General features: G+C 35.2%; 1 protein-coding gene and 1 long non-coding RNA gene across 5 annotated transcripts; one reads left to right on the top strand and one right to left on the bottom strand.

Annotated features, from left to right (window-relative positions):
- Positions 1-9,803: 9,803 nt before the first annotated feature.
- Positions 9,804-36,248, top strand: LOC141399330 (uncharacterized). 4 transcript variants are annotated; one of them, XM_073977844.1, is made up of 7 exons: positions 9,804-9,910; positions 10,082-10,161; positions 22,652-22,776; positions 22,853-24,821; positions 24,888-27,350; positions 34,330-34,544; positions 34,610-36,248. In XM_073977844.1, exons 3-7 carry the CDS (start codon positions 22,765-22,767, stop codon positions 36,014-36,016), a joined length of 6,066 nt encoding a protein of 2,021 aa, XP_073833945.1. In that variant the 5' UTR covers positions 9,804-9,910; positions 10,082-10,161; positions 22,652-22,764; the 3' UTR covers positions 36,017-36,248. The 4 variants fall into 4 exon arrangements, with proteins under 4 accessions (XP_073833945.1, XP_073833941.1, XP_073833944.1 ...); XM_073977840.1 differs by lacking the exon at positions 9,804-9,910 and having other exon boundaries at positions 10,067-10,161; positions 22,853-27,350; XM_073977843.1 differs by lacking the exons at positions 9,804-9,910; positions 10,082-10,161 and adding an exon at positions 15,886-15,946 and having other exon boundaries at positions 22,853-27,350.
- On the bottom strand, positions 17,307-18,982 carry LOC141399333 (uncharacterized). Its single transcript, XR_012411822.1, has 3 exons — positions 18,495-18,982; positions 17,484-17,558; positions 17,307-17,420 (listed from the first exon to the last, which is right to left on the bottom strand). It is a non-coding gene; the product is annotated as an uncharacterized lncRNA (long non-coding RNA).
- Positions 36,249-57,779: the final 21,531 nt, after the last annotated feature.

Below are 57,779 nucleotides of genomic sequence, written 5' to 3'. Positions count from 1 at the left end.
CTAAATCAATAGGTTTCTTCCTCTGTGTGGCCCGCATCAACTCCCAAAAAATTCGTGACAATCCGAACAAAATTGCGACCCGTAGCGTGATTACAAAAAAATCGGAAAATGGGATGCATCACCGACTATTGTGATATCTCTGTTGTTTGACCACCTATGACAACCTACTATACATCGTTGTATACGTGATATTTTCTACTTTCACTAGCATGCCCTATATAGATGCGATTTGAAATAAAACGTTGACTATTTCTCCAAATAAGTTTTTGCTCATTTCGACCCCTGATTATTATCCGACCATCACCAAAATCAATAGGCTTCTTCCCCTCCGAGACCCTCATCAACACCCAAAATTTGTCCAAATTGCGATCTGTAAATGTTCGATGCCAAAGATGCCATTCCATCATGGGTGCAAGTGATCTGGCATGTCATCTTTTAAGCTTCTTCATCGATGAATTTTATATGAGCGTGGACCCTAAAAGATGCTATTCATTTTTGGATCCAATGCATGTCATTTCCACCAATCCTTTGCAATGACATTATCATTACGACGGGATTTTAACAACGTTGGTTGTGATTTCGAGTCTCCGACAGCATCAAGCCTATTGTAAATAATTAATCTTATATAATTAGAAAAAAATTGTATAAATAACAAGTGAGCCAAGGCTATAGTCGGGTTGGGGCCGACTATGTGATACCCTACACCATTACCCCTGTGCATAAGCTTTTGACTGGTAAAATTCAAAATATCAAAATTGGGATAACTTAAGCTGGAAACAGATACAACGTTTGATTAAAGTTTTGCGTTGGGCGTCGAGAGAAAAACAACAACAACAGGGCGACGACGACACCAAAGTCCAGCGTTTATCTGTTTGTCGGCATATATTTCAAATGAATTTGAATTTTTCGGCATCATGCCCAACAGTGTAAAAACGGCCAAAACGACACAAAACTTTACCCAAACGTTGTATCTGTTTACAGCTTTAGGGCCTTTGCTCTGAATGTCTCCATTAATATAGGTCAATTTTGTTGAAAGTACATCGTCAGTACAACAATACAACAATAAAAAAATGGAAAATTGGGATGTACGCCAACCATCAATAGGCTTCTTTCTCTGTGAGACCTTCATCAACCCTCAAAATTTCGTGAGGATCCGATCAAAATTCCGACCTGTTGTGTTATTGCACAAAAAATGGAAAATGGGATGCATTACCGATTATTGAGATATCTCTGTTGTTTGACCACCTATGACAATACTAATGACGAATTTTTTTAATAATACTTACTTACTTACTTACTTAGCTGGCCCATTACAGAACATTTGTTCTATAGGCCGAACTAAGAAGAGATCTCCATTCCTCTCTATTTGTTGCTTTGCACTCTGGAATACCGCGCCTTGTCATCTCATCATCCACTTGTTTGCGCCATCTATTCCTTGGCCTGCCAATTCTGCGTGCACCGCCATGTGGCATGTATTCATACGCCTTTTTAGTGGGTTCATCATCGCTCATTCTTTTGATATGGCCTAGCCAACGCAATCGCTGCATCTCGATACGTTTATCTATACTGATGTCGTTGTATAGCAGATACAGCTCGTGGTTCATGCGACGTCGATATTCACCGTCAACGCAGATTGGTCCGTAGATCTTTCGAAGAATTTTTCTCTCAAACACACCAAGCACTGCCATGTCTGCTTGCGCAAGTACCCAGGCTTCGGAGCCATACATCAGCACGGGTAGTATCAGTGTTTTGTAGAGCGTTATTTTTGTTTGACGAGATGTGGCTTTGTTTTTAAACTGCTTACTTAATCCAAAGTAGCATCTGTTGGCCAATACAATTCTTCTTTTTATTTCACAACTGATGTCGTTTGTTGTGTTGACGGAGGTGCCGAGGTAGACGAAGTCTTTTACTACCTCAATATTATAGGAACCAACTTCCACAGTCGGTCCGAGCTCAATGGACGCATTGCGCGTCGACACCATCAACTTGGTCTTCTCACCGTTTACCGCCAGACCCACTTTAGCAGATTCTCCTTCGACTTTTATAATGGTATCAGTTACTTCTTTTACTGATCGACCCATGATGTCTATATCATCAGCATAAGCAAGTAACATGTGACTATTGGTGTAGATTGTGCCACTTCTTTTGACGTTTGCCTCTCGTATAACCTTTTCTAGCAGGATGTTGAAGAGGTCACACGAAAGGCTGTCTCCTTGTCTGAAACCTCTTTTGGTACCAAACTCTTCGGAGAGGTTCTTTCCTATTTTAACTGAGGACCTCGTGTCAGTTAAAGTCATTTTACAAAGCCGGATGAGCTTTGCGGGAATACCAAATTCAGACATGGCTTGGAATACCTTTGAGCGCAGCGGACTGTCGAAGGCTGCTTTATAATCGACAGAAAGGTGGTAGGTGTCGATCTGCATCTCTTGGGTCTTCTCCAGGATTTGCCGCAGGGTAAATATCTGGTCAATGGTGGACTTGCCAGGTCTAAAGCCGCATTGGTATGGTCCAATAATCTCGTTGACCATTGGCTTTAGTCGTTCGCACAATATCCCTGACACGATCTTGTAGGCAATAGGGAGTAGACTTATGCCCCTATAGTTAGAGCATACAGTCTTATCTCCCTTCTTGTGGACGGGGCACAGGATACTCAAGTTCCAATCGTCGGGTACTCGTTGTTCCTGCCAGATGGTGCTAACTAGCTGATGAATACACCTTATCAGCGTGTCGCCTCCGGTTTTGAACAGCTCGGCTGGTAAGTCATCGGCCCCTGCTGCCTTATTATTCTTCAGCCGATTTATTGCTGTCTTTACCTCATCTTGGCTGGGCGGTATACATTCAATACCATCTTCTGGGATTGGGACTGTGGTATCTTCGTCGTCTTCGCTGCTATTGGATACCAACAGATTTGAAAAATGTTCTTTCCATATCCTGAGTACACTATCTGTATCAGTTACCAAATTACCTTGCTGGTCTCTACAGGAGGATGTGCCTGTACCAAAGCCATCAGTTTGATGCTTGACTCTTTGGTAGAATTTTCGGACTTCATTCTGGCTCCTGTACATCTCGATTTTTTCACACTCCCGCTTTTCCATCTCTCTCTTTTTCCTGCGGAAAAGACGTTTCTCCTCTCTCCTTTTCTCCCTGTATCTCTCTCGTGCGCTACGCGTTGCTACGGATTGTAAAGTAGCCTTATATGCCGCATTTTTCTCTTCGGTGGCAGCACGACACTCCTCATCATACCATGGATTCCTTGGTGGAGGTCTCTGGTATCCAAGTATGGATTTTGCGGCTGTTTGCATGGAGTGGGCAATGCTTTGCCATTGCGCTAATATGTTATCGGGATGAGGAGGGCTTTGATTAAGCAATTGGGCTAGTTGAGTGGAATATGCTGTGGCTATCTGTTGTGATTGCAGCTTACCGATGTCTAACTTTCGTGTTGTGTCTGTTTGTACTTTGTTTGCTACGTTTAAGCGGGTGCGTACCTTTGCTGCAACAAGGTAGTGGTCCGAATCAATGTTTGCGCCTCGGAACGATCGTACATCCAACACGCTCGATGAATGTCTTCCATCTATCACAACATGATCAATTTGGTTTCTTGTTTTCTGATCTGGAGACAGCCAGGTGCCCTTATGAATATCGAGATGATTAAATCTGGTACTGCTAACTACCATGTTTTTTGCAGCTGCAAAGTCTATCAGTCTCATACCATTGTCAGATGTTTCACTGTGGAGACTGAATTTCCCGACTGTTGGGCCAAAGATATTCTCCTTTCCAATTTTGGCATTAAAATCGCCTAGAATGATTTTAATGTCATGGGCAGGGCAACGGTCATATGTTTCTTCTAAGCGCTCGTAAAATATATCTTTGGTCTGTTCATCCTTTTCTTCAGTGGGAGCATGATCGCAAATAAAGCTGATGTTGAAGAATTTAGCTTTTATTCGAATTGCAGCAAGTCTTTCATTCACTGGAGTGAAGCTGGATACAAGATGTTTTAGTCTCCGACTAACTACGAATCCACAACCAAACTCATGCTTTACGTCATGGCAGCTATAATACAGTGCGTCACCTTTAGGTGTTGTTGTGACGCCTTTCCCAATCCATCGTATTTCTTGTATGGCAGTAATATCGGTCTTGTACTTTTCAAGTACGTCTGCCAATGCGAAGACTGCACCTTCTCTATAAAGAGTGCGAACATTCCAGGTGCAGATTCGCAGATCATGGTCCTTAAAACGTTTGCGGGGTTCGTCAACTTTAGAGGGGTTTGTTTTTCTTTTCTTTCTTTTTTTCATAGTAGGCTGTTTTTTCTAGGGGAGGGTTACTAACCCGACGCCCAAACCCAAGTTTTTAACGTTCTTATGGGTGAACGCGCGGCACATGTTAGCTCACTACCTTTAACGGGTGTTAAAGGCAGTTCCCCAGGTGACACCACGGGGAGGTCAGTGTCCACTTGGGATGAAAGAGGGACCAAGATAAATCCTGGGCTTTGCCATGTTAAAACCGGTCAGGACCGTTCCTTGGTATCTTCCATCCCCTACGTCACCCATTTTTTTAATAATAATGACGAATATCACAGCTTTGGTTGGGAACCTAACTGAAAGTAGAAAATCCCATCTTTACAAAGATGTGAAGTAGGTTGTCGTATGTGGTAAAACAACAGAGATATCACAATAGTCGTAATGCATCCCATTTTCAGATTTTTTTGTAATCATGCTACAGGTCGCAATTTTGATCGGATCGTCACGAATTTTTTGGGAGTTGATGCGGGTCCCTCAGTGGAAGAAGCCTATTAAGTTTGGTGATAGTCGGATAATATTCAGGAGTCAGAATAAGCAAAAAGCTTATGTGGAGATAAGTCAAGTTTTTTTATGCGAATATCTCCGCTTCCGGTAGGAGTATTCCAAAAGGCCCGTTAATGGAAGAAGAAAAGGGAACAACTCTAGTTCAGTAAAAACTCTCCAATTTTTTTGAAATTTTTTCCAGAGGTAGATATTGTTGCGCTGATCATGGGAATGTATAATTTTCTTGGGGGACGGGTCCAGTTACCCGGTTTTTGGACCCGAAAGACCGGGTACAAATTCGGTTAGACCCGGCTCTACTGAACCGACTACAAAATGGACATCATTGGAAAGCTTATGGAAATACCTATCTAACAAGTGGTCATAGTTTCAGGTGGTCGGGTGATATAACCCAAAAACTGATTTTCGGACCCGGATTTTCCATAAAACCCTCAAAAAGTCGAAAATGGGCCCATTATGGGGTAACATTTAGAGTAAGCCAGATTTTAACTCGCACTTTAACCTTTCCAAAATGGTGCTATATGTTGTAATACCTTCTCTGGATCCAGAGATATGGTCCTTAGAATCTTGAGAATTCGGTTCTGTAGGGCTCATTTCTTTACATTATAGGTGTCTATGGAAAAATTTAAAGTTCTAAATTGAACAAAATTTTCTTTTAAATTGTATTTTTTTTTCTAAATAGCCGGCCTTCGGCCGGGGATTTAAGACTTTCTCCTATAGACAGGCGCAAATCTCGGGAACGGGGTTAAAATTTTCTTTTAAATTATATATTTTTCTTTAAATAGGCGGCCTTCGGCCGGGGATTTAAGACTTTCTCTTATGGACAGGTGCAAATCTAGGGAACGGGAACACATATTTCTTTTAAATTATACATGTTGCTCAACATAGCCGGCCTTCGGCCGGGTATTTAAGACTTTCTCCCATTGACAGGTGCAAATCTCGAGAACGGGAACAAAATGTTCTTTTAAATTATATTTTTTTCTATACATAGCCACTTAGAGAAACCACTTGTTAGATAGGTATTTCCATAACCTTTCCAATGATACCCATTTTGTAGCAATCGGTTCAGTAGAGCCGGGTCTAACCCGGGTTTTGTACCCGGACTTTCGGGTCCAATAACCGGGTAACCGGGTCCGTCCCCCAAGAAAATTATACATTTTCGTGATCAGCGCGACAATATCTACCTCTGGAAAAAAATTCAGAAAAATCGGAGAGTTTTTACTAAACTAGAGTTAAGCCAAGAAAAGATCTCCTTTATATTGGTGCAAAGTATGTTGGCGTAGGTGGGCAAACAACCGAGATATCGCAAAAGTCTGTAATATATCCAATTCTTCCATTTTTTGTAATCATGCTACAGGTTGAAATTTTGATCGGATAGTCACAAAATTTTGGGGGTAGATGGGGGCCACACAGAGGAAGAAGCCAATTGATTTTGGTGATAGTCGTCATTTTGATCGGATGGTCACGAAATTTTGGTTGATTATGATATGTTTGGTGGTAGTCGGATTATATTCCCTAAAATAAATGTTTACCAGTGAAAAGCTTATGCACAGGGGTAGTGGTGTAGGGCATCACATGGTCGGCCCCGTCCCAACTATAGTCTTTGTTCACTTGTTTATTTATTTTGTTTATTTTTTGAAGTGGATAATAGGTGTGTTCGTTTACTCAACAATTTGTACGAATTTGTACAAGTTCAGTAACTTCTTGTAATCGGCTAAGGTCTTTTGCATTGTACTGGAGAGTAAACGAACAACATCCAGTAACAATTCGTACAAATTTTGAGTAAACGAACACACATAATATACTGTGTAAATAATAGGCCTGTTCGATAACATCGCAAGTAAAAAGTATTTGCAAGTTCTTGCAACTACTTGCAAGTGCTTCTCATTTCTCTCTTTTACTGAACAAGTTTGTTATCGAACAGCATTTTGTAAAAGTTTGTACAAATTTGTACAAACTTTTGAGTTATCGTACAGACCTAATATAAATATGATAAAAATGAAGGGCCTGGTGCCGACGTTAAATTTCAAGTGACAGGAGACCAAAAAGATTGGCCAAGTGAATTGTGAAACATCGAATCCTTTCTTCAACATATGGACCAATTTTAATGAATGTTAAACACAATTTCTACTTTGTTTTATTTTAATTTATCATAGTATTAATATATGTACATACATATATGTATATATTTAAGAAATTAAACATATCTTTCGTATTTTGTCTCCACCGAGGTATGGCTGACTTCCGACACGTCATAAAACACTTCGCATTAATGCTTGGTTTACATTTACGAAATCCACTCGATTTCAACTGTCAAATCCATAGGTTAAACGTCAAATGAAATCCAGATGAGATTTCATTTGACGTTTGAGCTATGGAATTGACAGTTGATATCGAGTGGATTTCGTAAATGTAAACTTAGCATAATTCTGTATCACTGCGATATGGAATAGGATTCTTACATTTTTCAGATATTTTCAAAGCAACCGACATTTCGGAAGTCAGCCTTTAGTTGAAACGTGCTGTCAGCTTGCAAATATTTTGTTCTGGTGTTTTTTTGGGAAAGCCGAAAAGTAAGCATCATTCTCATTAACATGAGAATACACGATGCTTAAAGAGTTCAGGGTTTCACTACAAAAAATCATCATTTCAAAAACTGAAAATACAAGCTGTGTTCCAGAACTAAAAAGTTTTTACAATTTTTACGACTTTTACACATTTTACTCGAAAAAGCGTTCCCGTACACAAAAAAGTTGTAAAATGTTCACTTCTCTTTAAACAAAAATGGCGCTGAATGACGCTCTCTTTAAAAACTTTTTACTCGACAAATTTGAGCGTGTAAAAAATAGTAACATGGATGCCGGCGTCTGATTGGCTGGTATGCCGACTTTGACATTTGTTCCAGCTTTTTTGACGTTTTTTCCATTTTTGCGTTCCCGAACTTTTTGAAAAAACTTTTGTGTGACAACAATTTTTCTCTATTTCTCTCTTTTACGAGTTTTACTATTAAAAAGTACGGAAACAAAGCTACAATTGATAATTCCCTTCGCCGGGATGAAATTATGATATTGTTATCGATCAGTAAATTTTGCAGGCTGTAAGTGCGTTTGGTAAACATTACTCTCTGTAAAGAAAGTAATGATGACGATAAGCATTAAAATTATTGAAAATACCAAAATTTTCAGAATTAATGGAAAATATGAAAGAAAAATGTGTAAATACATGTTTCATTTGAAAGGAAGATTATTGTCTGATCACTTCAATTTTGTGTATGTATATTATGTACGTTTTTGTTCAAATTTTCCTAAAAAAGAGAAAGCAAGAAGTGAAAAAGAATGAAGCATGTTACTATGAATGACGAATGGTGTCGTGGAAACGGGTTAATTCGTGTACGTCGTTCGACAGGCGAACAACGTAAATCAAACGCTCGTGGGAACATGCTATATATATATTATAGCTTCGTTCCCATACTTTTTAATAGTAAAACTCGTAAAAGAGCGAACTGTAAAAAAAATGTTCTCACCCAAAGTTTCTTTGAAATAGTTCGGGAACGGAAAAATGGAAAATACTTCAAAAAAGCTGGAACAAATGTCAAAGTCAGCGTATCAGCCAATCAGATACCGGCTACCATGTTACTATTTTTTACTTGCCCAAATTTGTCGTGAAAAAAGTTTTTTAAAGAGAGCGTCATTCAGCGCCATTTTTGTTTAAAGAGAAGTGAACATTTACAACTGTTTTGCGTACGGGAATGCTTTTTCGGGTAAAATGTGTAAAAGTGGTAAAAATTTTAAAAACTTTTTAGTTCTGGAACAACGTTTATATAACCAAAAGTCTACTTCGATTTCTAGACCTTTCAGACCAAAAAGTCGATTAATCGAAAGACGACTATTTAAACTGCGTAAAGCGGGCTACACACGATCAGTTTTGACTGACAGCTTTGCTCAAATAATTGGTTGCTTGATAGTGTGGCCGTTAATTTTTGGAAGTAATCAGGCAACCACAAAATATTTTGTGGTTGCTGGACAGTTTGACTGTTATCGATATTTGGCAAAAATCGACAGTCAAAACTAGTGCTGGCAAACCATCGATATTCCCAACATTAGATATTTTCGATATAATGTTTTAAAATATCGATCGCTATCGATATTATCGTTAAGTTGTCATCGCCATTAATTTGGAGATGAAAATGGCGGAAATGTCAATGATTTTCTTGAAATTATGTAAAAGTAGTTCACAGATATGTAAAGGAGAATAAACAACTACTTTTATTTTATAAAAAATTTAAAAAAATATATTTTATTTTACCGAAAAATGTGTACGTGTGGCTACGGACTTACTTTCTTACACACACATAACCGAAAAGCAGCGAAATTTCTATTTATTTCAATGGATTTCAGGTTAGGGGGTTTTGTTCCGATAATATCGATAGTCAAAACTATCTATCGATATTGAATTTTTAAATAATAATCAATATTATCGATAGTGGCATCGATTTTTTGCCAGCTCTAGTCAAAACACGATCAGTTTTGACTAGAGCTGGCAAAAAATCGATGCCACTATCGATAATATTGATTATTATTTAAAAATTCAATAGCCATGTTCATACCAGCATTTGAATCACGTCGTTCGTTCTGCAACTCATTTTTGCTGTTACCGACAATAATCGGTAAAATTAAATCGCAAAATTATGACTAAAAACATAAAGAAAAGTTGACATCACTGTTTGTGTCGGTAGAGGCAAGCGACTACTTTCTATTCATCGTTAACTTACCGAAAAATGTCGTTAATTATCGAAATTACAAGCATTTTAATATTACCGACAATTATCGATAACAGCAAAAATGAGTTACAGAATCCCACTACAGCTGATGTCATACATCTAAAAAAACATATGGTGTGATATAGCCAATAGAAGTATATCTGTTTTACCCAAAAGAAAAGGCAAGTTCTTTATGAGAAGAAATTGCGCCTCGTGGTTTAATTTCAATAATAAACAAAAGAATTTATTTAGCCTATTTCAATTTGCATTAGACGCAGCGTAGAAATTAACGGTTCAAAAACAAAAAAAAAAAGTGTGATAAAAAGAAAATCTACCAAAACATCTCGATGCTGTGAACGACACTTTTTTAAATGCCAAAACCAACGTGCAAGAAGTGGACTTGTTGTGAAAAGTCCACCTGGGGCTCAATTCTTGTTCTATGAAATTAAATATTTTATAGAGGAAATAAATTTCAAATGAAAAATTTTATAAAGAAAATATTTTTCATTTCAAATTTTCATAGAACAAGAATCCAGCCCCTGGATAACATGTTGGGCCGTAAAATGTTTATTGGATTATCCGATTTTGCAGAGAGATAGGGGGGTAAGTTGAATGGCTTTTGTATATTACGCCTAGTCTATGTGACAATTAAGCTGAAAACACATCCAACGTTTGAGTAAAATTTTGTGTCATTTCTGGTAGATGAATAAAATACAAAGTACTGCCAAGTTTTAATTTTTCTTTATTCTTCTACCAGAAATGACACAATACATTACTCAAACGTTGGATGTGTTTTCAGCTTTAAAGTAGTGCGTTAAAATTTGTTATTTTACAACGCAAAACCACTTATATTGTGGTATGTGTCTGTGTGCGTTATAAACGAACTATCGTTGCAGTCATGATGAAATTATAAGTGACGTAAAAATAGCAGCTAATGGGTGGACGTCATTGTGAATTCATAGTATGAAAACTTTAACAAAGTTTTATATTTATTTGATGCTGTTGTATTGCATGACCTTATTAAATAGACCTTAGTTGAAACGTTCTCCCTAGAGAACAAGGCACAATTTATAAAAAATATTCCCGAATTGGGGAAAATCCCTGAAAATGCTGCTAACAAATGATTTTTTTACTTATCATTTCGAAGACGATTACATTTAGTCGTTTCGGCGTCAAAAAGATACTACTGACTAGAGTTGTATAGTTCATGAACGAAATATTGAACGATTCATTGAAAAGAGCGTATGAACTAGATCGGTCGATATAGTTCGTTATAGTTCAATAGCTCACTGAGCTCTGAACGAACGATTCACAATCTAGTTCAGCATGCCATTCACATTAGAGTTGGGCAATTGAACGACCTAGTTCACTGTCCTAGTTCAAAAACGTATGAGGAACATCACACAAACTAACGTGAAATAATAAGTATACGCATTTTGTTGTAAGAAACGACCGGTGTCCATTGAACTAGATAGTGAACTAGGTAGTTCAATATAGTTCAATTTGCACAACTCTAATTCACATATGAATAAAGTGACGCCGCCTTCTGTGCTAAGTGATGTCTTCGTAATGTAATGAGTTTTGTTTATGTTTTGGATCAATAAAGGCCTGCGTACATAAGCTGCTTTGCCTGATTGCCTTGCTTACCTGCTTCATTTCTGACGTAATAAAAATAATAGAATAAAGACGAAATTTCGAACTGGGTTGCCATCAGTTGGAAATTGGGTCGGCCTTCTTTGTTCTTTTATTTTTTTATTGAAGCAGCAAAGCAAGGCAATCAGGCAAAGCAGCTTATGTACGCAGGCCTTAAGTCTGTCTGGTTACTTTCCCAGCAATAATTGTCCAGCAAGAACTTTCTCAGAGAGTAAGGCGTTTTTATTCTCTTTTGCTAGAAAATTGTAAAAAGTAAACAGACACCTTCCCAGCAAAAACCAGCAAGCAATCAGCTGACTTGCCAAAACAGAACAATTTGCCCGACAACAAAGGAAGCAAACACGTTGTATTTTTTAAAAATAAAAAAGAAAATGAAACAAAACAGTATTTTTCCACTTTACAAATTTGTTCTCCATAAAACAATACAATTAGACTATGTTATTTCCACAATAAAATTGTTTTTAATGTTCACAAACATAAATCAACAAAAAACTAAAAACGGCTGATTGATTGTTTTCAGGAAGAAGAAGAGCTTGCAAGTGCTTGCTAGAAGAAATTTGTCCAGCAAGAATTTGCAAGCTCTCAGTGAAAGAACTGTCAAAATGTCTCTCTCGAATCGCTCTCTTTTGCTGGTTTTTTGTGTTAACAGACGACTTCCAGCAACAATTGGTACAAATTTTAGGGTAACCAGACACAGCTAATGTGAAGTATCAACCCCCATTGTAATGATAGTAATTTCTACATAAAGAACATTTTTGACATAACATATCCCAATATATCGAATCCAATATGCCTTGTTTTGGATAGGAAAAATAAAAAATAACAAAGAAACATACATACACAAACAGCCCTATTCTGAACGCATGGGAGTTGGGCATTTTTCCCCATTTTCATTTATTTATTTTATTTATTTATTTCAAATATTTATTATAATAAAAAATTACAATAAAATTATATAAAAAATAGCACTAGCATCTAAGGCTATCGGCTAAGCCCCCCCCCATTTTCATATTCTGAATACAATTTTGTGGGAGTTTTTTTCCCATTTCCCATCTCCCCTCATTCTGAATGAAGTTCGAATTGGGAATTTGTTCCCATGGGAAAAAAGTATACATTCTCTATCTTGAATTGTGGGAGAATTTTGTGTCTTTTTGTGGGAAAAATCTCCCCAGCAAACAGTGTGGGAGTTTGAAAAAAAATTTCAAGAAATTTCATATTTTTATGTAATTTCATATTTTAAGACATCTACACGACAAAATTATTGCAAATATTTATAATCGCCAAATGTTTGCTTAATAAAAGCATACAAAATGTATTGTAAAATATGTCATTAGACGACTTCGGATTTTGCATATTCTTATATCGACACCTCCAAATAATAGTATGCTAAGTCTAAAAAGTGAGTTTTGCAGGAGAAGCTCTCAAAGTGTGGAAAATTTTTTGAACTTGAGTACTATGCTATGTCAATATTTGTTTATAACTTCTGTTCGGATTGACCGATCATTACCAAAATTTGACAGAATTTAAGTTAAAGGACGTTCGACACTTCTAAATAATAGTTTGCTAATTCTGAGTAGTGAGTTTTGCAGGACAAGCTCTAAAAGTTTGAAAATTTCTTTGACCTTCAGTACTATGCTAAGTAAATATTTGTTTATAACTTCTGTTCGGATTGTCCGATTATTACCAAAATTTGACAGAATTTAAGTTAAAGGACGTTAAATATAAAAATGTAAAGAATTTGAAAACATGCTAAGTCGACTTAGCATACTATTGTTTGGAGGCGTCGATATGATACAAAAACCTGCAAGAATCTAACATGTTTTACACCGATAAAAATTGTTCCTTTATGTTAACGAACAAAACAAAAATAGTATAAAAATTAGTAGATTTTTGCAGTTCTGGAACAGACCATATGTATTGGAACACTAGAAAAAGAGTCATGGTTGATTCTATTAACGCAGCACAGCAAGTAAAAAAATCAGTTCAAAATTTTTGGCAATAATTATTAAAATATATTGGAAAATAACCATAATATTTACAATCTTTGAAACTTTTATTCATTTTCGTAAAATAACCTTCGGGTTTTTTAAATCAGACGACTAACGTTCTATTGAAAACGTGTTAGTCTCCTCAACGACACTACAAACGTACATACATACTACATATATGCCAAATTATTGCAATGCTATTCCGTTTTCCGAAATGCCTTTTCTTGAATAGGATCGTTATTTTTGAACGTAGAAGCTTGCCTTTGCAAGGGCATGTGTTTTAGTTTTAGATTCAACCAAAAACATATTTTATTTATTTATTTTTTTTGAGATACGTCTTCTGAAATATGTAATATATATGTAAATATCCGAATTTATCTTTTTGAATTTTTTTTTAGAAATATGCAAAATACGTGTTCTAGCGATCATTAGGAATAAGTAAAACTAGCGATATACTCGTTAAAACCCTAAAACGCCTGTTAGACTATACACTTATAACATGTTTAAGTGCATTATCTCGATTTATTTGACAGATACTGTATGAAAATGACAAGTTAAATCGACTGGATTTGCTAAATCCACCATAGTCTAAACGTACTATAACTAAAATTACTCCGTATCAACATACAATTTTTAAATTCGTTACAAACTTAAAAAGTTCCGATTACTTTATACACAAAAATTATTTTTGCCTACTAAATAAAAAAATGCTTACACCAATTCGCACATTCTGAAGAAAATGTGCTTATTAGAACAACATCACAAATCGCTGACTCCATTCACTTAAAAATCCATAAATCAATGCACGGTTGTTGAATTAAGTGAGTTTTGCTAATCTAATTCAAAAACCGCGAATTCAATGCAAATAGGCATTTTGTATTACAAAACAAAATTACAGCTCCCAAAAGTATGCTATAATAATTTGGTGTAACTAATTTCGAAATTTCAGCTCCCATGGTTTGCTCTTCCCACGTCGTTTAGAATATGATAAACGTGGGAATGGGAAATTTTGCTCCCATGGGAAAGAGTTCCCATGAGAATGTTCAGAATAGGGCTGATATTGTTACGAATGTAACTGATAGGTTTATGTTAGTTTAGTTTAATTTCCGTTAATTTAAAAATTTGAGTTATAACGTAAAGTTTGTATTACGCAGTTACTTTATTTAAGCAACAACAACTACCATGTAGAACTCTCTTCATCATTCTAGTCGTTACATTACCTTTTATTAATGTGCTTTTGTTTGTTTTGCCATAATCATGTAATTATCGTTTAAGGTAGAATTAGACGTGACATAACCATAAAGCCATAAGGCCATATCAATCAGCTGATTCAACCAAACCTATGGAAATCAATGTATTCTATTAGTAGTAACATAATGCCATAGCCATAAGAAACCAATTGAGTTTTGGTTTTCTATGGTTATGGCGTTATGGCTATGTCACGTCTAATTCTACCTTTAGTTCCTACTTCTTATTGTATTTGTCTGCTTGTATGTATGTGAGTATGGTTGTTCGCTTATGGGAACTTTACACGATATGTATTTTACATATGGGTTGTCACTTTTTATATACAAAATGTATACGCAGAGTGACAACCCATATGTAAAATACATATCGTGTATAGTACCCATTAGTGCGAATGTGCGTCTGTGTGTTCGCTGCACAGATTCGAGATGTTGCCAGATTTTGTGGATAATTCTAGACCAAGGAGATTTTGGGTATAAATAGCGGTAGGAACGGCAAGATTGTGTTAGTTGTGTTTTACACGGCGTTTATATTATAGCCTTTTGCAGGGTTAACCTTCTTTATGAGGATTTATTTGAAATATAAGCAATGGAATTGACATTTAAAACCCAGTCGGTTTGTTAAATCCGGTTATATATAAATGGGGTATTAAGCGTTGGACTGAACAGATCGGTTAAAAAAGTGCTGCGTGCTAACTAGTCGGTTCCGAAAAAGTGTAATAAAGTAAATACAGCATTGTAGAAACGTAATCTAAAACGAACCCTGTTTTATTTGGTACAAATCGTACTGGAGAATAAAACAACGTCTACACGGAGATTATTTAAACCTAATTCCGTAACAATATCATTCGAAAAAAAAACATTTCCCAGAAAGACTTCTTCTTTATATTAATGATATGTAACCTACTCCAAGTTCGAACGATAAGCCGCGCAGTAAATCCCCGCTTGTAGAGGCGATACAACGTTTGTTAATATGTGAGGTATTTTGTTAAAATTTAAAAAAATAAAGCCCTAATAAACATGTGCTTCTTTGATTTCTAAAACAAAACATTGAAACAGCTTCTCCTTTTTCTATGAATTTCCAGCGACCCCAAACTTTTCTGCTAGAATTCTACTTACTGCGATGCATTTAGTGGAATGATGTGGAAACATATAAATTTAAAATGTAACGAATTTTCATTCATGTTTTCCAAAATATTCAACCAAATGTGAAAAATTATTAGTTTTTTAAATTCCAATAATTTATAGACATTTCTCAAACAAAAACAAATTCCTTTGTGGTTGTTGTTCGAGTTGTATTTGTTGTAGTATTAACTTTATCTTATATTTGTTCTACCATGGCTACAATCAGTAAAATAATGTAAATAATCAACAAATAATGTAAATAATTGCAGTCTATTAACTAGTTATTTTGACATTGGTTTTCTCTTAAAGATTATAGTTTAGTGAATCATCGAATTGTTCGGTTGTCACCCGCAGTGAACACTAAAAACAAGCCAATGGGTTAGTAAATGAAAATAACAGCAAACAATAAAAAATAATTAAATTGAATGATATTGTGAATAGTTAATTTAATTAATTTAATATTACATGAAAACATATACATATTTTACTAATTAAAATTATCTATAAAACTGCAAAAAAAAGAATTAAATTCATCAACTAGAACAAAAAGCACAGATTTAAAGAAATAATAGTACATATATACTAGGTAAGACATTGCTGTTACCTTTTGCTCTGTTCCCGTAATTTATAATATCTGTTCGATAACAAAATTGTAGTGCCTTAAGGTGTTCAAATACGAATTTTACCTCGACTCTGAACGCCATTTACCTTAAATGATGGAACTAGTTAAAATATATTTTTGCTTCATGTAATTTTTTCGTAAATATTTTCTATCCAATAAATATGTATATACATTTTTTTCTGCCATATCTGCTATAAATAACGATTTTAATAATTTTTGAAGGGTGTTCGAATATGAGTTTTGCAACTGTCCCAGCAAAAAGTTTGCATCCGCGGATGCAGTTAAATCACTAGAACAATTGCCGCTGGAGTACATCTTTTCCTTTTCACCTATGAATTTTACAAGAGAGCGCGAAGCTAGGATGCACTCCATTTTGCTTCCACGGCACACAGCTAGGATGCACTCCATTTTCGATCCAAATCACAGTATTTGATGTAGTGTTTTGGATCGAATTTAAATGCGGTCTAAAGATGGTATAAAATGCAAGTTGTTGCGTGGGCCGTATGGCGTTTAGCCAAATTATTTGTGTTTAATAATAGGCAGCATTTGAAATACGTGGTGAACGTAGGTGTCGGCAAATTAAAACTGAACCGGATATTTTAGGCGGCCGGTTCACATGCTAGATTTACAGTGTTGCCAGGTGAAGACCTGAAAATTCACGCTGATGGCGGCCCTATAAAAGGCATAACGGAGTGAAAATATCCCTTGTATTAGCCTTTGGATTGTAACAAAGAAACCAATTGTCTTTGTGCATAAGAATAAAAATAGTATCATTGCAAAAAAGTGGATTTACTTTGTAAATTAAATATTTTTATTGAACAAAAAGAAACGTTTTTTTTGTTTTTATTGATTGTGTTTTGGTTGTGTATTAAATTTATGCTTTTGTGCGTACAAACAAATGTAAGTTAATATGCATAGTGCTTAAACAGTAGGCTTATTGTTGAATGTTTGTTTCTTCTTGTGTTTGTTAAAGGTATCGCCAAAATCCAAGTTAACCGCAACCAAAAATAGACAAAACACTGGCTCCTCCAAATATTGGCCAGGAGGAAGCCAGCCAAATTTTTATGGAAACCGCCAAAAAATCTTTAAAACATAACCATCCAAAGTTTTGAGGATAGACTGCTATTGGCGCAAAGTCCTGTGTGTGCAAAGCTCGAGTAATTCCAAAGTGCCGAAGAAGATGAGTGTACTTGAGGAGAAACGCCCCTAAGAAATTCCCCAAAAACATACCTGAAATTAAAAATAAATAAGCATCTGGATACGAGGTAAAATTAATTATTTGCGCCTACATACCTTTTGAAAGTTGATCCATCGGCTTGATACATAACCAGTGTTTGCCAAGGATTGCGCATGCGCGCTTTATAATAACTGGAATGAAAAATAAGATATACATGATTAATTTTTAAAGAAAAAAGTCAAACCAAGACGAAGAAAAATTCAAAATATTTGTTTGTTAGAATAAGTTGTGATCGTCAGTAGTTAGTTCATTAGAATCTAAGACACATTTTTGTGTGCTAATGTGAGGATTTTTAACTCCTAGTAAGAAAAGTGGGTATAGGGTTGCCCCAAATATAAGAAGGAATTTCCTGGTTTTGTTTAATTTTGTATTCTGGACCATATGGTAACGTCCAGCTTTTGCCACTAACCGAGCTCGATTAGGAGGGAAACAGAGTTTAATGAAGTGGCTAGATTTGGCATAAATATAAAACATCCTTTTTGTATACTAGTGGTAATCTGAGATTTTGACTCACAAAAAACGATAGGGGTTAGAAGTTCATTATTCTGACAGTTTTTGTTTATAAAATATGTTTTAAGTATAGGATTAATCTATCTATGAAAATAAATGTTTGATTGTATCGATTAATATGAATTTCTAAGTGTTTGTTTGTAAGAGAGGAAAGTTAGGTTGTAGGTTGCAAATGAGGTAGGTGGTCGTGGATATGGGGCCCTTTAATATTATGTTTTCAGGACAAAAGGGTCAAGGATGGGCGGGCTGAGTGTGGGGACAAGAAACACCAAGTCCCTGAGTCATGGTCGTGTGGTGTATTGTCGTTTTATTTTGTATGTGTGTGTTTCCTCTTCCTGAAATTGATTGTTCGACCCCTAGGGCTGATGGTGGCAGGGTTGAGAACCCCCTGAATAAATGTGCCTCGTATGAGCAAGCCGGAACCCCACCATAGCGCCGCATTAGGCGGTTACGTAACAAAGAAAATAAAATACATTGCTTATTCGTGTAAAACAAGAATATTAACTTTATTTCATTAACACAAATTATAAAAAACTCTACATTAAATTTGATCGTACCTGAGTTTACTTCCTCTGCTCTGATTTTAATATTGATATTGCTTCATCATCCAAATGGTTTATTTTTCCTCCTACTCCAGCTCAGATTTCCCAAAAAAAAACTCCAACTCCACTTCAAAAATAACTTGAATCTCGTGAATTACAGCAATGTTCGTAACTTTAGTTTGTATTTCTTTATTTTTTTAAAACAAATTCTTATAAATTTAAACACTCTTTCTTGTGTTCAGAAAAAAAGTTTAGGGATCAAAAAATTGGCTTGCTTGGCTAGGGATCTTTAAGCGAGTGCTTTTAAAATGTATCGGGCGGACTGCATTTTTCATAACTCCGTGTGGACTGCATCGAAAGATGTATTGAAATCATAACACTACATTGCACTACTACCAATTTTTTTTGCTGGGCGTATTTGCAAGTTCTTACAACGGTTTCTCCTTTATTTAACAAGTTTGTTATCGAACAGCATTTTGTGAAAGTTTGTACCAACTTTTGTGTTATCGAAAAGACCTATTAAATGACAAAAGTAGTAAAAGTGGTGAATGCTTCCCATATAAAATGTGCTGTGTTTTGGTGTAACTGCTAAACCTAAATAACGACGGGACGTACACAAATATTTCACCAATCTACCTACCAAAACAACGCTCTCTGAGCGTCCGTATTACCCAAATACGTTGAGTCCCAAATCACATTAAAAACACAAAATCCGCAACCGAAACTTACTTCAATGTTTTCTTTCGTAAAACAAATAATTTTTCTTTGCAATGAATTGTATTTCATGTTTTGTTCGGCTTTTGTTTTTAAAATACAAAACACACACACATACAAACAATAACGCTCTGTCAAAGTTAAACTTTTTCAACTTATAAAAAGTATACGCTCGACGTATTTCGGTAGTTCTCATAAGAATACATCTGTTCTACTTTTTTCACCACACACGCTGGGTATACGTCTGTACATGGTACAATTACCAGGTAGATGAATCAGCCAACAACTACAACAAAAACCAGTTCAGGGGCTGGATTCTTGTTCTATGAAAAAATGAAATGAAAAAAATTACCTTTATAATTTTTTTCATTTGACTGAATTTTTTCCTTTATAAAAGTTTTCATTTCACATTTTCATAAAAACAAAATAGAGCCCCAGTACTGTGAAATGTCAAAAATGTTTTTCAAAAATAATAATAATAAACGCATTATTACAAAAATTCATCAATCTTTCACAATTTTTCTTTTAAAATTTTGTGTGTTTCAATTACAACAACTTTTTGGCAGCTCGCAGTGCATCAGCTGGGCTGATGCGGGTACCTGTATGATTGTGCCATGCCCTATATAGGTATGGGCCTAAAGGAAAATATGCAAATGTAGCAAAAAAATTTAGAATGGTTGCTCTCACTCGGACCGAAATTCTCCCTACCAACAACAAAACAACCTTTCCCCTCTTTAACATCATATCAGAGGGAGAGGATTGTATACAAACTTTAGAGAGCAAAGAACAACAAGAGATCTCTCGTGTTAACCTAATAACTCTCTTAAATGACCATATGAGGAATAATGTGTTGGGAAAAAGACACCGCTTAATTTTAACTACAGTGGGGCAACTATGGGGAAAATGTATGAAAGAAACTACAATCAGGACCAAAAACTGTTTATAGAACTTTAAAAAGCCTCAGAAGACCAAAAGTGTGCCCCATTAAATTTATACGAAGTAAAGAAGGAGAGCTACTGAGGGACGACCAGAAGATAATGACACGGTGGAGGGAGTATTTCAACGAGCTACTAAATGGTGATAGCACACCCGTTACGGAACAAACACCAAAAACTCAAGAAGATGAAGGTGTAACAAAGATAATAACAACGCAAGAACTTAGAACTTTCTACAGAAAATGAAACTGGGGAAAGCAGTAGGCCACGATGGTATAGCCCCAGAACTGCTGAAATACATGGGATTTGAGTAACTTGACGGCGGCAACATTGAGTATTTCTTCGTCTATAAATTTATTTGTCTATGGTTACAGTGTGATTTAACAGCAATTAATAATTGGTGCCAAAACAATCTTTTATAGTTGAATTATGATAAATGTTATTACGTGTGTTTTAGTAGACTGCGGTCAACAATAGTCATGGAATACTACATTGCAGAAAAACATATACACTGCACTCCGGTTAACTACCTTTCATTAAATTCCAAAAATTGAGGCAGTTACGAAAATCCCGCGTAACTACCTCATGTGCACTGCACTGTGTGGCTCCTTGGTGACAAAATAACCATAATTACACAAATTTATTTTAATCTAATACGTATATTTAATACAATCAAAGAAATTCAATTTTCACAACACAGAAAAGTATACATACACCCCAAGGAAATACGAGTATTATCGTAAAATTTATAAAATTAGTAGCAAAATTTATATATTTTTTAGTTTTGGCGAATGTCTCTGGGTGTCTGAGATATATTTTAGAGAAAAGAAAATAATTTTTGGGGGTCAAATTTCGTATATACCTCGTTAAAGCTGACCCTTGCTTAATTTTTTGCGTTTTTAGCTATTGTACTTTATAAAAAGCACAAAATTCGTATCAGATGGCAAATCTGGAGACCCTAGAAGGCTTTGAAGTTGTTTTTGTTGTTGTTTAGTTGCGAAATATACCTTCCTGAACGTCGATAAACGCACGTTTTTCCTCAGATTTTTTAGGAAGTGAATAGATTCCGCGGAATTCTTGGTGCAAATTACATATAGATGGCCTTGAATTGCCTTGTAATATTGTCGGATACAATCCTTGGACATTAATTGAATCAGAAGTGTGACATATTTTGTTACAAACCTGTTCCCAAAGCTTCTAAAGCAACAAAATATAAGCACTACCAAAAAAGCATGAAATTTGTACTGTGAACAACGTCGTTTTCGTATTATGATCGTTACCGTTACTATAGGCGCGAAACGTTTCGTATAATTGTACATTTCTGAGTCGATTAATGCCCAAGGATTGTATCCGACAATATTACAAGGCAATTCAAGGCCATCTATATGTAATTTTCACCAAGAATTCCGCGGAATCTATTCACTTCCTGAGATATCTGGGGGAAAACGTGCGTTTACCGACGTTCAGGAAGGTATATTTCGCACAAAAACAACTTCAAAGCCTTCTAGGGTCTCCAGATTTGCCATCTGATGCGAATTTTGTGCTTTTTATAAAGTACAATAGCTAAAAACGCAAAAAATTAAGCAAGGGTCCGCTTTAACGAGGTATATAAGAAATTTGACCCTAAATAACCGCATTTGACCCCCAAAAATTATTTTCTTTTCTCTAAAATATATCTCAGACACCCAGAGACATATATTTTCTCTAAAATATATCTCACACACCCAGAGACATTTGCCAAAACTAAAAAATTTATAAATTTTGCTACTAATTCCATAAATTTTACGATAATACTCGTATTTCCTTGGGGTGTATGTATACTTTTCTGTGTTGTGAAAATTTAATTTCTTCAATTGTACTAAATATACTCATTAGATTAAAATACATTTGTGTAATTATGGTTATTTTGTCACCAAAGAGCCACACAATGCAGTTGATGCTGTAAAAAACCCAACGATTTAGCCAAAACTGCATTTTTGTAGGGTGTATGTATACTTTTCTGTGTCACTGTATGCATTTGCATAGGATTCCTCTGTCTAGTCATATGTCATACCTTATTGGATCCATCCGATCCATAACGGTTACATTTGCTTTCATTGGCAAAAATAAGTCTGTTTGGGTCGGATGGACCAAATAAGGTATGGCTATAGCAAATACGGCCTTGTTTGTCCAACAAAACATGAAATACATTTATTGTAAAGGGAAATTATTTGTTCCTACGAAAACATTTACATAAATAAGTTTCTGTCGCGGTTTTTGTGCGTTAAATTTGATCTCAATTATAACATATTTCGGTAATACGGACGCGTTGTTGTGATGGGATGCTAAATATTTTTGCACGTCCCGTTGTTAGATGGGTATAATTGTTAAATATAATTTTTTAATCTTGTGGCGCAGAAAAATGAATATTATAAATAAATTTTGTTGTATAATGAAAAAATTGCAAAAAAACGTGTTTCAGCAACATTTAGTAAAAATTATCAAGTATGTACATGGACAAACCTAATGATTTCCTTTTTTCAGATATTCTTAATAGACCTCGATGACTGTCAGTTTTGTTGGTCAGTGTGTACTACGCTTAAAACATTAACAACGTTAAACAATATATTATAAAACAATATAAAAAGTTGTTAGTTATGGACGATAGGGTAAGAGGCAGAATAAACACATCTTCTAAAAAACCATTATATATGTACATATATTCATCTTTTAACTGTTTTTTAGACCGTTCCACCGGATGTAATGAAACCCTCCAGCAATCACGCTATAATTGAATTTGTTGATCTGTGTTCAGAAGGCGAAGAAGATAATTTGGAAAAAGAAAATATGGCTAAATCGATGAAAGCAAAATCTTCTTTACCAATAGAAGAAAGTGATGATGATTTATCTGCTTCATATCCGACAACATTCAACGCCACAGTTGCCTGTACAGAAGATACTTCTAACAAAACCTCGAAAGAGGTGGAAGGTGAAATTTCCAATAAATTCCTCCAACCATCTGAAGTTACCAAAGAACAAGTTAAGGATGTTGCAAACGGTAATAAACGACGCCGATTATCTGAAAGCTCAAAAGAGCAAAGCGTTGTTGATTCTGTCTCAAAAAGTTCGATATTGATGTACTATATCCCAAAAGAAAGCGATCAACTAATAAAATCTATTGGTGACAAAAGACGTTACAGTGTAGATGTACATTCCGTAATTGCTAAACAATTAATTGAAGCCGATTCCACAACAGTGGTTAGTTCATCACAAGCATCCACCGAATCATTTAAATCTCCATCCAAACGACGTAAAACCTCTAAGCCCCAGAAACGGCTATCAAATAGGCAGACAAGTAATTCCATTCCCAAAAAAATAAATACTCCAGACAGAAATGATGATAGCGACGAGGACAGAAAATATGCATTACCGGCAACATCCACCAAACCAAATGCTCAAAAAATCAAGTTACGCATCAAGAAAAAATTTACAGTTGTTCGGAAGAAATCTGTTAAAAGAAAACCTAAGGCTTCAAAGCACAATAGAAGTATAAATCGAGTACCTACATCTGGTAATATGAAACCCGCCCTCAATGTACTCAACAATGACTGTCAAATGTTTGCAAATAATAACAGAGGTTGTGTTCTCTGCAATGATAAACCAAGAAATTTGACCAATCACTACATACGTAAGCATAAAACTGAATCGTATATATCCCGGTTGTCAAGGTCTCAGCTGGATGATTTACTTTCAAACACACCATTTGTCACAGAAGTGAAGGGCCCGGCGGGCTCTTGTATACCTTACTACTCCATCGAATGTAAATTCTGTAACTTAAATTTGAATGAACCATTTTCAGAATTGTACGATCATTACTCCTCACATACGGGAGAATATGCCTATTATTGTAACAAATGTAAGCTGAGTCGACCCTATCGGCCAGATATTGAATCACATCAAAAGCATACGAAATTATGTTCCAATTCAGGCATACAAGTTATGTATAGTTATAAACCGGGTGCCAGGGTTATTTATCTTTATTATTGTAATATTTGTAATTTTGTTCAGTTGAATGAGGCCAACATACTGAAACATCTAAGGGAACATCATGGTCCCCAACATTTAAATGGAAATATTAAAAAATGCATTTTGGCAGCTATAAGTGATGCTCCTGATACCAATACTAAGGGCCGAAGCAATGCCAGTTCTAGCAAGTCAGTGACTACCACCCCAGTCCCTTCGGTAGTAGGATCATTGTTACAACAAGAGTCACAAGTCATGGCGGCTTTAAACGCCGCTGGACCCGTTTCTAAAGTTTTTAAACCTTTAATCATAAAATCAGAATCAATGGACGATGAAGATAATAGATTAACACCACAAATTGCGTTGAACTCCGTCACGGTCAATTCTACTAGAGAAAAGGCAATTAATGATGACTCAACATATACCTATACCCCTGAACGGCAATTAAAGAAACTACATGAAAATACTTCACGCCAAGACCAGACAGCCCCAGCAGCCGTCGTTGCCAGGGATATACAGAAACAGCAACCACGCAACATGGCCGCGAAAATTGGATCTAAGAGCCCTGGTAATACAAGTTCCATCAAGTCAATGACCACCACGCCAGACCCTTTGGTAGTAATATCATCTTTACAACAACAGTCACAAGTCATAGCGGATTTGAAGCCAGCTGGACCCAACGATAAATTTGGTAAGCCTTTAATCATAAAATCAGAATCAATGGACGATGAAGACAATAGATTAACTCCACCACCAGGGCAACAAACTGCGTTAAACTCTGTCACGGTCAATTCTACAAGAGAAAAGGCAACTAATGATGACTCTAAATATGCCCTTGAGCAACAATTAAAGAAACTACCAGAAGATACTACACGCCAAGAAGAGGCAGCACCAGCAACCGTCGTTGTCAATAAAACGCAAAAACAGCAACCACCCAACATGGCCACGACAATCGCATCTAAAAGCCCTAGCAATACATGTTCTACCAAGTCAATGACTACCACACCAGTCCCTTCGGTAGTAGGATCATCGTTACAACAAGAGTCACAAGTCATGGCGGATTTAAACGCCGCTGGACCCGTTTCTAAAGTTTTTAAACCTTTAATCTTAAAATCAGAATCAATGGACGATGAAGATAATAGATTAACACCACCACCAAGGCAACAAACTGCGTTGAACTCCGTCACGGTCAATTCTACTAGAGAAAAGCCAATTAATGATGACTCAACATATACCTTTACCCATGAACGGCAATTAAAGAAACTACATGAAGATATTTCACGCCAAGACCAGACAGCCGCAGCAGCCGTCGTTGCCAGGAAAATGCAGAAACAGCAACCACCCAACATGGCCGCGAAAATTGGATCTAAGAGCCCTGGTAATACAAGTTCCACCAAGTCAATGACCACCACACCAGTCCCTTCGGTAGTAATATCATCATTACAACAACAACAGTCACAAGTCATAGCGGATTTAAACCCCGCTGTACCCGACGATAAATTTGTTAAACCTTTAATCATAAAATCAGAATCAATGGACGATGAAAACAATAGATTAACTCCACCACCAGGGCAACAAACTGCGTTAAACTCTGTCACGGTCAATTCTACAAGAGAAAAGGCAACTAATGATGACTCGAAATATGCGCAACAATTAAAGAAACTACATGAAGATACTACACGCCAAGAAGAGACAGTACCAGCAACCGTAGTTGTCAATAAAATGCAAAAACAGCAACCACCCAACATGGCCACGACAATCGCATCTAAAAGCCCTAGCAATACATGTTCTACCAAGTCAATGACTACCACACCAGTCCCTTCGGTAGTAGGATCATCGTTACAACAACAGTCACAAGTCACTGGACCCGTTGCTAAAGTTTTTAAACCTTTAGTCATAAAATCAGAATCAATGGACCATGAAGATAATAGATTAACACCACCACCAAGGCAACAAACTGCATTGAACTCCGTCACGGTCAATTCTACTAGAGAAAAGGCAATTAATGATGACTCAACATATACCTATACCCCTGAACGGCAATTAAAGAAACTACATGAGGATACTTCACGCCAAGACCAGACAGCCGTCGTTGCCAGGAAAATGCAGAATCAGCAACCACCCAACATGGCCACGAAAATTGGATCTAAGAGCCCTGGTAATACAAGTTCTACCAAGTCAATGACTACCACACCAGTCCCTTCGGTAGTAGGATCATTGCTACAACAAGAGTCACAAGTCATTGCGGATTTAAACCCCACTGGACCCGTTGCTAAAGTTTTTAAACCTTTAGTCATAAAATCTGAATCAATGGACGATGAAGATAATAGATTAACACCATCGCCAGGGCAACAAACTGCGTTAAACTCTGCCATGGTAAATTCTACAAGAGAAAAGGCACCTAATGATGGTTCAATACGTACCTCTGAACAACAATTAAAGAAACTACATGAAAATACTACACGCCAAGAAGAGACAGTCCCAGCAGCCGTTGTTGTCAGTAAACAGCAAAAACAGCAAACACCCAACATTGCCACGACAATCGCACCTAAAAGCCCTAGCAATACATGTTCTACCAAGTCAATGACTACCAGGCCAGTTCCTTCTGTAGTAGGACCATCGGTACAACAGCAGCCACCGGTCTTGGCAGATTTAAACCTCGCTCAAACCATTGCTAATGCTATTAAACCTTTTATCATAAAATCAAATCCACAACCAATGGACGATGAAGATAATAATTTAACACCACCAAGACAACAATCTGCCACGAATTCCCCAATGGCGAATTCAACAGTATCTCTGTATAGACTTTCATATCGTATCTATCCAATACATGTTAAATATTTCGGTCTGTATAAATGCCTTAGTGGTGATTGCTATTTCAACACAGATTGTCCGGAAGAATTTAAACAACATTTACAAAATCACAGCCAAGAAACTCTTTGTTTAAAATGTCCTTATTGTTGTTTTTCCCTGAGACAATTATCGATTGAATCATTGATAGATCATACTCAGCAAGAACACAGTCACATGTTATATCAATGTTCGGGATGTTGTTATCGCAGCCTGGATGCCTCCAATGTTTTGTTACATCAAAAAGAACAGCATTCGGATGAAAATAAGATGAAAATATATAAATGTTCCGGCGTGGAACTTACAATCAATGAAGATTCTCTCAACGACAAATTGAAATCAATTTCACCGAAAATACCCTGCCCATGTAAGTAATGAATAAAAAAATAAATATTTAGAGATATAACATTATACAGTATGCAAAGTTCATATTCGTACATCCCTAAAAAAATTAATAAAATCGTTATTAATTCCATATTTTATGTTCAAATATGAAATAATTGATAGGAATTACCATAACGAAGAAAGATTTAAGAATAACAAAACAAATTTTTAATTTATTCCGTCATTTAGGTATAGATGGCGCCTGTGTGGGTGGCAAAGTTCGTATTCGTACACCTAAAAACACTATATATTTGGAGTTTTTAAGGATTTTCAAAGCAAAATACCTCAAATTTTTGTTTTAGTCTTCTTTCTGAATGCCTCTGCTATAGAAATATTTAAAAATAACGGTAATTTTATTGAAATTTTTGCATGAATAAAAAGTCGGAGGAATATTTAAAATCCTTAAGAAAAATGTGGTAGATATGATTAACTATTGCAATTTATTCCCGAATTTTTGACGAAAATAGCTAATAGCAGTCCTTCTGTAACAATATTTGAGGTCTAATATGAAAATAAATGTTGTCAGCGTTTGGAAATGCAAAGAAACGTAATCCGGGCTTAGGTAAAGTAAACACATTTTTGGTTTTTACTCGGTAAAAATCGGAAGTTTCGTTCTATATTTGACATAAAATGTATTAAAGTGTTAGAATACGGTTTCGAAAATCATTTTATGCCGAAAACTGTGAGAAATTATGAAGAAAAATAAAACTGTACAAGTTTTCATACTGTCTGCGTACGACTGAAATTCTACCTTTACTATGAACGAGGGTTATGGCTGCCGAATTGCGAAAATAGTGGTTTTTACTTCTTTAAAATTATATTTCTTTACCAAATGATCCAAAATGAGTACAAAAATGTCAAAAGAATGAAGTAAATGGTCCAGGAAAGAACGTGGGGTAACCTTTTGAAGAAATGCAATATTTCTGGGGAAATTTTCTTAATTAAAATTTTTTATTCCTCGTAATTTTCGATATTTCTTGACATAGAATGATTTTCGAAACCGTATTCTAAAACTTCAATACATTTTATGTCAAATATAAAACGAAACTTCCGATTTTTACCAACTAAAAACCAAAAATGTGTTTACTTTACCTAAGCCCGGATTACGTTTCTTTGCATTTCCAAACGCTGACAACATTTATTTTCACATTAGACCTCGAATATTGTTACAGAAGGACTGCTATTAGCTATTCTCGTCAAAAATTCTGGAATAAATTGCAATAGCTAATCCTATCTACCACATTTTTCTTAAGGATTTTAAATATTTCTCCGACTTTTTATTCATGCAAAATTTTTAATAAAATTACCGTTATTATTAAACATTTCTATAGCAAAGGCATTCAAAAAGAAGTCTAAAACAAAAATTTGCGGAATTTTGCTTTGAATATATTTAAAACTCCAAATATATAGTGCTTATAGGTGTACGAATACGAATTTTGCCACCCACACAGGCGCCATCTATACCTAAATGATGGAATAAATTAAAAATTTGTGTTGTTATTCTTAAATCTTTCTTCGTTATGGTAATTCCTATCAATTATTTCATATTTGCACATAAAATATGGAATTAATAACGATTTTATTCATTTTTTAGGGGTGTACGAATATGAACTTTGCATACTGTATACTACACTTCTGTGCTAACCAGCCTGAAAAGTGCGCTGCGAACCTAGCTCTTCCATTATATATCTATAATGTTCAACAAGTCACTTACCTTTGGTTATTTTCCAGGAAAATGAAAAGAATCTTATATTATACCTCTTTTTAAATCAGGAAATAGAATCGACGTGTGTAATTATAGACGTATTGCTAAACTAAATATTATTTCAAAATTATTTTAAAGAAATCGAAATTCCAACATTGATTTCGAAAACGCCATTCCACTGTAATAAAACCTTTGGAATTAAGTACGTTAGCACATGGTGGATTTTAAAATAAATATCAAACTGATTGTATTTATATCGATTTAAGTAAAGCTTCCGATCAAGTTATTGTAAAATTACTATTAGAAAAACTGAATAAAATTGGGTTTAGGACAATGGTGAACAAGAAGAGAGCATTTATATGGAGAATCGTACGAACACGTAAAGGGGAGTGCTCATCTTGTTCATCTATGGTTAAGGGCATCATTGATGCAGTGGCTAACATCATATTTAATTGGCAGAGTACAAAGTATCAAGTTTGAATCAGCTATTTTCAATAAAATCTCCATAGCTTGTCCCGGACCACACTAGCGTGAATTTCATTAAAAAATTTCATGAAATAAGGTGTTCTTAAATCGAATTCCCCACTACAGCAATTTTATGATTTTACTCTACTATGGACGTCGATCTAGAGACGCATAATTTCATATCAAAATTTCAGTGAAATTACTGTAGTGTGGCCCGGGACCTTCTGGTATTTCTCAGGGAAGCCAGCTTGGCCCAGTGCTATTTACCTTATTCATTAATGATTTACCGAACGTGATATGTTATTCTAAAGTTTTAATGTATGCAGATGATGTTTAGGTATTTTACTTAATAAGCAATCCAATAGATCAACTCAAATTGCAATCAGACCTAGATATTTTTATCAATGGTGTAAAAGTAACTTAACTTAAAACAAACTCTAAAGGCCTCGTCACATGAGAGGATTTCTGGCTAGATGAAGTCATCGGCTGGCATATTTGGTAAATGAACAAAAGGAAAATGGTAACATATGGTAACTATATATCATCGGCCGATGATGCTGACTTAACAAGTCATGCCGCTTAAGGGGTGTTTACACTATCTATGAATGTCATATGAGATGTCAAATTTGCTACCTGTGAATGTTGTACACATAGTGTGACCACTATGAAAATGTTCATCTATCAAAATGATGTGGCAAGTCATATCATTTAGGGAGCGCTGTATTCTGCCATGTATTTTCGTATGCAGTTGAGAAATTAATTGTTAGAAGAAAGCAATTTTACCAAAATTAAGGAAATAGGTAAAGAAAACGCAAATGTGAGTGCGATTAAAGTTTTTAACAATATAAATTGTGTTATTTGCGTGATTTACATTTTGTGGTCATATGAAATTGTATGCTAGTGTGAACGCAAAAACTATGGACTTTGACAAACATAAAGGATGTCGAATGGATAAAAGAAGTGATAGCTCATATGACATTGATAGATAATGTAAACACCCCTTTATGTAACGTGGCCTTAATTCAGTGTTCACCAGCAACAACAAATTCAGCCGCTGTGTTGGGCACACACACGAGATTATAATAGATATATCTATCCCTCTCTAGATAAACATCGTGTGCGTTAATTCATTGCTAATGCCAAGTTTACACTTGCGCTCTAAAATCCACTGGATTTCACGAAATCCTGAAATACACCCCGGTGTTTAGACTTATTTTTTTGTTGATTTCAAACATATCACAATAATCAAGGTAGATGCATATGCGCAGCTGATCGAACATGAATTTTCAAAACAAGTTGTTGTAAATTGAATTAGTCATCAAAAATATACGACAATATAGAACTTTACAATTTTATTTCGAAAATTATCTATATATAGTATTAATTTTGTACGGTTCTAACAAATGAAACGTGATTTTATCGTTGAGACGTCATAATAATAAATTTTAATCGATAAAAGTTATGTTCAGAACTTGCAAACTATTACTTTTAGTGCTAAAAATGTGTTGCCGTACTCCGAAATCTAGCAAGACTTGCACTACTCTTTAAACAAAAATAGCCCCGAATAACTTTCTCTTCTCCTGTTTTCTGCCATACAATTTTGGCCTAGTAGGAACTAGAAGCATGTTCATTGACATTTAAATACGATAGCTGATACGTTAATTTTGACATTTCTGCTGGAGTTTTTGCAATTTCAGTAATTTCCCGTTCCCTTATTAGAGGCCCTATGCTCCTCAAGGAGTTAAACGGAAAAGAAGATTTTTTAAGAAATTTGTATGGGGAAGCAATTTTGACAATTCGCTTTTTTTAACATTACCATTAAAAAATTACGGGAACACAATGAAAAATAGCATTGTATCAAAGTAATTTATTATTTTTTCACATGTTTAAATGTTCAAATTTTGATACTAAAATTTTTTGTTGCAGCAGTTGACCATCTACCTTGTTTATTCAGATACGTGAAAAGTGTTGCAACTTTTGGTACTTTTTTAGGCAAAAACAGGGTTGTATATCATGTGTACTGTGATTTCGATGTTGATTTCGCTGAAATCACGAAATGAGATGATTTCGTTTTTGTATGCAAAATCATGATAAATTTTGTATGATTCCGCGCGAAATCACGAAACGCCTTCGAAATCACGAAAAGACGCCGAATGTAAACCAAACATAAAACAAAGAAGATGATCTGTGGTGAGAGCAACGTTCAAACTCACCACAATTGAGATTGTGTGTGTTCACACAGACACGGCTCGCAAGACCAGTGGTGATTAACACTGGTATAAATTCATTTTGCGTGTAGTGGTGCCCACTTTTACATCCACTACCACTGGAATGTAATCCTTGTACTCAGCCTCCGGAATACGACTCAGCTTGAATGCCCACTCGCAGCGAGTAAAATAATCTTCAACGGATGATTAATCATTTGCTTTGTATGGCGAAACCGCAAGCGGCGTAGTTGCTGCTCTTCCTGCTGCATTCTGTTGTGAAATATTAGCAAATATTTCCGCAATAATCTTCAAGTCCTCTGCACCCAGTGGCATGTTTGACGATCCCACTTCTGACACCACTTTTATGTATTAAAACAGCAATATGTTAATACTATAACGAAATGTTTATTAAAGAATGAACATGCATGTGTAAAAAAGACTTATTACTATGTTTACATTTACGAAATCAAATTTCATCTGTCAATTCCATTGTGTATACGTCAAATGAAAACTCATCTGAAATCGATTGGATTTCATTTGAAGTTTTGAGCAATGGAATTGACAGTTGAAATCAAGTGGATTTCGTAAATGTAAATATAGTATTAAGACCATGGCAGAACTACCAGGTAGTGGTATCACACCAGCTGATCGAATATGAAAAGTCAAATCCCTTTATAAAAAAATATTTTTGTTGTAATTTCCCCAACAACATAAATAAAGTTTTGACATAACATATTCAAAATTTTACGATGCCACTACCTGGGTAATTGTGCCATGATTAAGACTAATGACATAGACTAATGAAAAGATAGACGACGGAATGCTCTCACCGAGTATGTTCGAATTGAGTGTGCTGAAAAAGCAACTCAAAACAAAATGCCAAAAAATAGGTCTGTATGATAACTCAAAAGTTTGTACAAATTTGTACAAACTTATACAAAATGCTGTTCGATAACAAACTTGTTCAGTGAAAGAAGATTGAGAGGTGTTGCAAGAACTTACAAATACTTTTTACTTGCGAAGTTATCGAACAGGCCTAATATAAGTTAATAAATATTTTGTTCTGGCAAAAGGCAACTTGGGGTTAGTTTTTGATGGGAACAATATCCTCAGACAAAAATATCCATAAAAATATTGCCATTTTCCGCAAAAATACGTCTTCGACTTTTTTGAGTTTTCGTGTTTGAGTAGCTTGACGGCGCAAAATTGAGTATTCCTTCGTCTATGTTTTCATTAGTCTATGCTAATGATTACAGTTTATTTCAAATACTGACAGATAAGTAGTGTTGCCATATATTGCTTATGTCAACATTAAAGAGCAAGGCTGCCAGACTAATACATAACAGTTGATAACTTCGAAACGAGTTGAGATTTTTTAACCATTCAAAATATAGGGGTTATCATGAATGAAATTTCTCCGTGAGTTTTGTTTTTCCGCCGTTGCAACTTAAGGGAGAAAGTGAAAAAATTCACGGGGAATTGCAGTTCATGATAACCCCCTATAATTTTGTAGGCTGAAAAGTTGTCTTTAAAATGGCATAGAAAATGGCAATTTGGCTATAAATTTCTAGTTTTTGAAGTTGTTTTCCAAAAAAAATACTATGAAAAATCATTAACGGCTTTGTCTAGAGTACGCACAAACAGTTTAACGTTATGTGGAAAGTCCTGTATCAGTCAGGCTTGCCCCATATTAGACTAGTATTTAATGGTATTGCCCTGATAGATGGAAAAATAGGATACAGAACAAAAGTTTTTGTACATTTCTTTGAAAATAGTTTTTAGAAACATTATTAACAATGTCGAGATCATGTTTGCTTTTAGGGCAAAACCTATAACTCTGCGTGTGCGTTTAAAACACAAAATACATGTATTTCAATTTGAAATACATGTATTTTGTTTTTGTATTTTTGAACGCACACGCAACAGGCAGAGTTATAGGTTTTGCCCTTTTGAAAACAAAAATTTCAGCACCCATGGTTGCCCTTCAAGCCCAAACAAAAAATCTCAACTCGTTGCGAAGTTATTAACGATTACATTTTTTATTTCATGTTGCATCATTTTCAGTGACATACACTATATAATTAGACTTTTTTAAGGCTCGATATGTTCTCCAAAGTGTCCGATTTGTCTGTGATTGTCCCATATATGTATGTATGATCTCATTTTCCTTTTCCCGATAATAATACCAATTCCTAATATTACACTGTTGGGCGCCACCGTGATGCAATGGTATGAACAGCCATCTTGCACATTGAAGGTCGTGGGTTCGATTCCCGGGCCAGGCAACATCAAACATTTCAACGGTGGAAAAATACCTCTCAGTAATATTGACGACATTTCCTGAGTATTTCAGCCATGTAAAACTCCTCTACAAGTGGTGTCTTAAGACACGCCGTTCGGACTCGGCAATAAACAGTAGGTCCCGTATCATTGAGTTAATATAAATCGGGGTGCACTCATTGATATGAGAGAAGTCTAACTTGTCCCGCATGGGATGTTCGTGGAATAATTATTATATATATAATATTACACTGTTTTTGTGTACCTGCAAATATTTACTTGTTTCTATTATTTTTTTCTTTTAGATTGCTCCGGTCGTCAATCTTTCTATAATACCAATCTGTTAAAGCAACACATACAAAATTATCATAGATTTCAACATAATGAGAAATATTATTCATGTATTTACTGTGGACATGTGGGCAAGGGAGAGGAAATACTTAAGAAACACTTGGTCCTTTGGCATCCCAATGAATTTCCCTTTATTTGTAATCATAATACCAATGACATACCTAAGGATGTAAGTTTGGTCTATGTTGAAGAAATTCTTTATAAACTAACATTTCACCCACTTCTTTCTAACAGGATTGTGTGGAGCACTTGCAATTGTTGCCTGTTGCCACATCTTCGATTACAACGATCATTGATTGTACTGCTGCCAATGCTGCTGATTTAATGACAGATGTTAAACCAAATGTTGAGGAGTTTTTAAAATGCCAAGAAGGGAATGTTAAAAATCGCCTAAGGGAATTAACAAAAAAATCTGGTATAAGTCTGGAGCGCTTGTATCGTTGCCCGGAACAATCATGTACGATTTATACTACATCATACGATTTATGGCTACATCACGTGAGAACTAAACACCGCTGTTTAGTATGCAAATGTCCCCATTGTCCAAGTGGGGAGAAAGTCTTTGCGCTGGAAGAATTTAAAACACATTTTGATGGGCATCGTCGTCATATATATTTATGTTATCACTGTCCTCAAACATTTGCCAGCTATGAGGATGCTGTGACCCATGCTTCGGCTGCAGAGCATGTGCAAGCATTTGGTCAAATGCGTATGGAGCAAATTATTATTGATTCAAGTTTTTCTTATTTTATACAAATTGGCTCAGATATGTTTAACGATCGTGCAGAATTTATACCGAATCTTTTGAATATTTTGAATGAGCGTTTACGTGATCAAGCAACTAAAGATGATAGCTTAAGAAATAGTTGGCCGATACCAACGGAGAATAAACCAAAGTGGCTAGAAGATTTCCCCACTGACATTTGCCGAAAATTGGAAAAGAAGTGCTTCAATGGCCGCTGCGAATTTCGTGCTACCGAGACGGCCGAGCTTTTCAAACATGTTCGGGAAAATCACAAAATATCCGGTTCAACATTCAGTTGTCGTCAATGTGATTTTAACATTATCAATTGTCAGCACTGGGATGATATCCTGGCCCATATACAACAACATTCCGATAGTTCCTTCTTTATATGTGGAGCCTGCTCGGCTTACTTTTACAATCGTTCAATGATGGCATTTCACATACGTGAAAAGCATGATGTTCGTGATGTACCACTTCTAAATTTGGTCAAAATCAAAAGGCAAATCTATTTCCGATTGGCAATTGTGTTTGCCACCAAATGTCTATCGTTTAGTACGATGTGTAATTGTTTCTGCTGTGAAGAGAAGGATATGAATGGTCATGTCTATATTTTACATTTGGAACGTTATCACAAATTCGTACTGCAATATTTTTGTGAATGGTGTAATTTACCCATTGAATCCGTGCAAAAAGTGCAGGAACATTTTAGCAATCTTCACACTAGAAATAGTTTGAAAATACGCTGTGAACTGTCTTCAAAATATGACCTGAAAATAATATCGCTGAGAAATTTTAGGGTACAAATTGAAACAAATGGAAAACCTAAGGATAATATGGAAAGTAATGATGATTGTATAATAATTAGCGATGATGATGATGATGACGTAACAGATTAGAACAATTTGGAAAGTGTCAATAATATACAGTGACTGCCACTGAAAATGATGCAACCTGCCCCCCTATTCAGTAACTTTTTAACAACTTTACTCATTGTTTATTTTACAACAATTTCATTTGTTTGTTTTGTAGTTGTTACAAAAACAAAAGAAATTTTAACAACTTTTTAATCGATAAAAGTTACAGAATAGGCCTACTGAAATAAAAATGTAAACGCTGATAACTGGGAAACGAGTTGAGATTTTTTAACAATTGAAAAAACAATTTTGTATGCGGAAAAGTTGTCTATAAGATGACGTAAACAAATATTCCATTCACAGTACCGTTATACTAAAATTTTGCCGCAAAACATAAAATAGGCATTTTTGAAGTGAGCATTAAAAATGACGTTATAGATTGGTCTTCATTTTGTACTTCTGACAAAAATTTATGCTGTTCCACTAATATGTTCTTTTTTGGACAAAAATGAGATTCAATCCAATTATTTCCTCGTACGTAAGGCTTGTAATAATTTTTGGTGCTGCTAAAGATGTTAATAGCATAGACTAATGAAAACATAGACGACGGAATGCTCTCACAGAGTTGTTCGAATTGAGTGTGCTGAAAACGCAACTCAAAATAAAATGCCAAAAAATACAAGTTAATAAATATTTTGTTCTGGCAAAAGGCAACTTGGGGTTAGTTTTTGATGGGAACAATATACTCAGACAAAAATATCCAAAAAAAATATTGCCATTTTCCGCAAAAATCGTCTTCGAACTTTTTTGAGTTTTCGTGTTTAAGTAGCTTGACGGCGCAAAATTGAGTATTCCTTCGTCTATGTTTTCATTAGTCTATGCTTTTGTGTATGAGGCCGAGCATTTCGGTCCAACAGTGGTTTACTTGTTATTTCGTACGGCTTGTCGGTCGCATAAATTTTCGTTTCGAAGGCGTTTACATGAACTTCTTCTTTATTTGCGGATCCGTTTTTCGGATATTAAGCGACCATACAATGTTATAGTATTACATTTGAATATGTTTTAATATTTTATATTATGAAATTATTGAGAGCTCTCGGTTTTTAGCAGCATGTAACAGATTTGTTTCACATCTGTATTCTGTCCACTCTTGGATGTTACTTAGCCAGTATATCTCTCTTCTGCCTCTTGGTCGTTGTCCTTCTATTGTACATTTAATAATACATTGCATAAACTTGTATTTATCATCAAGTGTCCAAGGTATGCGGTTTTTCTTGATTTGACAGTGTGAAATAGTTGTCTGTCGAGATGCATTCGTCTTAGAATTTCTTGGTTTGAAGTGTGCGATGTATAGGGCACCTTTAAGTCCAGTACACATTGTCAGTTTTGAATGACAGCTTTGTTGTTGCTTGCTAGTGTGGCCGTTCATTTTTGTCATTCATCATGCAAACACAAAATGTTTTGTGGTTGCTGGAGGGTTTGACAGTTATCGATAATTGCGAAATATCGACATTCAAAACTGACAATGTGTACCCAGCTTTAGAATTCTTCGATAGACCCATATTTCAAATGCTTATTTTTTTTTTTTTTTTTTGATCTGCACTTTTGATGGTCGTAGTTTCTACAGAAAATGAACAGGAAATGAGTTTTCCACTTTCGAAGCACAAAAAACCTTTCGGTCGATATTTTGTTATTTTTTTTCAAAGACATAAATACAACAAGATAATAAATTTTTTTGCTATCATTCTTCAGTGAATGGATTTTGAATTTAACATAATTGCTCTGTTCCAGAACCTGCAAGAAGCTACTATTTTTTACTACGATAACATTTTTTCCTTTATGTTATCGGAAAAAATAGTAAAAATTAGTAGATTCTTGCAGTTCTGGAACAGACCAAATGTTATATTACGATATGGTGATATAACATTTTTTTCTTTTATACATTTTTACGTATTTAACCGAATTTACCGATCCAATTGACATAGAATTATTCTTGAATATATCCTTGAATTCATAGATTTCGTTTCAGATACCATTACATTAAATGTTCCTCCTTGGTTGCGATTTTGAATTAATTGCAACCTGTTAAGGGTAATGTTTCTATACAAAGTTTCGTAAACATTTTTTTGTTGCATGCATTTTGTCTAGTCTTAGTTGTATTTATGTCTTTGTTTTTTTTTATGAATTAAGTTTAACTTCCAGCGTACTTATAAAATATATCTTATATAATATACAAAAATATGTTATTGCGTAAAACTTATTGTGATTCATTTTTTTTTTTAAATAAAACATTATATACTTAAATATAAATAAATAAAAAAGTGTTTATATTTCTTTAAGCTTAGCAATAGTGACGTCTGTAGTAGTATGGACGAAACTTCCTTAAATCAAAAAATCCTTAATTCTTAATTTGAAACCAAATTCGGCTTTCTGGCTCATTTAAAATGTTGTTTCTTACGGTTCCGTCTACCTAATCCGTGTAAAATCTCACGTTTAAGCCGATTGGGGCAAATAACGCCCAGCGTTCAAAACACGTTTAACTGTTTTATCTTTCCTTTGATTGTTGTAGAGTTTTAAGGCAGCTAGTTTTATATGCAGAGGAGAGACGATGATTTGGTCATAATTGAAAAAATTATTGAGAAACAAAAGGATACATATGTAATTTTTATGATTGTGGTAAGAGACTAATAAACTCTACTAATGGGTCGATCCCGTATTGCGACACGAGTCGTGTCGCGTTGCCATATGCAATTTTTACATTACGTATGGCAATATTCGTCTGGCGCCATAACGTTAATTTTGCGGCGACAACAAATTAGCTGTCGCCGTGCATTTTTACAAATGAATAAAAACGGGAAATTGAAACGTAAGTAACATTTTCATTTATTTGAAGTGCAGTTATTTAATATTGTATACGTTTTTTGATGTTTCAGTTCTTATAATGGTAAAAATTACTACAAAACAGCAATTTGAAATGCTGGTTGAAAAAATGGAAGCCCACTAAAAGGTAGCTCGTGGAGTCAGACTTTTTGGCGAATCTAAAGAACCTTTTGGACTTTTTTCAGAATTGGTACAATATTACAAATATAAGGTAAAGTTACAACAAATACAACTCGAACAACAACCACAAAGGAATTTGTTTTTGTTTGTAACGTTACTGCCAGTTGTATTTGTCAAGGCATATTTATATAAGGTAGAAGTGACAATCAGCTGTATTCTTACTTTTTTTGTAAATTTAGTTTTCAAAATGTAATAGGGTCTACTCAGGAAATTTAAAACTTCGAAATTTGCTACCATAAAATACTGCATTTCAACCTAAACGTGTAACAAAAATTACCTACGAGAGTTCAGAATACTTTATATTTACATTTTGATTCAAATTTGTTCTATTTTAGAGAGTTTCCAAAATGTATTTATGTTTTTCCTGAAAAAATTTTTGGAACGACCCTATTATTCAATATTTTCTTTGACAATTAATTTTCAATAATAACAATGTTGTTTTTGTAAATTTGGTAGTTGTTGTAATTCATGCATATACATACCTTATAATAAATATACCTTGGTATTTGTAAACAAAACAAGGAAATGTCTATAAATTATTGGAATTTAAAAAACTAATAATTTTTCACATTTGGTTCAATATTTTGGAAAACATGAATGAAAATTCGTTACATTTTCAATTTTTATGTTTCCACATTCCACTAAATGCATAAATTCTCGCAGAAAGTAGAATTCTTGCAGAAAAGTTTGGGGTCGCTGGAAATTCATAGAAAAAGGAGAAGCTGTTTCAATGTTTTGTTTTAGAAATCAAAGAAGCACATGTTTATTAGGGCTTTATTTTTTTAAATTTTAACAAAATACCTCACATATTAACAAACGTTGTATCGCCTCTACAAGCGGGGATTTACTGCGCGGCTTATCGTTCGAACTTGGAGTAGGTTACATATCATTGATATGAAGAAGTCTTTCTGGGAAATGTTTTTTTCCGATGATTTTTTTTCTCAAAAAATACAGTTAGTCAACTATATTATTCCAAACGATGAATTTTTAAAAATTTAGATGTTTAATTAGGAATTAGTACAAGTAATTCTTTCAATAATGTTGGGATTTTTGTAAATATCTGTTGATTTACTTGTTAGTGACAACCTCAAACCAATAAATGCACAAATCGGTCGGAAATAACAAAAACAAGGGACAAAATCGTTAGGCACCTGGTTTTTGTGATGTCAACTAAATAATTGCAAAATGAATGAATGTGCAATAAACTCGAGGAATTTTCCTCGCGCTTTTTTTCAATTAAGGATTTTTATGAGTTTTATGGTATGTAGATCCATAATTTTTTATCACAAATAAATTTTTGTGTGTGTAACATAGACAGTATATTCAGAAAAAGAGAAAGTCAGGTAAACGGCTTCGAACAATATGCTACATTTGGTCTATTCCAATTATAATAATGGTAAATCCGAAAGAGAAATCCTTTAAGTCACCTCTTGTAGGCTGAGAAGTGAATACAACATCATTTACCGCTCCGAGAAAGAAGCCAAGCTCCAACTGAAGGCGTTACAAGGCAGAACCAAAATAGTAACCACGCGAATTGACAGGAGAATGATTAAAGAAATTGACGAAAGAGCCCAAATTAGCACCAGAAAATTGATTTTTTTAATTAAAAATGATTTTGGAGTGTGTCACATGGAAAAGCCAGAAAAGTGCTACATAATAACAAGCACTCATCACGAGTGACTAGGTAAAAACCATTGCCATCCCAGCTCAATATAAAGAAACTATTCAGACTTGTTACAGACAACCTTTCATGCCATCTTTAGTATCGGCATGTCGTTATATTTTCTGATGAGACTAAAATTATGCTGTACTATCACGATGGGTCTCAAAAGTATTGCTAAAAACCCCTTTACAGACATGGATAACAAAAAATTAATACATGCCGTAAAGCTCTGAAAACTGTTATTTATGGTATGGGGTTGTATACCAAGCAGTGACGTTGGTAACATGAAGATTTTGGAGCAAACAATGACAGAGGAAGTTTATTTAGATGTTTCAAAACATGATTTAACTAAAAGCATCAAAAAATGTAGGCCTGTTAGCCCTGAAAATTCAAACAAATTACAATATAAGTACTACCAAGACAACGCACCTATGTATGTAGGACTTCGTTGTTATACAACTGTACCAAAGTCATTTGCACCTCGTTCCAATGTCTAGATATTAACCCCATCGACAATTCATGGGTACACCTGAAGGAAAAAGTCGGTAATAGGCCGCCCACTAACCTGGGGACTAAATAAAATGCAATAAAAATGAATGGCAAAAAATACCATTGGAATATGACATTCCGAAACTTATTTATTAAATTCAGATACGTTTACAAGCTGTTTTTGATGCCAAAGGTGGGCATACGAAACATTAGAACCAATTTTTCGAAAAATACCGTAAAAGACTGAAAAGTTGTGAATTTTGCAATTCTTTAGTTGACAGTGCCAATGTTTAGTGAAATTTAGCTGCTTTTTTATTTTATTATATTAATAAACATCTGTAAGAATTATACTGTTAACAAAAATATTAAAAATGATATTTATTTATACCAATAAAATGATGTTTTATTTCAAATTTTGTAATAATTTTGGTTTTGCAATAATTAAGTTGACTAACTGTATATGTCCCTAATGTACATCGAAATAGAAATAAATGTATAAAATGTCATATGAAATTTGACACTAACGTTACAACCCAGTTCAGTCAACTGTGTATTGCTGCTACCTTTTCTTATTCTACCATGACTTGCCCACAAAACTTTTAAACTAAAATATCCTTTTCTATTCAGATATAACTGGCGAACATCTTCTTTGGTTCCATTATATGTACGTGTGTTCCATCAATGCTTCCGACAACCCCCGGGAAATTTGTTTTTGAATAAAACAAGTTAAAAAGTATCAGTCGGCTTTGCCGACAGAGATATACCCTCAGCCTGTGCAAATTGAAACACTTTTTTCACAAAAAAACTTGGTCGTATGAACCGACAAAAGTGTTGATTAGGATTAAAGTTCAAAAATTTTGCGGAAAAGGTCATAGACTATGGGGGGTGCCATAGGGGGTTTTTACACCCTTCGGGCTGTTTTCTCAAGAAGTATGGATTTGCCCCTGAAACAACGTTTACCATCGTAATTGAGGCAGCGAATGTAATTTGCTTCAACAAAAATCAAAGTGATTCAATAGCAGGTCTTAAAGTGAACTTATCCAAGTTTTGTGTGGATGGAGTGGACAAGTTTGGAAACTATATTACGAAGGCCAAATTTTCTTGCGCTTTCACCCATAAACATGGTGTCATAGGGTTTGTTTTTCAACTTTCAGGCTATTTTTTCAGGAAGTATGGACTTGCCCCTGAGAAAACTTGTACCTTCGTATAGGGGACAGTGAATACAAGATGTTACAACAAAAACCAAGGCGATTCGAGAGCAGGTCCTAAACTGAACTTTCCGAAATTTTGAGTGGGAGGAACTCGAAGGAGTTTACCGATTGAGTCCATATTGGAACCTCAGTCTGGTAGAAATTTCATAATCTGCAAAGTATGGACCAAATCGGTAACTTCCTTGATGAGTTATCGTTCGCACAAATTTTCCGAACATTTTCGAACTTTTGTGGGGGAGGTACTGGGAGGAGTGGACCAATATAATCCATCTTTGAACTTGAACTAAGTTTGGACAAAATATTACGAAAGCCAAATTTTGGACCGAATCGGCAGATCCGTTCGAGAGTTATCTTGCGCTCTAACCACTACACACGGTGTCATAGGGTTTTTTGTAACTTTCAGACTATTTTCTCAGGAAGTATGGACTTGCCCTTAATGAAACTTACAGCGTCGTATAGAGGATAGTGAATACAACTTGCGTAAACAAAAATCAAAGAGATTCGAGACCAGGTCCTAAACCGAAATTTTGTGTGGGAGGTACCCGAAGGAGTGGACCGATTGAGTCCATATTGGAACCTCATCTAAGTTTGGTAGAAATTACACGATGTGCTGAGCAGGGACGTACGCAGGGGGGGGGCAGGTCATATTCGTGCTATATAGAGATCTCGAGGCATTACACTCAATGGAAGTGCATGAAAAAATCTCTTTTTGACAAAAATTATAAAGGGTTTTCCGTGGAATATATCATTAATGCCAATTAGAAATTTGTCACAGAGGCTTGACCAAAATTTTGTTGTTCTATTTTTGACAAATTTGTTGCCAGACAGTAGGAGAAAAAAATTACGTAAAATTAATTTGTTTGCGTCAAAAGTAGCTAGAATCTGCTATATTTAGCAAATCCACTTGAATTTTTTCCCTATCATCAACTAAGTATAACACTGTCCAACATTTTTAAGGTAGTCGTGTGCAAACAACTTCTGCCGAGGATTTTATGAAAGTACAGACTCAAACGACAAAAGCACTATTTGGGTATTGTTTTGTCAGATCTAGCTAAGATTTTATATCCTCATCTTAAAATGGCTAAATATTGAATTTCTCAAACAAATCGGACCTATATCTCGGAAACCAATTCGAAAATTGTTTTGACCTTTTTAGCAAACTTATATATATGGGAACAAAGAAAATATTTTTACAAGAAAATCGACTCGAAAAACTGCATTAGCGCTATAAAATGTATGCTGTTAAATTAGAACGTCTATTTTCAATAAGTGTGTACAACAGAATGAATACACTTATTTTCAATATTGATTGACATTATACAAAATAGCAAAGGTTACTTTGATTATAAAATTACATCAAAAGTTTTAAGACTAAAGTAGTAATTGTTGTGAGTATATGTAATGCTTATGCATTACATATACTCTTGCAAATATTAACATATACAACATCTCCCTTTTACACACAAACAAGTATTATATAGCATAATACATTATATTTAATATTAATGATCAAAAATAATTATTCTTCAGCAAACCCTTTTGGCTTCCTAACCTCTCTACCTCTTTTCGTTACATAAGCTTCCTTATTTTCTTTGCCGTGGTTATTTTCCAATGGAACTTCATTCCTATTAATATCACTATGAATAAGATTATCTACCTCGTTAATTTCTGATATATCATTACATACATTTATTTGTTCTTTCGGTTCTTCAGAAGCTCTCTTTGTTATGTGTTCCTTACTTCTCCTATACATTGAACCATTCTCATCTAAAACTACAAAAGACCTTGGTTCTTTGCATGTTTCTATAATTTCCCCAGGTTGCCAATAGCTGGATGGTGTTTTCTTGAATGACCTTATCGCCGTCACCAACTGGCTTCAAGACCTTGGACTTTTTATTGTATACTCTGAAGTTTTCTTTAAGTTCGTCTCTTGCTTTGCCCTATACTCATTTTTGTCAACTACTTTTGGTTCGTGATGGATTAACATTGATGGAACTTTAGTGCGTATGGATCTAGACATAAGCAATTCAGAAGGACTAGGCTTATTACCTTTTGGCGTTGTTCTATAGTGCAATAAAGCCACATAGGGATCAGAATTACTCTCGGACGATTTCAATAACATTTTCTTTACGGTCTGAACAGATCGTTCTGCTAACCCATTTGACCTTGGTAAAAATGGACTTGACGTAATATGTTCAATTTCCCAGTCGCGACAAAAAATTTTAAATTCCTTTGAACTAAAAGGCGGACCATTGTCAGACATAAATATGTTAGGTAATCACGTTCCTACTGTTATGACCATTATTTAGATATTCGACTTCTATATACTTTGAATAATAATCGACAACAAGTATATACATTTTATTCTTGTATTCAAAAAGATCGCATCCTACTTTGTACCATGGGACATCTACAATTTCGTGTGGCAAAATCTCTGGTCTAGTATTCGATTTTTTGTATTTCAAACAGACCTCACAATTTGATACAAGATTTTCTATTTCACTATTCATATTGGGCCAATATACAGTCTGGCGCGCTAGATTTTGACATCTTGATACACCCATATGTCCTTCATGAATGCCCTGCAATACTTTTCTTCGCATATTCTTTGGGATCACAACCTGATTGCCTTTTAATAAAATGTCATTCAGAATTGTTAGTTCATCCCTTATCTTAAAGTAAGGCATAACATCTTGGTCCAAATTTGTTCTACTATTAGGCCATCCTTCCTTAACATATTTAAATAATTTTAAAAATGTTTCGTCCTTTTTACCTTCTTCCTTCACTACATCCATGTCTGCGAATGAACTCTCTAGAGAAGAATATATAAAGTTGCAGTGAAGTGATATTTCCTCATCAAGTTCTGCCATGGCCACATCTCTTAGGGGATAGTGTATCCGCTATTTTCAATTCCCTTCCTGGTTTATATCTAACTACGAGATTATAGCATTGTAAACGCAGCATAAAACGTTGAAGTCTTGGTGGAATTTTAAATAGTGGTTTATCAAATAATGTGACTAAGGGCTTATGATCTGTTTCCACTATTACCTTATTCCCATAAATGTATTGATGAAACTTTGTACAACCAAATAAAATAGCGAACAGCTCTTTTTCAATTCGTGCATAATTTTGCTGGCAATCAGTTAAAGATGCCGATGCATATGCAATCGGTCTTCTTTCCTGCAAAATTGTAGCACCTAATGCCGATTTCGAAGCATCCACCGATAACACCAAATCTTTATTGGGATTAAAATGAGTAAGGACTGGAGCTTTCGTAATCTCGTTTTTTAAATCGTTAAACTCTTTTTCATGATGAGCTGACCAATGCCATAAGACATCATTTCGTAAAAGTTCCCTAAGATGCTTGTTCTTCAACGAAAGATTTTCTATGAAGAAACCCAAGTAATTAATCATTCCCAAAAATCTCTGCAAATCTTTAACATTTTCTGGCCTTGGCATACTAACTATTGCTCTAATCTTTTCGTCATCGGCTCGGACACCTGAATTATCAAAAATATGACCTAAAAACTTTATTTTATGTTGTAAAAATTTGCATTTTGATTCATTAAATCTAAGTCCCACTTTCCTAGCTCTTTCTAACACCATCTCTAAAGTTCTTAAATGTTCTTCTACATTTGATGAATAAATTAAAAAATCGTCAATATATATTACCAAACCGGGAATGTCACCAAATAGTCTTACCATTTCGGCATGAAATATTTCGGGAGCCGCATTAATACCGAAAGGCAATCTTAGGAAACAATAACGTCCAAAAGGTGTATTAAATGCACAAAGCTTGGAGGACTTGTCATCCAATGGCACCCTCCAGAAACCACTTTTGGCATCTAGCGCTGAAAAAATTTTTGCTCCACTAAGTTTTGCTTTACATTCCTCTATATTGGGAAATGGATGCTGTGGTCTCATTATTGCTTTATTTAAATGTCTTGGGTCCAAACAAAGTCTTATAGTGCCATTTAGTTTGCTTACAAGAACTATTGAACTCACCCAATCCGTTGGCTCACTCACTGGGGCTATTACCGCCATTTTTACCATGCGATCTAATTCTTCTTTTAAACTTTTATACATTTTGAATGGAATTCTACGAGGTGGTTCAACCACCGGCTCAATACCATCCCTAAGTTTTAGATTGTATTCCTTTTACAAAAGACCAATGCCTTGAAAAACATCTGAATATTTTTCAACTAATTTATTTTTGTTAGAAATATTATTAACTTGTCTAATCAAGTCCATATCTGTAGCGGTCTCTAAACCAATAATACACTTGCAGGACATATTTACTACATAAAATTTAGAATAAAATACCTGTTCTTTATAATAAAACTTAACGTCAACTACTCCAATGATTGGTATTCTTTCTCCACTAAACGTAAAGATTCTCGTAGCACTTTTCTTGAGGTTATCTTTGATTTTCAACATTCCAGCCGTGTCTGCCGACATTATATTCGCCTGTGCACCTGTATCTATCTGACACTGTATCTTTTTATTTTTTACCACTACCTCCACGTTCCATTCAGCCGATGATTTGCCCCTTTGGTTTAAAACTCCAACAAATAAATCAAAATCTCGTTGATTATCTTCACTTTCATCCGATTCTCCTTCATCTGCCTGCATCTGCTTGACAAATTTCTTTCGGTTACACATTCGAGCAAAATGATTCAATTTGTTGCATTTGTAACATTTTGCCCCTTCGGCTGGGCACTTGTATTTGTGATTCTGGCCACATTTTTGGCAATTTCCGTTTTCAATTTTGACATTGTTCGTTTTAAAATTGAAAATTCTTCCTGAATTTGTTTTTCTTACAACATTAACAGCACCTTCCAGAAATTCATCTTCTTGCAGTGTCATCACATTCGCTTTGGCCAACACCATATTGTTGGCTATTTCAATTGCTTTTTCTAGATTGATTTTGTCCTCTGTCAGAAGCCGTTCTTTGATATTGTAGTACTTATGTGACAATCCACATACAAAGATGTCTCGAACCAAATCATTCTTCAAATTTCCAAATTCGCAGTTCAAACTCAAATTTTTCAGAATTGTTGCGTATTCATCAATTGTTTGATTTTCTTGCTGCTTACACGTGAAGAATTTGTGCCTTTCCATCACAATATTTGCCTTTGGAGTAAAATGTGACCCCAACAATCGCACTAGGTCCTCATACTTAACTGTATCAATATCCACATCAAAGGAATTAAAGATCTCCAACGCCTGACTTCCAAGATGATGTAACAGCAACGCAACCTTTCGCTTGTCAGCCTCTGATTCCAGATTTGATGCTCTTAGAAAAATCTTGAATTTTGTATGCCATGTCTTCCATTCCTTTGCAAGATTGGTAGCTTTAAAATCTATTGTGGATAAAGCGGCAGCAAACGTTTGATTCTTTGAATTCTTTTCTTCCATGCTGCTTATTTCCAGAAATTATTTTTTAGAGTTCTGGTACACCTGACACCATGTTAAATTAGAACGTCTATTTTCAATAAGTGTGTACAACAGAATGAATACATTTATTTTCAATATTGATTGACATTATACAAAATAGCAAAGGTTACTTTGATTATAAAATTACATTAAAAGTTTTAAGACTAAAGTAGTAATTGTTGTGAGTATATGTAATGCTTATGCATTACATATACTCTTGCAAATATTAACATATACAGTCAACCAAAAAAGTCTACATACACCCTATAAATCTCGGGTTTTAAGGGTAAGGAAGCATTTTTATGAAAATCCAAGTACATAGTTCTATCTCATATCCCTAATAAACAATATTACATACAACAAATAGAATCCAACAAATAGATACCACAGTCCCAATCCCAGAAGATGGTATTGAATGTATACCGCCCAGCCAAGATGAGGTGAAGACAGCAATAAATCGGCTGAAGAATAATAAGGCAGCAGGGGCCGATGGCTTACCAGCCGAGCTGTTCAAAACCGGAGGCAACACGCTGATAAGGTGTATTCATCAGCTAGTTAGCACCATCTGGCAGGAAGAACGAGTACCCGACGATTGGAACCTGAGTATCCTGTGCCCCGTCCACAAGAAGGGAGATAAGACTGTATGCTCTAACTATAGGGGCATAAGTCTACTCCCTATTGCCTACAAGATCGTGTCAGGGATATTGTGCGAACGACTAAAGCCAATGGTCAACGAGATTATTGGACCATACCAATGCGGCTTTAGACCTGGCAAGTCCACCATTGACCAGATATTTACCCTGCGGCAAATCCTGGAGAAGACCCAAGAGATGCAGATCGACACCTACCACCTTTTTGTCGATTATAAAGCAGCCTTCGACAGTCCGCTGCGCTCAAAGGTATTCCAAGCCATGTCTGAATTTGGTATTCCCGCAAAGCTCATCCGGCTTTGTAAAATGACTTTAACTGACACGAGGTCCTCAGTTAAAATAGGAAAGAACCTCTCCGAAGAGTTTGGTACCAAAAGAGGTTTCAGACAAGGAGACAGCCTTTCGTGTGACCTCTTCAACATCCTGCTAGAAAAGGTTATACGAGAGGCAAACGTCAAAAGAAGTGGCACAATCTACACCAATAGTCACATGTTACTTGCTTATGCTGATGATATAGACATCATGGGTCGATCAGTAAAAGAAGTAACTGATACCTTTATAAAGGTCGAAGGAGAATCTGCTAAAGTGGGTCTGGCGGTAAACGGTGAGAAGACCAAGTTGATGGTGTCGACGCGCAATGCGTCCATTGAGCTCGGACCGACTGTGGAAGTTGGTTCCTATAATATTGAGGTAGTAAAAGACTTCGTCTACCTCGGCACCTCCGTCAACACAACAAACGACATCGGTTGTGAAATAAAAAGAAGAATTGTATTGGCCAACAGATGCTACTTTGGATTAAGTAAGCAGTTTAAAAACAAAGCCACATCTCGTCAAACAAAAATAACGCTCTACAAAACACTGATACTACCCGTGCTGATGTATGGCTCTGAAGCCTGGGTACTTGCGCAAGCAGACATGGCAGTGCTTGGTGTGTTTGAGAGAAAAATTCTTCGAAAGATCTACGGACCAATCTGCGTTGACGGTGAATATCGACGTCGCATGAACCACGAGCTGTATCTGCTATACAACGACATCAATATTGTTAAACGTATCGAGATGCAGCGATTGCGTTGGCTAGGCCATATCATAAGAATGAGCGATGATGAACCCGCTAAAAAGGCGTATGAATACATGCCACATGGCGGTGCACGCAGAATTGGCAGGCCAAGGAATAGATGGCGCAAACAAGTGGATGATGAGATGAAAAGGCGCGGTATTCCAGAGAGCAAAGCAACAAATAGAGAGGAATGGAGATCTCTTCTTAGTTCGGCCTATAGAACAAATGTTCTGTAATGGGCCAGCTAAGTAAGTAAGTAACATACAACAAAAATATATTCCGTAATACGAATAACGGTAAATTCTATAAAAATTAAAAAATTAATAGGGAAAAAGTGTACATACACCCAATGAAATATTAAGATTACCCTAAAATTTATGGAATAAGCAATATAAATTTTACATTTTATTGCTTTATCGAATGTCTCTGGTTGTCTATGATATATTTTAGACAAAATAGGAACATATTTGTCGATTAATTGCCGTTATTTAATGTCAGACTTCGCGTATAGCTCGTTAAGGCGGACCCCTGCAGATTTCTTTGAGTTTTTCAGTCTGGTAGTTTATGAAACCCCAGGAAATACAGTGGGACTAATTATTTTGAGATCCTAGAGCGCTTTGAAGTTGTTCTTATGGATAATATATGCTCCTGAGCTTCGCTAAATATTTGAATTCCTGAATTTTTCACAAATTTTATAGTTTTCACAACATTCCAAGGCGCAAATTACAAGAAAGAACCTTGGAATTACCTTGTAATACATTTTTGGACCTTAACTCAATCAGAAATGTACAACATTATTCTAAAAACCCGCTCCTGAAGTTTCCAAAGAATCAAAATAAAAGCAATACCAAAGAATGCATGAAATTTGTATGAAATTTACACTGTTAGCTAGTATGCACTCGTATTATGATCGTTAGGGTCACTTGAAGCGCTATAAATGTCGGATACTTTTACATTGCTGATTCAAGGGATGCTCGAGGATTGTACCAGACCTTATTACAAGGTAATTCGAAGGCTTTTGCATGTAATTTGCCCCTTGGAATGTTGTGAAAACTATAAAATTTATGAAAAACTCAGGAATTCACATATTTAGCGAAGCTCAGAAGCATATATTATCCATTAGAACAACTTCAAAGCGCTCTAGGATCTCAAAATAATTAGTCCCACTGTATTTCCTGGGGTTTCATAAACTACCCGACTGAAAAAATCAAAGAAATCTGCAAGGGTCCGCCTTAACGAGCTATACGCGAAGTCTGACCTTAAATAACGTCAATTAAAGCATAAATATGTTCCTATTTTGTCTAAAATATATCATAGACAACCAGAGACATTCGATAAAGCAATAAAATGTACAATTTGTATTGCTTATTCCATAAATTTTACGGTAATCTTAATATTTCATTGGGTGTATGTACACTTTTTCCCTATTAATTTTTTTAATTTTTATAGAATTTACCGTTATTTGTATTATGGAATATATTTTTGTTGTAATTAATATTGTTTATTAGGGATATGAAATAGATCTATGTACTTGGATTTTCATAAAAATGCTTCCTTACCCTTAAAACTCGAGATTTATAGGGTGTATGTAGACTTTTTTGGTTGACTGTACAACATATGCAATATCTAAAAGTACCACAGTTTTAAAATACTTTGCACCATATCTCCCAAACATTCTTTGAAAAAAATCTTCGCTTGAATGTGATACACAATTCATCTTAACATGCCTTTGTTTTCTAATGTCATCATCACGGTGTATCTTGAATATTTTTTTTCAACAATCATTTAATAAATATATCAATAATTCACCACGAATTGCCAAATACGAGAATAATCTGTTCGTGTCAACGATGTTTGATATACATGATGTAAAAAGAGTGACATAAAATACTGCAGAAACAACATGAAGAAAGCATTTTACATCTTCAGAATGTTCCAAGGAATTGTTAAGCGCACTTTTTGGAAGATTTCCTGTAAAGGTAACATGGTTCAACTCCCAATGGTTTAGCAACTATTGACTAGAATTTCAAAAATTATGTAAAATATTCTATATTTAATCGATTTTTTGTATGACATACATATAAGTTCTGCAGACTGAGGGCGGGTTACAATATTGCTAAAGACTGGAAAACAAATAATGCAAAAAAGCCGTTTTAAACGTTCAACATAAGTGCAGTTTAAAAGCTATTCGAGGATTCTTTGGACATTTTTCTTTTTGACTCTTCTGGACTTGTTTAATGCGATAAAGCTCAAAATACTACGGTGATCAGCAAAAATGGGTTAACTATTGATAGGACAAAATCAATTTCCAAAATTGACTATGTCGCTCCATTTCTACAGGTACTTTCTCCGTAAAATTTTAACACTTCTGCGCTTTGATCTAAATTAGTTTTTTAGCAAAACGTGTGCATTTATTCCGAACGCCCACAATCGTTAAGATAATTATCCCAAAAATTTCGATATTTTTATTAAAAATTTTTTCGTCCAAATAGCCCATAACATTCTAAAAGCTCCTGAATACATATTTGTTGGGGGAAAATATTTGGGATTGTATAGCCCGTATTCGATCTGCTCATTGTCGCAAATTCACACAGGCTGAAAATATATATCTTTTGGCAAATTTTTCAGAAATCAAAATTCACGATTTTTTGTTCGTTTCCAACCGATTTCAAGTTATGATAAATACACTCCACGTCAGTAGAATAGAACACCCAAATTTCTGTTAATATTAGCTTATTTATCCCGAAGCGAATGAATCTACGTTTTTAATCTTGTAGGAATTTAAAGCCTATGATGCTCCGCATCAAACACAGAAAAAATTATGTTTCTAGCTTTTCGCGAAATGATTTTCGGATCATTTTTCCGATAGTACTATGAAAAATAGGTATTTATTCTTCGTCATCAGGATAGAACAGTCATTTTATTTTCGCGAATTGTGGAGATATTAACGCCGAATTTTCTTTCAGTCGATAAAGCGGGGCTTTCTGATCATTTTTTACCAATAAAATTATATATATAACTAGCAAAGTGCCCGCTACTTCGTATGCGGAAACGATATAAAAAACAAATAAAGAATAATACAATATAATGGAAATGGCGAACACTGAAAATTTTATTTATACCAATTTTAATCAATATTTATTGTTTAATATTTTAGTACTGTTCGTACCGCTTTTGTTCGATTTTCAAAAAGATCAGCCATATCTCACCCTTACATGTTAACAGCGAGACCAACATTGCACACCAATACTCACACTAAATCCAAAAAAAACTGATTCCAAAACTGTCCCTACACCCAACAACAAATTGAGTGCCATTAAGTACTCTTCGTACCCATAAGAAAGATTTTCCAAAACTATATTAATCCTTCACTTCACCAGTGAACTTAATTTCAAAGAACAGGATTCCAGCGCTATCAGTGCACTCAAATTCAAGTTGTACCATTTGGTGTATTTCATGCCCATAAGTACGAACTTCAAAAACTACCTGCATGTCTCAATCCTACACTCCAACCGTAGTCTTACCAAATTTCAGGATTCTAGCTTTATCCGTTTCCCCAAATACCCACTGTACCAAATTTAGTACCATTTAGTACTTTTCGTACCCATAAGTACGAATTTCCTAAACTATCTTAATCCTATACTCCAACAGTAATCTCAATTCCAAATTTAAGGATTCCAGGTGTATTCGTTCACTCAAATCTAAATTGTACCAAATTTAGTACCATTTAGTACTTTCCGTACCCATAAGTACGAATTTCCAAAACTACCTCAATCCTAGACTTTAACTATAATCTCAATTCCAAATTTCAGGATTCCAGATTCCAAATCCCAATTGTACCAAATTTATTAATTTTCGTTCCCATAAGTACGAATTTCCAAAACAACCACAATCCTACACTCCAACAGAAATCTCAATTCCATATTTCAGGATTCTAGGTCTATTCGTTGACCCAAATCCAAATTATACCAATTTTAGTGCCATTTAGTACTTGTTGTACACATAATTTTCAAAACTGCTTCCATTCTACTCTCTAACAGCAGCCTTAATTCAAATTTCAGGATTCCATCTCTATTCGTTCGCCCAAATCGTAATTGTACCAAATTTAGTACCGCTTAGTACTTTTCGTACTCATAAGTACGAATTTTCAAAACTACTTCCATTCTACTATCTAACATCAGCTTTAATTCAAATTTCAGGATTCCAGCTCTATCCGTTCGCCTAAATCATAATTGTACCAAATTTAGTATTATTTAGTACATGTCGTACCCATAAGTACGAATTTTCATAACTACTTCCATTCTACTCTCCAACAGTAGCCTTAGTACAACATTTCAGTACTACAGCTCTATCCGTTCGCCCAAATCGTAATTGTACCAAATTTTGTACTATTTAGTACTATTCGTACCCATAAGTACGAATTTTCAAATCTGCTTCCATACCATGCTCCAACTGCAGCCTTAATTCAACTCAACCTAAATCCAAATTGTACAAAATTTAGTACCATTTAGTACTTGTTGTACTCATAAGTACGAAGTTTTAAAACTGCTTCCATTCTACTCTCTAACGGCAGCCTTAATTCAAAATTTCAGGATTCCGGCTATATCCGTTCAACCTAAATCCTAATTGTACCAAATTTAGCACCATTTAGTACTTTTCGTACCCATAAGTACGAATTTTTAAAACTACTTCTATTCTACTATCTAACATCAGCCTTAATTCAAATTTCGGGATTCCAGCTCTATCCGTTCGTCTAAATCATAATTGTACCAAATTTAGTACCATTTAGTACTTTTCGGACCCATAAGTACGAATTTTTAGAACTACATCCATTTTACTCTCCAACAGTAGCCTTAGTTCAAAATTTCAGGATTCTAGCTCTATCCGTTCGCCCAAATCATAATTGTACCAAATTTAGTACCTTTTAGTACTTTTCGTACCCATAAGTACGAATTTTCAAAACTACTTCCATTTTGCTCTCGAACAGTAGCCTTTGTTCAAAATTTCAGGATTCCAGCTCTATCCGTTCGCCCAAATCATAATTGCACCAAATTTAGTACCATTTAGTACTTTTCCTACACATGTGTACACTTTCCTAAACCAACCTTATGTCAACCGTGCCTTTTAACCTTGATTCTCACACAAAATTTCAACCTTTAATCTTTATCCGTTCACAAAATACGAATTGGTACCAAATTTAGTACACTTTAGTACTTTTCGTACACTTATAGTTCGAATTTCCAAAAACCCTTTAGCACATCTTTCCTACACTCCATCAGTGACCTTCATTCCAAATTGCAATGTTCTAGCTGTACCGGTTCGCCAAATACAAACGGTACCATATTTAGTACCTTTTAGTACTTTTCGCACCCTTCCAGTTCGAATTTCCAAAAACCCAGCCTTATCTGACCCCTTCGGACCAAGAGTGATCCACACCCAAAATTTCAGGATTCTAGCTTCAGCCGTTTCGTCTGGGCGTTGATGAATCAATCAGTCAGTCAGTGAGTCAATCACTTTACTCTTTTATTAATATAGACTAGCAAAGTGCCCGCTACTTCGTATGCGAAAAGGATATAAAAAACAAATAAGCAATAACATGATATAATGGAAATGGCGAACGCTGAAAATTTTATTGTACTTATACCAATTTTAATCAATATATATTGTTTACTATTTTAGTACTGTTCGTACCGCTTTAGTTCGATTTTCAAAAAGATCAGCCATATCTCACCCTTACATGTTAACAGCGAGACCAACATTGCACACCAATACTCACACTACATCAAAAAAAAAACAGATTCCAGAACCGTCCCTACACCCAACAACAAATTGAGTGCAATTAATACTCTTCGTACCCATAAGAACGATTTTCCAAAACTACCTTAATCCTTCACTTCACCAGTAAACTTATTTTCAAAAAACAGGATTCCAGCGCTATCAGTGCACTCAAATTCAAGTTGTACCATTTGGTATATTTCGTGTCCATAAGTACGAATTTCAAAAACTACCCCCATGTCTCAATCCTACACTCCAACCGTAGTCTTACCAAATTCCAGCTCTATCCGTTCCCCCAAATACCCACTAAACCAAATTTAGTACCATTTAGTACTTTTCGTACCCATAAGTACGAATTTCCAAAACTACCTTAATCCTACACTCCAACAGTAATCTCAATTCCAAATTTCGGGATTCTAGGTCTATTCGTTGACCCAAATCCAAATTATACCAAATTTAGTGATTTTTGTATTCATAAGTACGAATTTCCAAAACTACCTCAATCCTACACTTCAACATTAATCTCAATTACGAATTTAAGGTTTCCAGCTCTATTCGTTCACCCAAATCCAACCTGTACCAAACTTAGTATTTTTCTTATCCGTAAGTAAGAATTTGCAAAACTAACTCCATCTTACACCCCAACAGCAAGTTTAATTCTAAATTTGATTATTCCAGCTCTGTTCGTTCACCCAAATCCAAATTTGGTACTTTTTGTACGAATCAAAACTACTTCCATTTTACACTCCAAATGTAGCCTACGAAGTACTAATTTCCCAATTATCTCAATTCCATACTCTAACATCAATGTTAATTCGAAATTTTAGGGCTACAGCTCTATCCGTTCACCCTAAATCCAAATTGTACCAAATTTAGTACCACTTAGTACTTTTCGTAACCTTAAGTACGAATTTTTAAAACAACTCCATTCTACAATCCAACAGTAGTCATTCTTAGTTTTATTCCCAATTTCAGAAATTCAGCTCTATCCGATGACCCAAATCTTAATTGTACCAAATTTATCAGGCATGTTCTGGCATTCACGTCTGCACCTCACGTGTATAGAACACACCTAAAGCTGTTCTGCAACACACTTTACACCTAGTTGGGGTGTATTCCTCACACTGTAATTTTGATGGCGAGAGCTGAGTGAATCCTTATTTTTTAAAGAAACTAATTGAAATTTTCTACAGAAAACTGCATAGGACTAAAATCTAATGTATTTTCTATTAGCATTTAAAAAAATATTTAATTTTCTTAACAAAATATAATTTAAAAATGTATTTTTTTTCCAAAGTACCAAATTCAACATGTACGCGCTCTTGTAGAAGTTCGTTTCTTTGTTTACTCTGTTTCGTAAACAATCAAACGAACAAAGCCTACATACCCACACACGCATGTGTATTCGTTGATGCGCCAACGCAGACTGATATTTTGTCATTGTTAATGATAAAGTTTGAAAGCTGTAATAAAGCTTTCCAAAGTTCTTTCGTGAAATATGAAAGCTCTTTTCACGTTAAATACAGAACATCAATTGCTTTCACAGGTGAAGTGCATGTGTGATGTGAAATGGATACACGGTGAATTCCAGAACATGCCCGTATTACTTTTCGTAACCCATAAGTACGAATTTCCAAATTATCTCCATCCCATACTACAACATCAATCTTAATTCAAAATTTCAGGATTCCAGCTCTATCCGTTCAACCTAAATCCAAATTGTACAAAATTTAGTACCACATAGTACTTGTCGTACCCATATGTACGAATTTTGAAAACTACTTCCATTCTACTCTCTAACAGTAGCCTTAATTCAGAATTTCAGGATTCCAGGTCTATCCGTTCGCCTAAATCATAATTGTACCAAATTTAGTATCATTTAGTACAATTCGTACCCATAAGAACGAATTTTCAAAACTACTTCCATTCTACTCTCCAACGGTAGCCTTAGTACAAAATTTCAGGATTCCAGCTCTATCCGTTCGCCCAAATCGTAAATGTACCAAATTTAGTACTATTCTTACCCATAAGTACGAATTTTCAAATCTACTTCCAATCTTCCCTGCAACTGCAGCCTTAATTCAAATCTTTCAGGATTCCAGCTCTATCCATCCGCTCAACCTAAATCCAAATTGTACAAAATTTAGTACTTGTACACACAAGTACGAATTTTCCAAACTGCTTCCATTCTACTCCCTAATAGCAACCTTAATTCAAATTTCAGGATTCCATCTCTATCCGTTCGCCCAAATCGTAATTGTACCAAATTTAGTACCATTTAGTACTTTTCGTACTCAAAACTACTTCCATTCTACTATCTAACATCAGCCTTATCAGCCTTCGAATTTCAGGATTCCAGCTCTATCCGTTCGCCTAAATCATAATTGTACCAAATTTAGTATCATTTAGTACTTTTCGTACCCACAAGTACGAATTTTCAAAACTATTTCCATTCTACTCTCTA

The sequence above is a fragment of the Musca autumnalis genome, unplaced genomic scaffold (genome assembly GCF_047663935.1).
Source record: "Musca autumnalis isolate F117 unplaced genomic scaffold, ASM4766393v1 scaffold_3, whole genome shotgun sequence".
Lineage (NCBI taxonomy): Eukaryota > Metazoa > Arthropoda > Insecta > Diptera > Muscidae > Musca > Musca autumnalis.
The sequence above is the reverse complement of the archived record's forward strand: the minus strand, read 5'-3'. Positions and strand labels throughout refer to the sequence as shown.

Bases quoted from the DNA above. Each gene is read 5' to 3' on its own strand.
- LOC141399330 (XM_073977840.1), top strand. The intron at 27,351-34,329 runs GTAAGTAATGAA...TTTTTCTTTTAG, and splicing joins ACCGAAAATACCCTGCCCAT to ATTGCTCCGGTCGTCAATCT. The intron at 34,545-34,609 runs GTAAGTTTGGTC...TCTTTCTAACAG, and splicing joins CCAATGACATACCTAAGGAT to GATTGTGTGGAGCACTTGCA.